Raw genomic sequence first — 72089 nt, forward strand, 5'->3', positions numbered from 1 at the left:
TAAATTCTCTAGATAACAGGTGAACAAGGACCCTTTCTCCCACAAGCCTTTACTATATATTTTCTCATTTTTTATGTGTTTTTTTACAACAAATCCCTATTGTGAATATCAAGAAAGTTTACTTTCTCTCCACAGCTGAAAACAGTAAATATCTATTTCCTTGATATTATTCCTTCCTTCACAACTCATCCTATACTTGTGAGAAAAAAAACCCAAACATTTTTGTATGGGTATGTTAAGAACATCATCCAAGGAATTGGATGTTCTGTTTCATCCAAGGTTCTGCTTCCATGTTGAAACAATCTTTGTGTATTAACAGAAATGGCAACCTATATTTAGAGAGTACTACAAAGAACTGAGTATTGTACACAATTACCATTGATTGAAATGTTGCTAGACATGAGCTGGAACAGAAAAATGACATCTCTGTCACCAGGTGTTCTGTATTTTGTATTATTACTTATAGATTGAATTAAGTGTGGATGGTTCTTTGGAACACAGTGGGCTTTAGGCTCTGCCTTGGTTAGTTTCCTGTCTAGCATGAGTTTGACGAAACTTTATGTAACAATACTACACTAGGGGTGGGCAGTTTTACATGTAATAATATGGAGTGGAGCAGCAAAGTCAAAAAGGGCTGGCAGAAAATTGATTAAAAAGTTAGCTACATTTAATATGGAAAAGTCAAGCTGAGCTCCTAAAGAGGTTAGTGAAGTATAACATTTTCAACTGTGAAGAACCACAGGGAAAATTTAAATGGAGTTTAATGACCCAAAGTGAGTTCAGACAGCATTTTAATATCTGCTTTTGAGAAATACAGCAAAGGGTACTGTGTTATTAAACACTGTACTTAGACAGATTAATTCATCCAAGTGAAATGAAAAGGATTAAATATTTATAAGTCTGTACTTTTGCTTTGACTTGAAGTAGATGACGGCCACTATTAAATACTCTGTGCAGCAAGAGCATTTTCAGAAGTTCTCTGCAATTCTCTTACTTTTAAGTTCATCGGGATCAAGATAAAAGTCTAAATAAGATTTTCATATCCTTTCTGTTGTAAAGCACTATAGTCCCCTTAATCTTGTTCCCATGCCCTTTGTAAATATCTCTTGTAGGCTTTTTTGTAGCTCCCTTTAGCAACTGAAAGACTGCAAAAAGGTCTCCCCAGAGACCTCTCTTCTCCAGTCTGAATGACCCCAACTCTCTCAGTCTGCTCCATAGGAAAGGTGCTCCAGCCCTCTGAACCCCTTTGTGCCCTACTCCAGGCTTGCTCCAGCACGTCCATGTCCTTTCTATATGGAGAGTCCAGACCAGGACACAGAACTCCAGTGGGGTCTTACAAGAACAGAGCAGAGGGGCAGGATCCTCCCCTCTCCCTGCTGCCCACGCTGCTTTGGATGCAGCCCAGGACACAACTGGAATTCTGGGCTCCAAAAGCACATTGTGGGTCATGTCAGGCATGTCATGGCTTCATCAGCACCTCCTCCTCAGGACTGCTCTCAATCCATTTTTCACTCAGCCTGAATTTGTGCTTGTTATTGCCCTGACTCCACAGTGAAGTGCAGAGATGATGCACTGCTTCAAAACAAAAACAGCCTCAAGACATTAATTTGTATCAAATTCAGGACAATCATAGTGGTAAGAAGCACTGATTGACAACTCAAGCTACAAAGACATTTTGTATTAAACAAAATTTCTTCAGTGTTCAGTGTTGTTCTGAATCAAATTTAATTTTCACTTTCCTTACATTCAGCCTTTTTATACTTGTTCCAGATTGACAGCACACATCTTTCCAAAAAGCAGGAGCAGTCCAAACTAGCTAGATGACTGCATGACAGGGAGTAAAGGCCTTTTTTTATGATTTAACATAAAAACACCACTTCTTGATAAAATTCACCACTCTAACTCAGTTTATACATATTAAAATCAGAAACCTAAAGGCAGATAAGGAAATCTTGTTTTCACTGCAACTTATAATTCACTTCTTCACTTCTATAAAGTAGTTTTGTGACTAAAAGAAGGTTTAAGGAGGGGAAAATAGGCCAGAGTGAATAATAAAATATTGTCTTTAGTCACACAAAATCAAGATTCTAATACTTGCAGCACCAGTTTGTATAAACAAACCATTTAGTAGTCTCAGCTAAAAAAGGTTGCCATGTTGATGTGTTCTTACCTGATTGTCCATTACAGTATTTTGGAATACTTACTGGGCTACATTAAGAGCCAGCTATTCTCAAGGAAGGAATGCCACAAAAGTATAACTAATTTGAGATAATATTACAATTGCTGCATGTAAGTAATTAACAGTCTCATGCTGGAAGAGAAAGAGAGAATGCAAAGGAAGACCATAAATTATCCTTCAGCATCAACAGATTTCTCTTCAGGCTACAGGGAAAAAATATTAGCAGAAATATCAAAGAAGCTTGTGCTATAATATCCCTGCAGAAAATGCATATATATACCTATAAAACATTTTGCTGTAGTTAATTTTATTTATATATTCATATCTAAATATCTATATATCTGTATCTCTATGTAAAGCCTTTGGCTTACAGAGTACAAATGACATACACTGAAACACCACAATTCTATGTAGTTTAAGACCTTATTTTCTCCACTGGGAGAAAACTGACACTGCTGCTATGTGGTGTTTACTGATGTAAGTGCAGTTTTTCAGATATTTTGTTGATATTTTTCTGTAAAATTACTGTTTTGGCATAAGAAAGAGCAAACAAGCATTAAGTCAAAGTCCTAAGCATATTTTTTTTCAGTGAAGAAAGCAGGAAAAAAACCAGGGGTGGCAAGAAGATTTAGCAGTGAGCTAAATTATTTGGATTTGTGAATTCTGGAAATCAGTTCTGTAACTAAATCAGTCTATGGCTATTTCAGAGTCAGAGTAAAATTTCTCTAAATCAAAATATATGTGATTCATGGAGATCAAAAGCAGATACGATCCCTCATCTGTAGCTTCACGAGCCATTTACAATATTTTGCAGATGTTTTTGCAAACAGGTGTGTTGAAGGTTGAAGACCTCCCAGATTTTATGTTTTGAGCCTTTATCAGTCTTTCTACCAGTATTTAGATGTCAAACAATAAACAAATAAAATTTCAAAAGTTGGACTCAATGATCTTGGGTGTCTTTTCAGTCTTAATGATGCTATGATTCTAAATATTTCTAAATTTGGATATTATAAATTAGAAAATTAATCAGCATACTGAAAATGAAAGGATTTTTGTCCTTTTTTTTTGCTTCAACTTCGTCAAATGTGATTCTCATTTTGCACAATGCCGAACATTTCTGAGTTGGCTGATCATGACCCATCTGCATTATGTAACTGTCAAAAGGCTGTCTTGGCTTTGGATAATGTTGAAAGCAAGTATTGTACACAGGGTCACTAGCCATTTTTATGTAATTTTCCAGAGAATGTCCTAGTTCACATTTAAATGACTCTACGATACAAAATTTCCCCCAGCATTCAATCAGCCTTTTGTCTTGCTCTGAATAGATCCTATTAAAAAGCAGAAATGTATGAATAGAGATACCGCACTGCCTGCTTCAACCCACTGGAAGCTGTGACATGCTTGTGAATAAACAATATATACACATACATAAAGAGGAAGTTAAAATTAAAAAGTTTGGTGTGAAAAATAGCATTTATGTTTGGGCTAAATAGCATTTATGTTTGGGCTAGGCTGCTGTGGCCAAGGCAGTACTGCAGAACACCTATTCCTAAGAAAAAGGCCATGGTTCTATGACATCTTTGTAGTTCCTCATCCCTGAAATCTGCCTTGTTTGCTGTCTTATGGCCTTAAATAGGGCACACCATGAGCATTCATCACTGTTTGTGCTGTGCACACTAGCAGAGGGTGTCCAGGTCACACAGACATTTCAAACCGTGCTGAGGGGCCTGGGGCCCAGTTCTGCAGTGCAGCCAGGTATGGCAGCACTGCCTGGCCCTGAGAGCCCTCCCTGCAGAACAACACTGCAGTGTTCTCCTTTCACAGCCCCCTTACCTCAGAACTTGTCCTGCTCCTGCACTGCACAGTGTGGGCACTCCTGGGCAAAGCCAGCTCCCTGGCAGGGCTGGTGACAGTGCCATCTGTGCCTGTCACCACCACAGGCAAGTCACACATCACAGGTTCACCCATGATGGCACAACAGGAAAGCACTTTCTCTGCTCTTCCCACTGTCACATATATTCAGTTACATACCCTATCCTGTTTAGGTATCAGATGAGAAACTGAGGAGTTGGACCACTCTGCACAATAACAACACTGCCAAAGTGGGTTTTTTGTGCCAGCACCAACTTCTTTTTCCTGCCATTCACCAAGACCTGAAACTAGTAAGTAAGAACCAAAACTCAGCAGCCAGATCCAGTAAATGGCTCAGTAAAGCTGGTGGATAGCCCTATACTGCATTATTATGTGCCCAGACTTCCTTTTTTCCAGAGACTTTTACATTATTTTTAATCAGTAACATAAATCAGGCTTTGAACTGTATCTGCAAGGCCCAGCAGCCATTTGGCTAGCAATGAGCTAAAAGGGAGTTCAAAGGAACATCAAAGTTGCCAGGTATCTCCACCATGTTTCAGAAAGAACTAAAAGGTTCCTTTTATTCAAATTACAGAATTCTGTACCACAGCTCTCTGTGGCAAGTCAGACAACTCTATTTTAACTAGGGGACAATCATGCCACTTTGAGAATTTGCTTCATTTGGAGGATCCTTCTTTTGCAAGATCATATTGAAGAAATTTCTAATCAGAGATTTGTTACAGTTTATTCCTAAATTATTTTACTTATTATTTATCAGCATACTGACATTAAAGAAGTATAAGAAGTGGATTATCTAGTTTAATATTCCATCTTTCACTGACCCTTAAATTGTCATTAAGAAAGCTTCAGTGGTCTCCTCAGTGCCCTGCCTGGCATGAGGCAGCCACTTCCCATCCATCCCTGCCTGTTCCCTGGTACCACTTGGATGTGTGACACCTTCTGAGAGCCTGTCCAAACTGCTGTCAGATACAGGGCAGCCAGTTCCTTCTGCTGCTGCTGCTCATATTCCTCATCCTTTTTATTAGAGAATTATCCCTGGGCATTTAAATGGTGATTTATACTGTAGACTTTCAATTTCCTTTTTTTTTTCAGTGCATCCACATTAGTTCTCCAAGTAGTACTTCAATATTGGTCTCATTAAAACCTCAAGGAAAGATAAAACTGCCTCTTCATACACTTACTCTTTGTTTACCTATATAAACAACTTTTACCCCCCCCTTCCCAGGGCCCTGCAGAACAAGAATTTTAGGATCCTGCAAATAAGTGCTTTACCCTCATCATTACTCAATGTTTTGTTGGCCTGTGTGTCATCTGCACATTTTATCAGATATGGTATGATAACTAATTTGAAGTTAACATACACTATGTTGAACAGAACAGAAATGAGTCCTGCTTTCTGCAGAACCCTTCTACAAATTCCATCCATCCATGAAAATCTGGACAAACTATTTACATATATGTCACAAACAACAGAAATACATACCTATATAAAGACACAAAAATTCACATGCATTTTAAAAATCTGCCAGCTCACTTCTCTGCTGAATCATGGAAAAAGCATTTTGCTGCATTTGAAGTCTGAATGTCGTGGAATATTTAGTCAAAACCTTAAACATTTTCATCACAAAAGTAAAAAGATTCAGTTTCGGAAAACAAAATTCAGTAAAATATAAATTGGAATTGCTTTTGTTCCTACATTTTACTTCATAAAGAAGTTAATTGTGTATCTGTTTTCTGTTATTTTTGGTCACACTGACCAGCCTACTGTAGAGTAGGGGATATCTTAGCAGCACTATTGCAATGTTATTACCATATTTTTTAAAAAAATACTTTTTCTATATGTGTAATCTCATTGCTGCTTTTAAAATTGATAATACAATAACATCAGATCTGGTTTTGTAGGAACAGATTCTTGTAGAGATCTATTCTTTATACATTAATTGAAAATACTTCAAAAATGGAAAAGAAATGGAATAGCACAGACTCATGTCAACTTTGTCTTGCAAAACTAAGAGTTGAGCTGGACTTACTCTTATTTTGCTCCAGTATAAAGAGGATGCATAGATCAGTGAGTGAGAAGGCTTATTTAATATGAAGGAAACCTACCAAATAAGTCAGTTTAGAACTTCTGAGAATGATTTGAGAGTCGAGGGGGAGATTGCAAGGTGGGTGTTGGGGGTTGTTTGTGGTTTGATTTTTTTTGTTTGGTTGTTTTGGATTTTTTGGTAAAAATGCAGTTTTATGGATTCCAAATTCTTTTGCTCACTTCCTACAGCACTGATTTGCTTTCACTCTAAGACTGTTCTGGGGGGAAACTTTCACTCTAAGACTGTTCTTGAGGTCTGTTGGGAAACCAGATCTCTGCCGCAGCCCTTCACTCCAGGAAGGCTGCTGTGAGCTGTGGGAACCGAAACCTGAGAACTGCAGCTATTCATTGGCAGAACCATCCTGATCCATCATCAGAGGAACCACTGAGCCCTGCACAGCTGTCTCAGCCAGCCAGTTTCAGAGCCCACAAGGGATGAGTGGGCTTGTGAGCCCCTGGTCCAGGTGGGCCTGTCCATAGCCCGCCTGTGACAGCCTCGGGCAGGGCAGCTCTGCACTCCCGCCACAGAGCACCTGCCATGGTGGCACTGAGCCCTCCCCATGCTCTCCAAGGCTCTCTGGCCTGCAGAGCACGAACCATTCTGAGTGCCAGCACTGTACCTGCTTGTATCTCCATCTGTGACCAGCTCTGGATTGCTCTCTCCCACTCAAACACTCAGTTCCAGCTGGAGCTCACTGATTGTCTGGTTCCCTCAGTTTGCTTCTGACTCCTCTGACCTCAGCTGCAACACTGTGCTTTTATAACATGCCCAAGATCTTTCTTCTGGTCATAATTCTTGTTTGCAGCTTGATCCTGCTAATTTAGGGGGTAGTTGGATGCTTGACTCCCTTGACTCTAATCCCATTTTAAGCTTTTGTAATCAGTGAAGCACCTTGTGAGCAACTTTGCTGATCTGGACTGCCTATCCTTGGACAGAGTGTCTGTCAAGCTCTCATAGTCAGGGCAATGGTCATTCTGCACACAGCATCAGCATTCTCCAGCAACAAACAGTACTCAGCCTTTCCTGTTTAAATTCCTGATAGTTCTTTCTCATCTAAAAACATTTCCTGTTTTTGTTCCCTTAGACAGTTTTATCAATACATAGTTTTCTTAATCTGGGTTCTCCAAATTCTTGCAGCAGAGGCTCACAACTCAGTTTCATAATTCTGCTCAGCCAGGGAAATATCTGGATCTTCCAAATATCCCTCGTGAGAGAAGCCTGACAACAGCATCTATTTTCTTGGGAACAAATCCTAAATGTACTAGCCAGAACTCAACACGATGGAGTAAACTGTGTAGTTTGCCAGATTATTCAATCAGGTGATCTTGTGACAGACCAGGAAGAATTATTTTTGCAAACTGGAGAGAAGAATCTATTTTGTTACACAGAGTTTTTATTTCTAGCTTCTTTTACCACTGTCTCCAACATAGTGTAATGCAAAGCTACAAGCAAGTCTTACAGATATTGTTGATAGTGGTCATCTTTCCTTACAGTAGACCTGGGATTTGGTATTAATAATGTTGACAGTGTTTAGCTAAAGCATTTTCTTTTTGTTTTTAGTAATAATATTTTTAAGACAAAAAAATTCTGAACATATTTTCATGGTTTTTTACAAATAGATGTCATGACAGTTTCACCTTTGCATTTTTATAAAAAAAACACTGTTTGTGTTCTTGATTTTATTTTGTTCACACAATTGACTCTACAAACTTTACTCAAGAAAAGAAAACCTTCTTTCAGGATCCTCTTCTGGCACATGTAGGATTTTTTGTGGGGGTGGAAGGGCGAGATTTAAACAGATAAACAGAGTACTCCAAGGCAAAACTGCTTAGCTTTCAAAGCAAATATATGTTCAAAATGTAATTTATAATCCCAGGCACCATTAGACATAATGTATTATTCAATTGAACACCAAAATAGTACCCAATTCACAATAAAAATTAAAAATTAATAACTTTGTAACCATTGATTTTCTGTATTCTGCATAGATATGAGAAAAGTGAACTACATTCTACTTGAGAAAAAAAAGGCTTCAACAAGCTTTAAGGACACTGGACATGTAAACAAACAATAAAATGAAAAACATTACCCAGGCAACTTCTACTAATTTAAATAAAAGCGAAGCAAATGGCAAAACAAACAAAGGGGCACTGGAATATAACCAAATATGTGCTGGGTTTATGTGTTCCTGTTTGCAAGACAAAGGAAGTTACATTCAAAACCACTATTTCCTGCAATAAGGCTCATACCTGCTTTGCTCTGAGAAATTATTACTTTCACATAAATAAACAAGATGTAACCAGTCGTGTCACTGCATTAGAGAATACCCTGAATATTTATCTAGGTTTTTCTGGTGACATTAAGTGTTCTGCCTTTTTCAGGCCATTTAAGGAAAATTAAATGAGAAAATTACCCAGTCAACAAAACCACAACATTTTGAATGGAAATAAACTTAGATGCTCCTATTTCAAGTTCTAAACTTGAATTGTATCTTTCCTACCAAAAAACTTAGGATCAGATTTTAGATGAAAAATATAGTAACCTTTTTCATTCATCCAGTAAAAACAATGTTTTTGCAACACAGTGTCAGCATAATTTTTTTAACTACAAAACAATTTCGAAAGATGCTGAGGAGTCTGGCTGTAGATCAGGAATGCACTTAAACACATGTGTAACTTGAAGCACTTGAGCAGCTCCAAAAGAGAAATTCTGCTGTATTTACATACAGTAATTGACATAAAGTAATAGTAATAGTCACATTTCCATTGACTCCAGTGTACCCAGAACCACAAGCTTCATTACTTTTAATAAAGTGCCTAAAACTAAGGCTTATTGGTTTATTTAGATTAACTGGTGTAGCTAAGGAAAAAAGAAAAGATTTGGGATACACAAGCCCTTCTTCAAAAGCTGCAGAATTCAGAGGTAATTACAAGCTGAGAGTAAAAGAATCTATAGGTGTAAGTATAACTCTGCACTGAATCTGGGACCTGAGAATGAAGAGGAACATTTTGAAGATTCAGCAAACATATAAACACAAAACCACAGCAAAGGCCTTCCTTCAGACCAGCCTCATGCCTCTGCTCCACAACAATCACGGAAGAAGGCAGGCAGCTTTAGCACTTTATTTCTTCTTCATCTTTTGTAATCAGGAGAATCTTTTAGAGTTATAAAACAAAAATCCCAAGGTCTAGTGTTAGGGTGTCTGTCATCATGCCTAGGAAGGAGGACAAACCCACTTTGATAAATATTTTACTTGGTATTTATAAATTAGCACTCACAGTTGTTCAGCATTCTAAAATGGAAAGACTACTGCCATAGCCCACACATAAAGAGTTGCAAAAGTAAAAAGGACTACTTAATAAAAAAGTACTTCTCATTTCCATGTAAATATTGTTCAACTTTCATTTGAAACAAAATAAATAACATTTAATGGATAACATGGTCAAAATCTACTCTTTTTAATCAATACACTTTACCTACAAATTATTTTAAAATTGCAATTATTGAAAAACTCTGAATTTCTGTAAATAATCAGTCCTATTCTTTGGTTTGTTAATATGCTTTGTCAGCAAAATCATTGCTGGATTTATACTATAACTGGAATTATATGCTTGTATTAATACATTATAGAATTAATTTATTATAATAAGTAATATTTTCATATGCAGCAAAACCAACTATTCAAGGTATCTACTGATATGAGCTACCTTTCAGAGCCTGTGTGAAGACACTTAGATATGACAGTCAAAAAGTTGCTTTATTGTCTTATAGTTATGTTGGGCTTATGTGAGATAAAAATTGACCATTCCTGCAGCAATTTTCCTGAATTTCCCATTAAGTGTAACTTCTTATGCAATCGTTTCATTTATTGTACTTTTATGAATCTTGAATAAATATACATCATTGTAAAGTCATTTCAAAAGACACCAATTTATGAAGACTTAGCATTGTAACAGGAAATATTATACTGGTTTATAGTTTTGCTTATATATGATGATGTTTACCTCCTACAATTCAAAATTGATACAGGCACTATAAAAAAGAGTCTACAGGAGAGTTAAATGATTTCCACTTTATGATTTTAATTTTTGCTGGTGTGACAATTGCACATGAATGTACATATTTATGTATCCAATTTTTATTAACATGCAATAACATTTACAAATACAACATTAGTGTTTCAGTGGTGTTTCAAGTTAACTGGGAAATAATTTCAATTTACTAATACAAACAAAGGAATAAAACATAACATAACTACCCAGACTGCATCCCAAAAAGCCATGTATTTCTTAATATTACAGGTTTACATGATTTTTTGTGTTTTAATTTATGTACAATCCATTTCTGCTATGGATGTACTAAAGACATTATGTCCTGAAATTTTAATTCTGGATTTTTTTGCTGGACTTTTAGCACTCTGGAAACAAATGAAACAAATGTCTATCTGTGTGTGTGTGTGTGTGTGTGTGTGTGTGTGTATCTTTCTCTTATAGATTAATACAATCTTCATTAATAAAGTGCTCGTGTTTTCAAGGAGTTTTTCCTTTGTTTATTTATACTATGAAATCTGTACCATGATTAGTTTATTTGCAGGTCAGGGGTAGAAGAGACAGTAGGTTATGTAGCTTCTTCTGCTGTAACTACTCAGAATTAAATCTAACACGGCACTATTTCAAAAACATGCCAACTGCACAAAAAGAAATCTCCTTTGCTGAACATTTACTCCTGTTTCTATCATATTCTAGGAAAGGACCTATCTACAGTGTTTTGAACATTGAAATCATCCACTTAGATATTTGCACAATTCATTAGGAACCTGGTCTCTTGGAAAGATTAACATAAAACGAATGAAGTGTCAAATTCCCCTCTTCCCCATTCTCAGCCTTCTCCTAGCAAAATACATGCAGTTCACCTCCAAGGACCTCTGCATTACACAGTGTGCATACACAAAGCTGATTTTCTTCCCACATCATTGTAATTACACTGCCTTCATTAAAATTAACAGAATTCTCACTGTTTATTTCAAGGCAACAGTAGCACTAGGGTGTGCACAGCACTCGCTGGCATACACAGCACATATCTCCTCTCTCTGCCAGCAGCACCTCCTGCACTCAATATACACCTTGGAATCTTCCAAGGTGCTGACAATAATTATTTGCATCCATATTAACAAGCACACTTTAGATGTTAGCATGCTACTGAGCTACAGCTTAATCAATTCAGTGTTGTTCATCTGCAGTGTCGGGAAATTTTAAAGCCAAACTTGTTTTGTGGTTCCAAGAAAAATTTCATATTGAATTAAGAATATAAAATCTCTTAGTCAGAAAGGCCCTTCACAGAGGTGTTGCATGAGCTCTGCCCTGTCATTAGTGACATTGCTGAACAGGGACATTATCCTAGCTAATTAATATCTAAAGTATCCACTATCCATTAATTAATCACAGTAACGTGAGAGAAGAATCAGCGTTGTGTATGCATACAGTGTAATCCAGAGGTTCTTGAAGGTGCAAGCACTTTGCCAGAAGACTCAGCAATGGGGCAGAGGGGTCTTTGACATTTAATTCACATGGAGGATTTGTATTTGCTGTTTAATTATTTTCTCATCTGTTTAAGTTTCAAATGGTGTAATAGAGCTGTTGTTTTATATTCAGAAAGCCAGCTGTGTCCTGGGCAGCATCTGGAGCACCGTGGGGAGCAGGTCAGGAGGGGATTCTGACCTGAGAATCTGCATCCAGGTCTGGGGTCCCCAGCACAGGGAGACCAAGGGACCTGTTGGATCAATTTCAGAGGGATACCAAGTTGACTGGATAGATGGAGCACTGCTTCTGTGAGGAAAGGCTGAGAGAAGGTGGACTACAAGCACTTTGCCAGAAGACTCAGCAATGGGGCACAGGGGTCTTTGGCATTTAATTCACGTGGAGGGTTTGTATTTGCTGTTTAATTATTTTCTCATCTGTTTAAGTTTCAAATGGTGTAATAGAGCTGTTGTTTTATATTCAGAAAGCCAGCTGTGTCCTGGCAGCATCTGGAGCATAGGCAGCAGGTCAGGAGGGGATTCTGCCCCATGGTGAGCACTGCATCCAGGTCTGGGCTCCCCTGCACAGGGAGACCAAGGGACCTCTTGGGTCAATTTCAGAGGGATACCAAGCTGATTGGATACATGGAGCACTGCTCCTACGAGGAAAGGTTGAGAACTGTGTTTGTTAAGCCTGGAAAAGAACAGGCTTTGGGGTGAGCTCATTGTGGACTCAGTACCTGAAGGGAGCCTGCAAGCAAGACAGAGAGGGACTTTCCTCCAGAGCATGCAGTGACAGGACAAGGGTGAATGGATTCCAGCTGACAGACAGTAGGTTTAGATTAGATGTCAGGAAGAAATTCTTTACTGTGAGGGTGGTGAAGCACTGGAACAACATGCCCAGGGAAGCTGTGGATGCCCATCCCTGGAAGTGTTCAGGGTCAGGCTGGATGGGGCTTTGAGCAGCCTGGCCTAGTGGAAGATGTCCCTGCCCATGGCAGAAGGGTTGGAATGAGCACTATGGAAGAAGATACCTTGAATGTTCTACTTTGGGAACATTTTATTTTCTCAGCACAAAAAGAAATTAAATAACTTAAGTAAAAAATATTGTAGTTCAGGTATTGAGATATAATTATGCATATAGTTGCATGCTTTATTCAGAAAGCATTTTACCTTGCTTTATTTATTTTTTCAAAGGAAGAAATTCAAATTCTTGCCCACTTTCCTCTATTTCTTTTGTAACAGCTGTATTCAATTTCTCATATATGTTTTTGTGTACTGTGTCTGGTTAAAGACAAGAGCAAAGGATGATTAAATCAGATAATTTAAATTAAAATCTGAAAAACAGCAAAATAGAAGGCTGAAGGCTGATCATTATCCCCATAAAACACTGTGCATTCCATACCAAACACAAGAAATTTATCTATTAAGCCCATGCAGCAAGCAGCTAAAGATAATCTTACAGAAAAATGAGCCCAGGAGCTGGTGATGCAGACTCAAAAGGAGGTCATATCAAACAACAGCTATTTGTTGTTAAACCAAGCAAAACAACAAAATCTCTTGAAATAATCGCCTCTCAGGAATGAGGCCATGAAACACACAGCTCCTGAGCAATCTCCCAACTTGTTAGAAGAAAGAAAAAGCTGTACAGTTCTAACTGCAGGGGTGAAATACACAGTCTCACATAACCACACTGCTGTGAGGCAATGCTGATCCATCAGTTAGAGCTTACACATTCCCTGTGTTTTCAAATAACACATAGGGACCATTGGTGTACTGTCCAAATACAGGCTGCATTTATCTACTTAACTATAGTTTCTCTCACTATGGAGTAGATTATTTTATCTAAGAAGAAAATACTTTCAGACATCAGGTTCAGATCTGTGGTAGCTCCAGGTAGTGACTCAGGCCTACACTGCTGCACAGCACCATGTAAGACACTATTTGTTACAAAGCACTGCACTGACAACCTTTGTTCTCAATATTGGGAGTTTCCTGGCCACAACAGAGTTAGCACAATCATTCCTCAGCCCTCTTGAGCACTGTAAAAAGAGTTTCTGTCATTCCATGATCCTGAGAGCTGCTATGTGTGTGAAGTAACACTAGAATACAATAATTTATCCCCTGCACCATCATTGCATAAGTAGAACTAAACAACTGACATTGCTGAACACTGTTGAAAAGATCTCTTATAGTTTCAAAGAAGACTGCACAAGGAAATAATATTAGTGAACCTGTGCCATGTAGTACTTCCACTTCTGAAAAATTAAAAATTGATACCAACTGGCTTCAAATTTTTAAAGGAATGCACATTAGAATGCTCAGGAGTTGCCCTGGTTTTTGTAATATTGTCCATGTACAACCAGGCACAATTTATCCACAGGGTTGTAATAGGAAAAGGTAGTAGAAAAGTCCTAATTATGAAATAAAGTGGGCTTGGGTTAAATAGAACTAAGAAGTCAATCTTTAAGACTAAGCTATATGTGCAAAAGAGGAGATACTATCCAGTTCTGTTTTCCAGATACAGGGTGATAAAAAGAAAAGGAACTTGGGTCTGTTTCATGCTTTTTGCCAATGAATGTAGTGACAGTGTTAAAGGGGAAAAAGGACAGAGAGAACACCCTCACAAATACTCTAGGCCAAAAGCATAGAAATGTATGCTCTATGCACATGATTAAATGAAACAAAATCCATGCAAAGTTGAGGTGTCCTACTTGTAATATCTCCATTTCTGTAACATCTGCCACTCTTATTATCACATTATTTCCACCTACCATAATCTCTGTTTACAACTTTCTTATCCCTTAATCTGTACTTTCACTTACAAATACCCTAACCACGTGTTGTTTATCTCAGAAATCATTCTTTAGCCTTGATTTCCAAATCAGAAAAGTATCCCTAAGCTTATTAATTTTCATCTCCAGTGACTCTGTTCTTTCCTGAGCAGCAGTTGACATTGCTCCCTCTACCACAGGAGAGTCCAGGAACCCTAAAACAAGACTAGGCTTCCATATGTGAGATGAGCTGTTTTGTAAAAGTTTTTATCCCACACAGTACCAGGGTGGAAGCCTGTCCTAGAAAACACAAAATAAACTAAGCACCTGAACAACTCAGGAGGGCAGAGAAGCAACAAACACCTCTCAGGTGCCCTGGCATTCTCCATAGCAGCAGGACAATGAAGATGGCCAAATAAAATGTCAGAGGTCTTACAAAGTCTTGAGAACCAATGTACTTTGGGGTTTCTTTAAGAAAGAATTCTGTACCATCCTTTGCTAGGGCTGAGAGCATGCCTACCAATCAGAAGATGTGAAAAATATTTAAGTTATAGTTGATCCCTGCAAAGAAGAAAAACCAACACATCCAATCAAAGTAAAACATTTGATACGCTTTTCCATTGAGTATTACAGGAAAAACATCTTTTTAATTTGCTATGTATAGTAATAGCTGAGTCTGACTTAAAGTCTTTGCACTCTAATGCTAAAACACCTTCTGTGCTGTAAAGTGCTGCTCTTTTTGAGCTCATTCTGGGGGCAGAAGTTCTTGAGATTCTATAGAAACAAAAAAATCCTAAGGACTCACTAGAACGTTGAATTTTACTTTAACAGATTTGCCTTGTAGGCTTTTGCGCCTTACGTTTTGACTGAAGTTTTTCCCGAGATTCACAAAGTTTTATCAGTTGTGCACAGTTCTATCCACAAATTTCAGTGCAATCAGTGCTTCGCCCTATCAGTGCTGACCATACGGGGTTGTGGGTCCCAGTCACACTGCAGCTCAGCTGGATTATCCCGAGGTCCCTTCAACCCCATTTGTTCCGTGATCCTATTATCGGGTAACGGGATCTCTCTTTTGCAATCCAAGTGCAACATGTGCGTGCTGGGGAAAGACTTGTAAACATTGCATAGTTTCCTTAGAGCTTTTATAATAAACAGCAAAACAAGTCACAAAACAGCCTCTGACAGGTCACAGATGTGCAGACAGCCCCATGCCAGGGCTCTGAGACAGGGCAGAGAATCACGGAGTGGGTCAGGTTGGAGGGGACCATAGTGGGGCATCTGTGCCAACCTCCCTGCCCCAGCAGGGCCATCCCAGAGCACATGGCCCGGGACTGCATCCAAATTATTGGAGTATCTCCAGCGGGAAAGGCTCCACAGCCCCCCTGGGCAACCCGTCCCAGTGCTCGGGCACTGCACAGCGAAGCTCTCTCACATGTTCGGGTACAACCATGTGTGCACTAATTTCCCTGTTAGCTCTCGTCCTACTGCTTGGTACCGCCGGGAACAGCCCTGTTCCAGGGTCCTGGCACCCCCTCCCCCATTTAAACACTTATATACACGGATGAAGGAAGGTCCATCAAAAAAGAGCGGGATGCGCAGCTCTGAGTCGTGAGGTGGGACGGTTCCTTTGGCTTTGGATTCGTGAGGTAAAGTACAGTTGACAGATCAGCCCAGGTAAGAGTCAGCCCTACTACTGCCCCTCCTGAAGGCCGACTGCCAGCCCCCAGCGGCGGCGGGGCTGCACCCCGAGAGGCTTCCCTGGCTTCCGGCAGCGGAAACAGCGGGACAGCGGGACAGGGCGGGACAGGGGGACGAGGAGCTCTGCTCCAGCACCCCCCCGGAGTACCCCACTGGCACGGCCCGGCCCGGCGCTCCCCCGCCCCGCCGAGCAATGGAACCTCCCGCGCGCGAGCAGTTTAAATTCGAGCCCCTCCCAGGGAAATGCCTGGGGCTCGCGCGCGGGGGCGTCCCGTTCCGCTCCCGCTGTGCTTCTACTTCTAGCCCCGTTCCCGTTCCGCTCCCGCTGTGTCCCCGCTCCCAGCCCCGTTCCGCTCCCGCTGCGCTCTTCCCCATCCCGCCCCCCGCCCCAAAACGCCTGGGCATCGCCGTGCGCACGCGCGGCCGCGCCCGCCGCTCTTCCCGCCGTGCACGCGCGCCCCTCCTCTCTCTCTCTCGCTCCCCTCCCGGCGTGGGCGGTGCGCGCGCGGTCGCGCGCCTCCGGCGGGGCGGGGGCGGTGCCGCGCGCGCAGCAGCCTCAGGGCCGGCGGCGGGAGCGGCGGCCCCGGTGCGCGGCCTCGGTCCGCCCGTCCGCAGCCCCGCTCTCCCCGCTCCGCGCTGCCCCGGCCGAGCCTCCCCACGCCCCCCCGGGCTCGCTGCCTCCCCTCTTGGCCGTGAGCCGAGCCCGGCGCGCCGTACCCTCGACGCCGCTGCGCCCCAGGTGAGGGAGCGGGGGAAGGAAGGAGAGAGCGAGCGGGGAGCACTCGCTCCTTCTCCCTCCTCAGCGCCTCCCCGCCGCCGAGCCCCGCCGCTCCCTGCTTCACTTCTCGCGGCGGAGCCAAACAGCCCCTTGCCAAGATGGGCTGCACGCTGAGCGCCGAGGACAAGGCGGCGGTGGAGAGGAGCAAGATGATCGACAGGAACCTGCGGGAGGACGGCGAGAAGGCGGCCAGGGAAGTGAAGCTGCTCCTCTTAGGTAAGGGATGCCGTGAGGGGAGGCTCCTCTTGAGGCAGCCGCTCTCCGAAGCTCCCTCGCCCACCGAGGGTGGTAAGAGTTTTACAGCAGCCCTCCGGGCTGGGCGGGGGGCGTGCTGCCCTCGGAGCCCGGGGTATCGCTCGGGGCCCCTCGGAAGTTGTGGGGTCGCGGGAGGCGCTGCAGCCGCTTGGAGCAGGTGGGCGCCTCGGCCGCCTGGAGGGAGGATCGGAGGCAGCGCCCCGGGAAGCGGCACGGCGTGGGCTGTCCGGGCCCTGGCTCCTATCGCAAAGGGATAACGCCTGGAACTGGATTCTCTGTTCCCCTTTTGAAAGGAAGGAAACGTTACCTTGGGGGGATATTTACTCTTAATATTTCTTGTAGACCCGAGCAACTCCTAAACTGTTGCTGCGAGAGTAAAGTATAGAAAAGTGTCAAAAGAACAAAAGGCAGAGCACCATTTAGCTTTTGAGTGGTTTTTTGGTGTTTTTTTTTTTTTATTTTGTGGAACTTGCTTGTGTTTCTGGGATCTTACGGCGGGAAGTACCACCTTGGTGGACTTACTACATGGGTAACATAATGACTTATAGCGTGCCATGGTGTATTCTTCGGTTTTGCTCACAAGTACTTAAAGCTTACCTTTTTGTGTGTTTTAAGATGTACTTTGTGTGTGAAGATAAGGTTATTTTTAGAATTGCAAGAAAAAAGGAAGTACATTTGAGTACGTAGAGTACATTTGTTCAGGACTAAAACTACTGTAGGCTGGGGACAGTTGAATACTGCAAGATTTGCATTGAATTAATGTTGTGGGAAGTTTCGCAGTATATTCTGTGTAGCTACACCAGACTGGGTCTAATAGCGAATTAAAATAGCTGTTGAGTTGCCGCTCCCCTCTCAGGGGTGATGTTTCAGGCAAAGTTTTTAAATGATGCCCAATATCTCACTCCCCTCGACATTGATTTTGCTCTCCTGTAGAGCTCTATTCACTACAAACGTAGTAGACCACTTAAATAACTTTCTGTTGCTAAATTCTAAGATGGCTCCAGAAAAGGACAAAAGACAGAGCGAATTGTATTGTAGATGAAGAAATGAAACAAACCTAGAATGGGAAAAACAAAGATCCTAAAATGCTTTTCTAGGTTTAAAATTTAACTTGTGAAATAAGCCAGAAACAAAAGCCGGAATTGTTCTCCAGGAAATGGAAGTGGAAGCCTATTGGTGGAAACCTGTATCTGCCAGGTTTTGGGCTGGTACTGTGCCTAGTCCTGAACACCTTTGGAATCCTCAGCTTGTTGTATGGAAAGGTTTTCCTGTGTGTGATAATAGCAATACTGCAGATGTTCCTGCCTTTTTAAAAAGTGGCAATATAACACTTTGTGTCATCTGGCATTTGAAATTAATTTTCAGGTTTTTTGGTGTTCTCTATGGAACTTTTAGTACATGTAGTTTGGTACTTGTTTTCCTATTTTTCTTTTTAATTCTTGGGTACAGATGACGTCTGTTTAAAGATGCTTTAAACTTAAGAATGGATTTTGTCACTATTTTAATGCTCTTATGTACTAAGTCCTATGTTATGAGCTTAAATTTTATAAATTCTCTGTTTCTAAGGCTGGAAAGCCTCTCTGCTGGGCTCCCATGAGATCTGAGGACATGGAACAAATGGTCAAATGCATGTGGGTTCCCAGGGTGTTGTGAGCAGCAGCTCTCTTGGGTCAGCGTTTCCCTCTCCCCTGCTAAAATGAGGTGTGAAGGCAGCCTGGCTTCTGCTGGGACCAGCGCTGGCATGATTGTTTAAACAATGGTTACCTAAATGTTCAGTGAACTCTGGATGAGGTTTTTGCATACACCCATGGATGCTCATATGTATTTCACGTGTTTTGGAGATAAAGCATTTTCCCTTCCTCTTCCTTGCAAGTCTGTCAGGTGTCTTGAATGTGAAGTGAAGGCTTTATCTGGTGGCAAAAGTATTTAAAGTTATTTCCACTAGAGTCACTTTCTTCTCACCACTCACTTTCCCAGTTGCTTGTTCAGCCCACACGTCAGAGTTTATCATCTACTCAGTTGTACTCCTGCATCTATTTATGGGTTTGTTCTGCTAAAAAGACACTGAAGGAAAAGGAAAAGTAAAAATTGTGGTCTGCTGCCAGAAAAATGCAATGTGCAAGTGGCATCTGAGACACCTTGTATATGTAGAAAAAGGTCATGTGGCTGTACACCTATTATTATTATAATTGACCCATTAAATTGGATTTATTCCAGCATATATAAATTTTTTTTTTGCATGGTGATTAGAGAATCCTGCTGAAGTTTGAGCTAGAACGCTCAGTTGAGGGAAGATGTGTTCATAAAATCAATCAATTTCTAGACTGGAAATTTAATTTATTCCATCATATGATTTTCTAATTTTTTTTTTTCTAAAGCAGGATATTGCAGGGATTTAATTGAGAGAGATGTGGCATTGCTGTACCTGAACCATCACTGTGAACAATATCACTGATGCATGTTAGATATATATTTTGTTTTCTTGTCTCTAGGAATAAGCAGATATATTGAATGTGCACAAAATACTGTTGAACTGGATTGTCTTCCTTCTTTTGTCCTATCTATAAATTGATTCATCACTTCATAAAATTTTCAGTGCTGCTATTAGGAATAAAAATGCTGGATTCCAAGCATTATCCATGTATAGTTATTTGAACCTTGTAATTCTGTGCACTTCAATGTGCTATCCCAACAGCAGGAGAGCCTTTCCTGGAAAATTTCTGAGACCCATCGTTCTTAGAAATAAGCTGAACTTGATCTTGTAGTTGGTAAGCCAGATGGAAAATGCTTGTTTATACATGGGATTCGATGATTTTATCTTTTAAAACCATTACATAAACAAGCTTATTTACTTTAATACTATTTTCAATCAATGTGTAACTTAAGTTTCATGAGAACTGAACAAAAAATATAAGTGCAATATAATATATGACCAACACTAAAAGTTCAACATACTAAAGTGTATACTTAACTTTTTGTTAAGCAGTTTATTTGTGACAAATTGACAGTTCCAAAACTTGTGTCCTAATTGAAGTAATATTTTCTTTTTTTCTATTTTATTAACAGATAAACTCATATACTTAGTGTAAGATTTCTGAAAAGCAGTTTATATTTTGGCTGTCTTCCAGACAAAGTAGTAGATCCAAGTTGTTTTTTTTCTTCCATGGTTCCTCATCTTAACTTTTAATATTCAGCAAATAAAAATTGTAGTGATGCTTGCAGAATGAATGTAATTCTCATGTTGGGAGGTGGTGATTCTGAGTGACCAGTCCGTGGGCTGCATTAATGGACATGTGATCCTGGTCAGGTGTGCATCCCCAAGCACATTTCTGTGGAATTAGCTAGAGCACATAAGACTGAGTTTGTGCCAACTGCAGGAGAACAGGCAGTCCTCATTTAGTGGAATGCCTTCTGGTGTGAGGTTAAACTCATCAGGTTTTATGAATACATTCAAACTGGCACCATGACTTTATAGGATTAGCACTTTGTCTTTGGAATTATCACATCCTTCACCAAGCTTAGCAAATTGGTGTTTAGGTTCTTTTATCTTGGATGAAACAGGCAATAGACATGTCCTAAACATTCTTTAGGAGCAGCTCCTGGGCTCCAGGAAGTCACAGGCCATGTGTTTGACAGCTGCCATTGTGTGTCTCCTTTCTGGATAATCACAGCTGTAGATGTGAGTTCAGTGGATACCTTTGTGCTCCTGACTAGCAGAGCCACTTTCTGTTCCTGAATAGATCCTTGTGATTCATACTGGAACGTGTGCATGTCATGTTCTTAAAGATAAGTGACATTTAGCAGGCAGTGCTGCATTTAATCTTTTCCATTGCAGCTTCCTGTTCCTTAAGATGGTAACTAGAACAATTCTATTTAATTGTTTTTCTAGTTCTTCACATCTCAGGCATCTTTTTCTGTCTGCTTTTCTTTTGTTCCAGACCTGCGTCTTTGTCTGCTCAGCCAAACTGACTCCTGCTGCATACTCATCTTTTCAGCAGCATCATCCTCACAGTGCTTGGCAGTACCTGGCTTCTTCCACATTGCACTGAAAAAATACATTTATGCTGCTTGTACCATTGCTTCTTTTGCCTTTCCTCCAGAATATTCTTTGTCTCCACACTTGCAGACAAGAAAGACTTTAGGAGTCTGAACTTAGGAGAGCTCTCAGAAAAGCTTTTTTCTCACAAGTATGGCAGATTTCAGAGTTGTTGACCTTATCTTCATAAATTATGCCAGCCTAGTCTAAAACCATTCTACCAAACTATTTCCTGTCGTGCCTTCAGAGACAGCCATCTACAGATGCTTACAAAGTTCACCTCTTATTTACAGCTGATTTCTGATACCTAAAAGAAGTGTTTAATGTTTGGGTTTGGTTGGTTGCTGTTGGTCTTGTCTGTGTCACTGTGAGCACCCCTGCCCCCCATTCCTGCCTGTCTCCTTAGATTTAGCAGGAGTTCTGAACTAGGGGTTCTCTTGCATTTTATTTGGGTTCTCTTGCATTTTATTATATTATGGTGCAGTTGGACTCTGCCAATCAGGACGTTGCTTGTGTGGAGTGACTTGATTCTCACAGTGTAATAATCCCCCTTGCCTTTGTGAGAGGAGACTCAGGGCTGTGCAGTAAGCATACTCATACTTGAGTTGTGGTTGTGTTTGTACTGCTGCAGCGTGAGTTCTTTTGTGCTTGTCTCAGTCTATTTGAATGTTGGTGTAAAAGTTCACATCATCATATTGGTCTTTAATGTGTGCATAGACTTCAGTATAAATTATCTTTAGTGATATCAGGTCTTCTGTTGCATTATTGTATTTCCTCTTTTTGGAAGTTACTTTATAAAGTCACTATGATTATATCATGATGTGAGTTCTTTAGCATTCTTAAGACAAAATTTACTTTAGTGCCTATTGTTTTAGAAAGAGTTAAAGAGGAACTGTCCATTATGTGCTTTGTTATGGTACTAGTAACAGTGACTTTACTTTTATAAAATTTTGATTTTAAAAGTCTAGTCATGTATACATAACATTAGTTGTATTATAGGAAGTATTAAGGATTTTAAAAATATTTTAAGAGTTAGAAAACATTTTAAGCTTGAGAAATGGGGTTTTTTTGAACTTTTCATTCAAAAACAGGATAAAGCTGCTGCTGTGTTCCTTCTGAATTAGAGGCTCTAGTAAGGTGCTTTTGGTAAGCTGTCCACTCCCAGCAGCAGTGCTACCTCAAGATCACTCATAAATTTTGTAAGAAACTATGATGTAATTAGTGTCTTCTTACTTTTTCTCTGCAGCACAGTTTATTGTATCATCATTGTTGTATATGACAGTTTATTCTGTCCTATGTATTATATTCCCAAAGTTGTTGTGGATTTCAGCTAGCTTCTTTTTGTGAAGTTAATTTTAACTCCCATCAGAACCAGACTTTGCAGCGCAGCTCCTGCATGGTTGTGTTGGCACAACTTGAACTTGGGGCTCTGTGCTATAGTTAGGCTGCAGTGATTTAAATACTCATATTGCCAAAGTGGGTTCTTTTGCTGCCACATTTAACCTTTTAGTTGTTTTGATCCTCTGAGAAGGAATAATTGAGTAGCCAACATATAAATCTGGCTAAATAATTTGAAACCAAGCCACGAGTCTGGCTCAGAGGGCATAAAATTCTGAAGTCAGTTTTGCTGTCTAGCAGTGTTTCCTGTAACATGCTATCTGGCAAATGTGGTACAGCAAAACTGGGTGTAGAAAATAGATATTTAAGATGTTCTGTTAAGTCTGAGGGTGGGTTTTGTTTTTGTTTTTTTTTTTTGCCATGGAAACACTGAAATAAAGATCTTAACTGATTTGATAATTAGCTGTTAAAAGTTTGTGGTTTTTTTCCCAAGACATGTATAGGAGAACCTGTATTAATAAAACCTTCCAATTCTGAATCTTAGTCATTGTCCAGCTTTTACCTAGGTTTGTTGTTCTATTCATTCCCCTTGTTTGCTCAGTGCCCTGCTGTTACTTCAGGCTTTGTGTAAATTACATAATTATTCTGTAAATGGAACTTGGTTGGCTTTACCTGAAAGATTCTGTATTGACAAAGTATTGAAGTTGGTAAGGGATATAGAGTAGTTGGAAAAATCAGAACTTTGGATTTTTCTCACTCAAAACTTTTCACTCTTAGAAGTTCAGTTTCTTTTAGTGGCTTAACTTAGTGACATTTCTGAGTGGAAGGATAACTGAGATTTTGAAATTAGACTATTAGGACAAAAATAAACTGGTTTTGCTGGGACACTTGTGTACCAGGACTGTAGGCTTCTGCAAGAAGAGATTTGAACTCATCTTTTTCTTAATGCTAGATATTTTGTTCTTGAGCATTAAGTAGGAACAGACAGGACAAAATAAGATTTCTTAGCAAGAATGGGAAGTAAAGGAGTGATTTTGTAGAGTAATTAGCCATATTTGTCACTGCTTATAGTCATTATATTGTACAGGTGTAAGAAGTATTAGAGTTGGGGATCTGGAAGAAGCTTCCCATCATCATGGTTTTGCCCTTAGAGTTTGCAAAGCTGTGGAGCCAGCTTCAAGGTCTCTGAAGTTAAAAACTTACACTCTTAAAAACTCTGGAGCTTTAAACTTATAGGCCTGGCTATCACCTCGAGTCACAGATACCTGTCTGCACCAATCCTTGGTTTGAAAGTGTGTTACCTGTTGAGGTTAGATTTTGACTTCCTTTCATTTTGGTTCAATTCCTTTGAAACATATTTCTGTTGTTTTTTAAAGTTACTTTTAGTATAGTTCTTTCAGGATCTCAGCTGATGGGGCTAATTGCCATGAAGCAGTTAAGAACCAATTCTCTTAATAAGAGATTTGCAAGTAAATTCTTGTTAAATATGTGATAAGTAAATAAATTGGTTTTCTGGCTTTGGTAATTTAAGAGTCATTGATGCTTTAAATAAGACCACCTCTGGTATGGTTTGTTACAACTTGATAATCAAGTTGCTGTGTTGACTGATAGGTGTGTGCCTACATGGGCACTTGGTGTTTATATTTACCAATACATGTAAACTTCAATATTGTATGTCCCTATAAAATTGGTATTGAAATTAGAAAATTCTTTTTGTGAAGCAACTTATTTAAAGGAGTCAACACATTCATATATACTGTGCTTCAACTTCTGAAATCGACCGGACCTCATTACTTTTTCAAACGTTCTGGTTAGAAATGTAATGTTGCCCTTGTAGCGAGTAATACACTTAGCAAAGGTACCAAATTAAATATTTAGTGAAATTTAACAATATCTGGGCAACCAGAATGGATGGGAGGGCTTTACAATCATTGCTCTAAGCAGATTGTTTTTATAGAAGTAATCAATGTACTGTAATGAAAATTCCTGTTGAAACTGTGAAGTGGGTTTATAATTAATAGTCTAGAATTTAATATGACCTGTTTCTTGACTTGAAAGTACTGGTGCAATCAAATGGCTACTTGTAATCCTATCTGCCTTTTGCAAAGTTGATAAAATATGTTTTTGCATATGACTTGGGGTTTTTTACATGACAAAGCTGTTGTAGTTGTTTGAATCATGCTGCAAGTTTTTTATTGGTCACTGTTGTAAGGACATTCTGAATCTCTGGGGGTTTTCAATAGTTTCCAACAAAACTAAAGAGGTTCTTGCCTGCTTTCTAAATCTGTGTTGGAATGCTGGAAGTAAGCAGTGGATGTTGTCTTACAAGCAGCAGAGCTATTCTAGAAGCTCTGTCTTGCTAAAAAGGAAAGTGCTTTTGCAGCATCTGGCTGAGTAGCTTTGCCCTGTCCCTGTCCCTTTTAAATGTTTAATTCAGGGGTTTTTTGCTGGTTGAGTATTCAGACTGGCTGTCCTGATTAGACTTAGTTTGCTGCTGGAGTGGTCAATTCAACTGGTATTTCATAATGGTCTGATGAGGACCTGACTAAAAGCATAATGAGGAGCAGAGATATGTGCTGGAAATGCAGAGTAGCAGGTGGAGGGGAAAATTGATGCAGAATAGGATGCTTTAAATTTCTGTTTTTCTATGTCACAGTTCACTGTAGAATTGGATTAGGAATAATGTGAAATTTGCAGGACCTGCAAGGTCCACTTGGTAGACACATTAAAGTCTATTCAAAACCCACTTTTTAAAGATTTCTTTGCTACAATGGGAGACAGAGGCAGCCCACATTAAGGAATGTGCTGATTGCCAGTTAGAGGTAGGAGTTTCTTTTTGTTCCAAATACAGGGAGCATCAGATATGTGCTTCTTCATGCTCTTCTCTTTTGTAGGTTGTAGGCTTGACTAGGAAGAATCCTCTTCTACCTAGCACTTGGTGAATGCAAGATGCTTGTGGGCAAGAGGTGCAGCTGCCAGCCCAGTGTCAAACAGCAGAGAAGAGAATGGAGGCAACAGGAAAGTTGTAGTAATATTAAAATAGAACCCAGTGTGAATGCAGTATTGGAATGCAATTTTAAAACTTTCTATTGCTGGAGTTATGGGTCTTGCAATAAACAAATTGGGAGTAAACCAGACAATTGTTTTGAGTATTTATAGGTTTTATTTAAAGAAATGTTATTTTGAATCCTCTTGATTTCATGTCTGCTAGTAATGGTTTATACAGTGCTGGACTGAAAATAAGTTGAGAAGTCTCATTGAAGTGCTGACTGTATTCTTGATGCATTAAATATGTCTTGAAGCATTTTGAAAGTGGATTTCTCAGCTGTGTGCAGATCCTTAATAAGTCTGGTAAACTCTTGGCAAAGGTGTTATATTCTTTCTAAAGCATATAAATGCTTAAGCATAAGGCTCTTAAATCATTGACATGGATCCCTTCTAATATGCTTTAGGGCTGCAGTGTTAGCTAGCAAAAGCTGTCATCTAATTCCCAGATGAGGGTCTATTTATATTATTTTCTCTATCTGCTGTTCTGGAAAGAGCAGCATTTGGGGTTAGGTTAGATCAGCCTTTGATTACGTTCTTGTTTGAAGCCCAGCACCTGTTTATGTAGGTGTCTGTCTTACTCCTTGCTTCTGGATTATTGGGTGTCTTAGAGGGGGTTGAAATTTTTATATACTTCAAAGCTGTCTCAGTTTAATGTGAGACTGGTTAAATACTAATTCTGTTTAAACAACAACAAAACCTAAAAAAAGCTGTATTTTTAAGTACTGTTCACCCTACTTCAGGGCAGTTTTATGTGTAAAATGCATGTGCATGTAACAAAAAATAAGGTGGACTATGCTCATGAATTTTCTTTCTTGCTTCAAATATAAATAGGAGTTATGAAAATGTTTGTATTTGAAAGAAATTGTCCACTGATATCTAGGAACTTTTTCCATTTGAATCTCTGTCACTTTCAGTCCATCTGAGTTCTGGTGGAGTTGGTGACATTGAAGTGCATTTAGGTCAATTATCAATATTCTTATTCTCCTTATTTTTGTAGATCTTAGTCTTTGAGCTACAGGATGAAAAACTCTTTTAAGTTAGGTGTGGATGAATATTGAAAATTTACATGAACTGAAGTTTATTGCTTTGTTTCTACAAGAATGGGAGAGCTTTTAGTGTAATTGCATTTTCCCTGATATGAACTTTGACAGTACCCATTTATCACATTTGCAACGAATGCCTTGGTGTTATGTAACAAGTAGAGCTTTGAATAAAATCAGTTGATATTTACATGAGAGATATTTTTCCTGTTTTGCTAGAAATGCACACTCAGTTTTCTGATTGTCCCAGCTCTGCAGTTACATAGTTTTATGTGGTAGCTGGGACAGTAGGTTCTGTCAAAATTGTAGATAGAGCAACAGTAGTTTTGTTCTGAATTGGAAATGGGGCTTGCAATGAAAATACATTGTTATTTCAAGTTGTTTTGTTGTATCTTTCTGCCAGAACAACCTCCATAAAGTGTGCCTTTGTTGCAGAGGAGAATTTTTTATAAAGCATTTTTGGTTGTGATTAATGATAGCCTGCTTAGTAAGTTTGCCCTGGTACCTCTGAACCTGCCCGTCTTTGCACGCCGTATTTATAGCACGGAGCATTGTAAAAGGCCATGAAGGCCAAGCACACTGTGGAGAGCAATGTCAAGGCACTGTGGTTTTCTGGGAGGTTTATTAGATATACATTTGAAAGACTGGATGAGGCATGCTGTACTCTGTTGGCAGAAATTGATGGTAACTCTCTTGGTAGACATTATAAGAGTAAAGGACTTGGTTCTTTGTTTTGGAGCAGTCAGCATTGATCTTCTAGATTGGGCTCACATACAACAACCACTGAAACTCGTGTTCAAGAAGATCTTTAATCAAATTCTTTCATACCATGATTTTAAATTAGGTAGTAATTGTTTCTGAGCACACTACTTAGTATGGGAGAAAAAGGCCACTTGATTTTTTTTGAAGTAGCAAATTTAAATCTTACTTCAGTTTTGTAGAGCAGATAGTTATTTGCTATATTGAAGTTCCATTCAAAATCCTAACAAGTTTTTGGGCTTTGAATTTTGGAGAGAGATTTCCAAGTATTTTAGATGACATTAGTGTGGATGCTGGCCTCTGATACATTTAAATAGCCAACTGCTAATCTTATCAAGCTGCTGTCAGTACTGGCATCTTAGATAAACCTGAAGCCATGCATGTTTAGCTGCTGGTGATGTGCCATGTAGTTGTCAGGCAGCAAGCACGATTACCAAGTGGTTTGCATCTCCAAAGGTTCATTAGCACCTGTATTTAATTTCTGGCACAAGTGAGAGGTTTATTTCCAAGCCTTTGACTCTCAGCTTGTCGTGGTCCTGCTGGGTTTGGCACTTGACAAGAAGGAAGCTACACCTCTGTCTTAATTGAACCAAAAAGTACAATGGCACTGTCCCTGTCCAAGGCAGTGGTACTGGTGTTTAAGAGATCTCCTGTATGTTCTGAACAGATACACCTTTCTAAAGTAGCTTCAATTCCAAGGTACCACATTTCCTTTTGAATGTTTCACAAAATTTCTGAAATTTCACACTTGGCATTGTATTGGTGCTCTCCTTTATAGTGAGATGACTCCCTGTACAGTTATAAGTGATGCACATAATGATAAAAGGGTTCCTACTATGTAGCAGTAGCAGGCGCTAGTAATTTAAAACACCTGAGGAACATAGAAATGTGTTTGAAGAGCTGGGTAGAATTTGTATTCAAAAGCTGCCTGCATTTAATTTTGTATGGTACATAAAATTGCACATAATTTCTGCTAGATGTCTGCTTATCACATGATTGAATTCTAAGCAAAAAGAACACTTCATAACACTTTGTCATAAAAAGATATGAAGCACTAATTGAAGATTGCAAGTAGCTCAAAACTCAATTCATACTTCTAAAGATGTGAATAGAAGTTACCTTAAGGTTTGCAAAATGGAGTCTGTGCCCTCCTTGTTTCACCATAAGATTTATTTTTAGAATTCATTGGGTTCCAGAGGTTATATTAAATGTAAACTCATATTTTGTCCTTGTTGTTTCAATACTAAACTAATTAACACTGTCTTTATCACTTGCCTAAGTGTTTGTTCTAGTAACAGACTAAATATCAATTTAAGAAACTCAGAGCAATCTAGTATTAGATACCTAGACCTGAATAAACATACAGGATGCTACCATGAGTTTATACTTGATTGCTTCTTGAGATGACATTTTATCTTAACAGTTTTCTTAAATTATGTTTTATGTACAATAGATTGACTATTTTTTTATATACAAACATCTTGAAACAATATTGATTTCAAATATCTAATAAGAGCAATACTGAAGACCTAGGAAAGAAATACTTAGTTGTAATTAATTTTTGATTTCTTAGGGAATTTACAAAAGTGACAGTGGCCTTTGGGTATAAATGGTATTGCTTCTGTAGAACTAAGCCTGCAGCTGCTGAAACCTTGAGAATTATCTCCGTTCTTTTATCTCTAAAAAGAGATTGGTGCCATAATTTTAGAATCTGTCACTTCTCTGGTTTAAATCAGTGACGTAATCTGTGATTCACACTATTACTACATGGCTAATTTACTGAAGTATTTTCTGCCAGATACTAATCATGCAGATTCTTAATTCATTGAAAGATTTCTGGCACATTCAAATTCCAGTAGCTGTGGAAATTCCAAGACTAATGCCACCTTAGAAGTAATGAGTAATATCTCCCTTTGGTTGTATGAAAACAGTTGGGAAGGGGAAAAGGGACATAAACTGCAAGGGCTAGCAGCTGCCCCAGAACAAGAACACCAGATGGTGGTAGGTAACTGTTACTGTTGGGAGACTTCAAAAAGGGGAGTGGACAAAATAAGAAAATTCAGGCAGAGCAGTATGGGTTTTGGAGAATGCTTCATTTGCTGTTCAACCTGTCCAGTGTCTTGTAGCAAAGTTTCCACTGTGGGTTTCTTGTACTAGCCTTGATGTATTTTGAGTACAGTAACACGGATTGGCAGCTTGCATTCTAATTTTAATCTCATGTCTGATGTGTCATGAAGTGATAAATTTAAGAGATTACACTTCCAAGGTACAAAGCCACTTGATTTTTGCAAGAGATTCCTGACCCCATAGCAGAAAGAGTAGAAATCACTGGGTATTTAGTTTGTGCTGTGACCAGTGGCAGCTGAGAAACAGGCACAATTCAGCTTGTGCTTTCTACTGTGAAGTTCAAGTCTGACAGAATTGGATAGGAAAGTTGTGGAGAGAGAGCTTTACAGTACCTGAATCCAAAAATTTACAAGTCCATGTATTTTATTTTAAATTTCATGTGTGTCTTTATGCTTAAGTCAGTCTGGTCTAAGTGTCCTATTCTACAGGCTGAAAGAAAAGCTGGCAAACATCTGTTGAAGGTTTTAAATGAATTACTCTTGTCCTGTTTGAACTCTCTTCTAGTAACATACAAGGCTGTATACATTTTGTGGGTTCTATTCCTTAGTCTGACTTATTTGGTGTTATTTCAAAGCCAGCCCAATTTTTCTCTTTAGCTTTTATCTAATGCTTCAGTTATTTTATTTAGTCTGCATTTTTTTTCTATGTTAGTAATACGAGGACTATATTTATTCTATTAGAAATAGTTGTTGGGAGTTGGTTTTGTCCAAAGAGGGATACTGTGAACTTGAAGCTTGCCTTGCTTTTTGCTTTGGTATTTGATTGGTTTCTTCAGTGACCAATTAGCAAATGTGTCACAGGTTAGAAATGTTACTGTTAAGATCTCATTCCTTTTGCTACACGGGTGCATAAAGCATTTGTTCCAGATATTAGTAGTTCTGGAATGCTTCCTATGTAGGCAGTGTGTGGGATAATGAGTCATGAGACATTCTAAGTAGTTTAAAGTAACATTTTTGCTTACCTGTTAATTTTAATCAAATTATTAAATGTTTCGGTTCATTTTAAACACAGATTTGCTCCATTTGGAAAGAATATTGACTTTAAGATGGTGTTTGCTACAATTTCATAGTAATGAGTCATAGGGTGATAAAATCATTAAGTTGGAAAAGAACCTTAAGATCGAGTCCAACCCAGTCTTTTTAATTGTTTTTAAATTTCTTTTTGGAATTGACCAATTCACAGCTTGGAGAATCAAATATTGCTTTAGCTGTTTCTTAAATTTATTTGAGCTCTGCTTGTCTTACTAGGTTCCTGCAAGAGGAAGATTCATTGAGATTGATCTGTTAAATAGTTTTTTTGATTGTTTGGGTGTTTTTTTTGAACATGAACATGCTTTGATTTTTTTTCTATTTCTGAAGTAGAGAGCTGGCCTCGAAAGAAAAATCATAATATGAGCTCAGTCCCTCCTGAGCTGAGTGTCAGCTTCCTCGTGCTGTGGGTGCTGTGGGTGCTGCGGTGGGGTCGGTCACAGGCCTGGGTTTAAGTGCTGGCTCTGAGTTCATGGAGTGCTGTCAGAACTCATGTGGCATCCAGGCAAATACTGCTCTGGATAGCACAGTTCTAGCTGGGAAATAATGGTGTGGGAAGGTATTAAACTTTGATGCAGAAGCCCTTCAGATTCTAGTAGAATCTATGGGGATAACAGGAAATTTTGCTATTTAAGTTCATGTGCTTTGCTCCCATGCTTTGGTGTCTGCATAAGGAAGCATAAGGATCTACCTGCTTTCTGGCAAGATGGTGTAAGAGGATTATTAGATTTAATTCAAGTTATATTCTTACTCAACTACATGAACAAAAGTTTTAAAATTCTTTTAATTAGATTTTTGTAGATTGTCTAGCCCTCTTTGAGGAGCAACCAAAGACAAAGTGTGCAAGGGGAAGAAAGGACTAATCAGTTATTAAAACTTCCATTAATGTGATGCCTGACAGTTTAACTTAAATTTCCATTTAAAAGTAAACAAACAAATAAATGCCTCTTTTAAATTCAGAAATTACATGCTGCTGTTCTTCTAGTCTAAGCAGAACTGTCATGTCTTTTAAATAATATTTTTGTTATAAATAAATAGTAGCAGAGCCAGTAAGACTGTTCAAATTATTGACAGTAGTGATCTAAAATCAAGTATCACACTTAAATAGCAAGCAATAAATAGCATCATTTACTAGATGCTTGAGGAATATTCAATCAAATCTGTCTAAATTTAGATAGTGTTTGGTTGTGACAGTATAGCTAGCTCTGACATTTCATACACAGCTGTCACATGTAATATTTAATGCTGCTTGCTTCTGTCCAAAACTTCCTAAACCACAGTTAGTTCTCATTTTGCTGTATGAGCAACTTATTTATGCTGAGATAAAAGAGGGAATTTTACACAGTGTATCTGTCAGAAAACCTGGCAGAGTTCTGCATTCAGGAGTGCAAAAATAATGAATTTCCTTTCAGTATGGTTCAATGAGTTAGGTGGAATTTTCCTGTCTACTTTGCAAAGATTATGAGGAATGCTGCAGTCATTTCAGTGCACGGTTAAAGGAAAAACCCAAACCAAATGTAACTATTTCTATTTTCCATTAAATAACGTAGGGAAATGCACCTTCCAGGAACTCACTGCTGATGTTAGGTGCTCTGTAATAAATTACTTAATTATTCTTTGTGTATTATGGGTGTATGTGGTTATAAACTGAGAATGTTCTCATGATAATTGTAGGTATTTGATACATGTGAATTCTAACACCGTGGAGAATCATGCATATCTGACTCAGAAAATGGAGTACAAAGTGTATGACAAAAATAATTAAATTTTTAAACTGTAACTAGCCCTGACACTGACATTCTTGGTTAGTCAAATGTGATGAATTTTTAACTGAACATTTTATGAGATTATGTAAATTAAATGCTGTAGTATATTTCTTAATATCTCCAAAATTGCTGTTGAATGAAGGGAATATAACATCTTCAGATTATTTGAATGAAAATATTAGTCCAAAGCATATTATAGTAATTTCATTAATAAAGCTAATCTTAAACTTGTGTCACCTATTTGTGCTTAAGTGCATAATTAGCTATTTTGAGATTATTTGGTTTATAAATGCTTCAGGTGTCTAAATAGCAACTGACTTTTGTACTGGTGTCTGATTTCTGTTTATATTAATGTACTCCCATGGCCAGATTCTCAGATTCTTGAGAACTATTGCTGCTCTATAAAGAAACTTGCAGGTTTATAAAGAACTAAGTCTTTTGCTTTGACATGAGCTCAAGATGGCATTAAGCAGTCTGGATTGATGCTGGCAGGCCTGCTCTCTTCCTTAGCTCTGTTCCTCTGAGCTCAATGTCTCCTCTGTGCTGTTGGAGGAAGAGAGGTGTAACCACATCAGTGGGGCAACCTTTGACAGCCAGTCTTAAATTGGGCTGAGCCTGTCCTGAAGCTACATATTTGGTTTAATAAGAGGAATATCCTAAAAGCATAACTTTGTAGTATTTGAGTATAGAAGTTTCTGCAGAAATGAAATACTTCAGTTGGAAGAAACCTCTTAGAGGTTTCTAGTTTAGGCCTTGGCTAAACAAAAGCCAGGCTAACATCAAAATAGATAAGTTTGCTTGGAGCCTTGTCCAGTTGAACCTTGAAGATCTCCAAGGCTCAGTTTTTACTTCCTCTATGGGCAGTGCAGCCTCTTCACTGAGCAGGTTCCCTGCACCTCCTTCCCCTGTCTCTCTGCCATTGGCTGTGCTAGAGGTTCTTAATTGCCTCACACCTCTTTGTTGTGTAGGTCTGACAAGTTTACTTCTGCTTTAAGCTGTCTTAAGTGGGTGTTATGGAAAGGACAGAAATTTACAGATATCAAACCTTCTCCCCACACCAGTCTTTCTAGGATTAAAATGCCCAGCTCCTTGTAACTTTTCCTCGAATGTCATGTGCCCTCTAAACATCTAAGTGACCTTCAACTGTTTTTTTGTTTTATCTCATTTACTGGGTGCTGAGAATTGTGTACAGTACTTGGATACAGCATAATGAATACTGACTGCTGGGAAAGAACAGTGTCCTGTGACTTATCTGCGCTGTTGCCACTGCAGCAGTGGAAGCTGTTGGCCAGGATCAACCCCAGCACCCACACAGCTGTGTGATCACTCTCCTCTCCCTTGGGATAAGGAAAAAATAGAAGGAAGGCAAGAAGGTACATGGATCAAGATAATGATGTTTTAATAGGGAAAACCACGGCTTGCACACACTAGCAGAGCAAAGAGCAGAGTTAATTCCTCCCTTCTCACTGGGAGGCTGGTGTTTGGCCCCTGGAAGGCAGGGCCTTGGCTTGCATAATGGCTGTGTGGAAAGAATCATAGAATCCTTTAGTTTCGAAAAACTTATAATTTATGTCATTGTGTCCAGCCATTAACCCAGCATTGTCAAGCCCACCACTAAACCATGTCCCCAGGTTCCTGAGCTAGTTTTTAAATGCCTCCAGGTATGGTGTCTCCACCACTTCCTTGGGCAGCCTGTTTCAATGCTTGACAATGCTTTTGATGAAGACATTTTTTCCTAATAGCCAGTCTTAACCTCTCCTGATGCAACCTGAGGCCATTTACTATTGTCCTGTCACTTATTACCTGTGAGAAGAGACTGACCCCACCTGGCTAAAACCTTCTTTAAGGTAGTTGTAGAAAGTGTTGAGGTCTCCCCTGAGCCTCCTGTTCTCCAGGCTAAAACCTCCAGTTCCCTCAGCTTCTCCTTGTACGAATTATGTCCCAGACCCTTCACTATAACCACACTTCCGAAGATTATAACAAAAAAATGTTCAAACACTGTAACAACAAATGACTACTCCTCTTCCTCCTTCCCCTGAGTTTTTACTGCTGAGCATGGCATCATGTTGTGTGGAATATCCCTTTGGTTGACTTAGGTCAGCTGTCCTGGCTGTGTCCCTTCTCAAGCTCTTGTCCACACCCAGCCTACTCACTAGGGCTGGGGACATGGTGGAAAAGAGAAAATGCCTTGATGCTGTGCATGCATTTTTCAGCTATAAGAGAACCATCACTTTCTCTTACTAATGAGTGTTACCAGCCCTGGTTTAGCTACAAACCTGAAGTGCAGCACCATAAGGGCTGCTGTGAAGAGAGTTAACTTTGTCCCAGACAGACCCAGTGCAGCACCCTGTAATGTGGTTGATCTTTATCACCACAAGGCCCCACTGCTGACTCTTCAGTTTCTTGAGCCCCACAGTTTTCCTAACCCACTGGTGCCAAATCTGATGTGTTGGATGTGTTACTGTGTGTCCCTTGCAGGACTTCACAATTGCCTGTGTTCTGAGATGCCTCAGCTCAGTCCTCTAGCATGTGAGAACCCTCTGAACAACACCTGTCATCTAACACTGGTAACCACTTCCTGGCCTCCCAGGCTCATGTCAGCTGCAACCTTGATGTCAGCATTCTACTTTTGCTTTCAGGTCATTGGTGAAAATGCTAAACTGTGCTAGCCCAGTGTTGTCTGCTGCAGACTGCCTAAAGATGTTCCAGTTGGATTTTTGAACCATTGACGCAGGCCTTTAAGTGTGGCTGTCTAGGCAGATTTTCAGACACCCTGAGGTTGGTACTTACCCAGCTGGGTACAAGGGCTGCCATGGACAATGGCATTGGAAGCCTTACTGGAGTCAAAGTAAATTACATCTGTTAAGTGTCCTTCCCCCCCAAACCCTGTTTCCTCATGAAAACTTAGTACAGTTTGTGCTTTGTAAACGTGTGTTGGCACTAAAATGACCTTTATTTTATCCAAGATGAGGTTGACTGTCATGTGTCAGGTTCTTGCACTTTTTTTGGAGACAAATAAGTACAGCCTTTGTCAGTGCCTTTCTATGGTCAGAGTTTTCTTTTGGTTATTTTGGAGATGGACAATGGGTGATCTCTTTGCATTAGAAATACCTGTAGACTGTATGAAGATTGTACTCACTTCTGCAAAGCTATATTGAGAAAGGGGAACTGTGAGAGGGAGAATTCAGCACAAGTCACAGAAAAGCTGGGAGTGTGCTATCTAAAGGGATTAGACCGCAGCTGTAAGAGTTCCACATGTATTTAGGGTAAGAAGCAGACTAAAGATCGATTGTTGAGACAGCAAAAAGTGCATCTTTTCCCCTGTCTGTTAACAGATACTGTTTTTCTAGGCTTTGTATTTTAACATGGCTTTTTGTTTTCTGTTGTTATTAAGCACTTAAAATTATATCAGGTTGACTGCAAACTTCATGCCATCTGTTCTAACAAAAAGTAGGCTGACTGTTGGTTTATTCATGCTAGGGTCAAAAGACGGTTCGTTACAAGGACTGAAGCCTTGAAGAATTGTAAGGTGTTAATTTGCAATTTTGAAAGACCATTAATACAGTGTGAAGAGTGGATTTTGGTTAAAAAGACAGAGGAATTAAGCTTTAGATCCCTTTGAAGTTGAGCAACTTATCACCTGTTCACATTAGAAACCCCAGCAGACTGTGTAAAGATTATGCTCACTTCTGTAAGAAAAGACTTTTAGAACTGAGATTTGTTCTTAAAATGGTGTGATTTTGAAATTATCAGATGAAGGTACATTTTTATATTAAAAATCAGTTTGTAGCACGTTCAACATGTTGTAACCTGTTGAAGATTTTTATATTGGTTAAATAGATGAAGGATAGAATTAAATTGTATTTTCACAGATTAGTAAAAGCCTAATGGTGAATTTTCATATTTTTATTTTTCAGGAGCTGGTGAATCGGGGAAAAGCACAATTGTCAAGCAAATGAAGTAAGTGTGATGAAATACTGTGATAGATAAATATTTTTAAATTTGAATAGAGAATTTATTTACTTTTTTCTTCCATAGGATTATCCATGAAGCTGGTTATTCAGAAGAAGAATGTAAACAGTACAAAGCTGTTGTCTACAGTAACACCATTCAGTCCATTATTGCTATCATAAGAGCAATGGGGAGGTTGAAGATAGACTTTGGTGATCCAGTCAGGGCTGTGAGTATTGAAATACACACACAGACATACAGCTGAAATATCCATGCTGTTTCCTTCAGAAATCTTTGTGAGTTACAGTGTTTGATAACTAAATACCTTTGGTTTTTACACACAAGGTTACCTGTGGAGCAGTCAGCACTGGGTTGATTCACAGCAACTATTTGGTTTAGATACTATTTTCTGAATTCTGTCTAAATTTGGAGAACTAAACATTTGAATCTTAAGAAGTCCACAGTCATGTCTCTATTTGTATGGACTTGGGGGCTACTAAGGAGGTAATTCAAACTAGGCACCTTGAAAAATACAGCTTAAATAGGGAGGCATCTAGCTACTTCTGCAGTGTATTGCCTGCACTTCTCTATTAGCTCATAGACACAGCAGTGCCTGGAACATTGCCAGCCTTTGAGTTGGGTCCTGTTTCATACTGATTTCCAGTGTTGAGGTCTTTGTTTTGCTCAAAGAGACATGGGCATGGACCTGCTGCTGGGATCCCATTTTTTCATTATACTAATCCTGGGATTTTTCCCAAGAAATGAGACCTTTTCCTAAGCTTTTCTGTACATTTTCCATCTTATTTCATCTAATGTCCCATGTGCAAATCTCTGATGAGTTTGTTTGCCATCCCACCTAATGGTATCTCCAGTCCTAATCCTGTGCTCTTACCTATGGTTATCCTGATTACATCCACATCTGGTCAGGCAGGGAGATGTTTGGAATATCTCTGTAAAATGCTCAGTTTATCTTTTTTTTTTTTTTGCTTGTCTTCTCATTACAAAACTCTGTACAGTCTGTGCTGCAGTGCTGAAACTGATCCCCAGAGCTGTTGGTCTGAACAGCAGTTTCACTTGGTTCAGGACATGTGCTTTTATCTCCTCCCCACAGAAATCGCAGTGCAGAATGCTCACCAGTGCTGGTTTGGAAGCCAGAACTTGCCACACTGTGACTATCTCACAGGAAAGATGGAGGAAGGATTTTGTTGTTCATGAACATGTTCATAAGTATATGTAAGGTAGTCAGGAATATTTGTCATAAGTTCTTTCCATCACTTTAAGGTGGTATTACAGTTTGGGAGGAAAGGAGGATTTTTAAAAGAAGCAGTATGTAGATTCTTTATTCTTGACAGTTTTCAAGATTTTATTGGTTGTTTGAAAAGCAGTTTATAAATGTTAGACAGTATTCATTCAGTAACCTTGTGAAATGCAGTATGTATGGTTGTCATAAGGAAGATGCTTGTAAAATGATGTATAGTGAGTCATAAAGTTGTATCTGAAATCTAAATCTGATTGCAAGCCAATTATGGCCATTATTTTATGTACATATGTTAATTCTACCTGATGTCTCTTCAGGTGTAAGCATAACTAGTAAAAGCTTCAATTTCACTGGTTATTCCTCTCTACATTTGCTCTCATGTTTGCTGTAGTCTGCCCTTGAGACCAAAGTTGTCTATAGCACCAACAGTGTTTCACTACTTGTTAGTTGGTGTTTGTGCATCCTCTCTGGAGTCTGGCAGTTGGTGCTGGAAGAGGCAGATGGTAGACTCATGTTACTGAATGCGTAGTAAGAGAAAACGGAGGAGCAGTAAATTTAGGTGTTAGCAGATGAAATGACTAACAAGAAGATTTTGAGGGCCATGTTATATATGATGTCAGTTTTAAGTCATCTGAGTTTTTCGACTTCAGAGAGCTGTATAAATGATGAGGCGAAGTGCTGTCAGGAACAATCTTAAAATAGCTGTCCATCCCTTTGTACGTAGTCAGGTCTTGGTGGTCCAAAATCTTTTTTTTTCACAGGAACATTGCTATGGAACATTAGCATTAGATGTTAGTAGTACTGTGTTCATACCTTAATTATTTTAAATTTTATTTTAATTTTATTGTCTTCAGCAGACAAAATAGCTCAAAATTGTAACTCCTGGTATAAATGGTTACATTCAGATTGTTTTTCTTAAAATTATGAGGTGAATTTCTGAAGGTTTTGCTCTAAAATGGGGTAAGGTGTCTTTAAAAATCACATACTCTTATTTCTGCCATAAGACTAATGGTAGAGCAGTGAGTTGAATGTTCTCTTTTTTCAAGTTATTCAATCAAAGGAGCACAGGTAACACCAGCAGGTCAGTTGTAAATCTGGTGTATCTTTGTGCTACAGGATAGTTTAAGTAGAAGCATTTAGTCAATGTGCTTCTAAGGACTGTAGACCACTTTCTGAAAGTGAGATTTGCACCAGTTGGAGAGATTGTTAAATGGGTTATTTTACATGACCTTATGTATGGAATCTGTTTAAAAAAATGACACGGTAGAGGAAGTTTCCCTATTTCAGTATAACTGAAGGAAAGTCCCTAGCATTGATTAATAATTAAAGTGGAACTTGATCATTTCATACTGCCTCACATGTGGTGTCTGTGGTAGTTGCCATTTTAGCAAAAGGAAGATGGGGTAACAGAGACCATTTTTCATTTTAATGTTTGGCCTTTAAAAAAGTTGAAATCAATTATCTTCTTCTACCTTCCCTTTCCCCACTCCCCTGTTTGAGAGCATGTAGAGATACATGAAAGTCAGACCATCTTAAGTATAAAATGTCATCATCTTTTGTGACAAAACTGTCAGTTTCTAAGCTGTAGACACATAAAATGACACGTTTTCATCATGTGTCTTTATATATTGTCCCTTCTTAAAGATTTGCTGCTTTTGTGAGTCCTTGCATTTGCATCCACAAACAGTATTCAAGACCAGAACTCTCATTCAGGTTTCTTTTATGCAGGTGTAGTGTTCAAAATTAAAGCTCAAATTAAATCTGACTGTCCACCCCTTTGATCTTCGCAGCTCTGGGTTTTATATGTAATTATTATTGCAATCTGTTAAGTTTTTATTATTTGTTCACAGTTTGTTCTGTGAATGTATAGTAATCAGTATTTTTGTTTGATGAATGTTGTTTTAGATTTCTACTTATTCTAGCTTTCAAAAGACACTTTCTACAATACATCAACAACGCATTCTTCATATGTATACCTACAAATGTGTATATATATGTTTGAATCTCTTCAATTTTGGCTTGAGTTCACTGAACTGCAAGCCTTTCATTTTCAGCCTCTGAAATGCAGTATTACCCAATCCATCTGTAAACAATTTCCCTGTCAGTTTACACAGTCTTTGATTATTTAAGTCTGCAGTGGACAGTATCTTTAGAACAATCACTGCTTTCTGTGCTTATCCTGAAAATGGGCTTTATTTTCCCCACAGCTTTGTTTTGGAACAGCAAAGTGACAGATTTTTCTACAGATTTGCATATGTGTCTTCACTTACATTTTGTGAGAATAACGTCATATGTTGCCTTTTTAAATCCTCCTCTTTCTTGTAACACTTTCAGTTCCCAGCTGACATGTCCAAGCCTCCCTTTTATCCTTCCTCCTTTCCAGATTCATTGTTCTTTCTTTTAACTACTGGACAAACAGTGCATGCTGTGGGTAGTTGTTACAAGCTGATTTTTTTGGCTTACGTACCTTGGCATTGGATCATGTTCCCCTAATATCCAAGGTCAAGCAGCTCCCCACAGGGGAGTACTAATGTGGATTTTCCCTATACCCATCTGCTGTTGTCCCTTTAGTGCCTTACAGGTCTAAATATAAGAGAAATACTTTAGAAAATAAAATACTAACTTTTGTTGCTCAGGCAAAATTGGATGTCGCTGGTGAACTGGTCAAATGCTGATAAAAGGGGAGTGGTGGATTTACATCCTGTACTCCATTAGCCTCACTCTCAAAGCCAGTTATTGTACATAGTTTTAAAATCCAGCATTTGCTCTTAAAAATCTTGATGTTTGCTTGATATTGCATTACCAAGAGAACCTGGTCTCAGTAGAATAATTTGCGTATTTGTAGCTGATTCATCTGAAAAGATTTTTAGAAGTGTTTTTCTAGTTCCTGATGTATGATTGGGAAGAAGTGATTATTTGTCACTTTCAAAGTTGTATAATTAATTAAAATTAAGCATTTAATTTGTTTTCTTTAGTTGTTCAGTATGCAGCTACCCTTCTGAAGGGTCTAGTTTGTATTGTAAGCATTTTATCCAGTATGTGGTATTATATGAGCATATATGGTTAGCTTTAGGTTTGAGCACAAAATATGTTACTAGTCCTGTTTATAAAAGCCTCACTCAGGTTATAAACAGACCAGAAACTTTGTCAGCTAATGATAAATTCCATTACTAGTCTTTTTCTGTTGTTGAAAAATGTGGGAATTAATATCTAATGCAGAACACTAAAATAAATTGTGTTATTTCACATTTTGTTTGATTAATATGCATTTATCAGGTTAAATAATGCATTTGCTGAATCTAGTTCTTAGGTGATAATACTTCTGTTGTATTTCTCAATATTTCTCTTCACCCTGTGTTTCCATCCTAAAGGATGATGCTCGTCAGCTCTTTGTGTTGGCTGGAGCAGCAGAAGAAGGGTTTATGACTTCAGAGCTTGCAGGAGTTATCAAGAGGCTGTGGAAGGACACCGGGGTTCAAGCCTGTTTCAACAGATCTCGAGAGTACCAGCTCAATGACTCTGCTGCCTAGTGAGTACAGGGGACAGACAGGGTTCTCTCTGCCTGCTAGCGAGGAGATAAAGCCCTGTGAGCTGTCAGGTTTTGACAAGTTCTGCTCCCACATAGATGGAAACCACAGAAGTATCCTGGACAAAGATAGTGTCTGCTTGGGACAAAATGCTGCAGCAAAGCTTTGAGGTTGGAAAGGAAAAGTGTAGTGTAATTATGAACTTGTCATGTTCTGACCATGTGTTTGACTCCCTTAAAGAAGACAAAGATTGATTTAAGATGCTTTAATAGGTTTTCTATTACAGAAGCATGACTAAAGTACCTTTTTAGTATCTGAATGTGTCCAAAAAAATGTGATTACATGATCTGTATCTGTATTACCAAGGATACTATCTTTTTTGCATAATAGAGTTTTTCCCTGTTTCAACATTGCTACGTTTTCATTGTTAATTAATATTGTCTATTGGAAATGTGTTGAGCCAAGAAGCAATTAAATGTATCTTTTATGCTAGGGCACTTAAGTAAGAAAAGAAAACATTAAGGAACTAGGAAGGCAAAAATAAGATGGTGTGGCAATAAGTAATGGCAAGTCAGTCAAGGAAAAGAGTCTGCTGAAGGAAATGTAAGATGTTAGAGTGGCAATAGCAGTGATAGTGCCTTGTAGTGCCATTTTTTATGATTCTGAAGTATTTTGTAGTACTTGAAGCTGTTTCTCAGTTGTATAAATTTTTTTCCATATGAACACTTCATTTGGGGACACACGTACTCTCTTGTGCTAACCTTCTGTGGTCTGTTTTGTTGTGTTAGACCACTGTGACTCAAGTTTCTTAAGAAAACTGTTCTTCTGGCCATATAAATGTATCTGTAAAATTGTTAACATCTTGTTACACAGAAAATAGAATACAATGCCTTCCCTATTTACTGTGGGAAAAGTACAAGTAAGAGCTGTATAGTTTTTTGGAAAAACTGGACTTGGCCTATGTTGCAAGGAATTTGGCAGTGAAAGCATACTAATTCTAAAAAATACATGCAATTAGGAATTTTCAATAGAAAGTTAATTGTCATGTATTAGGCCCTTTCTTAGACACATCAATTCTGGCCAAAACACTGAGTTATTCTTTTCATATCTGTTATCAAGTAGAGTGATTTTGGGCTTTGTTTATGGTTCAAAGTAATCTGCAGTTCAGTAGCTTGCAAAGATGAAGATGTTCTAATTAGAGCCAATAACATGGATGTTTATGGAGCCATGTTTGCATGTAGGACTTTCTAAAGAAGAATTCTTTGTAATGGAATAAATTGCTAAAGTTTCCTTTCATCTTGGATGAAATCTCATTGTGTCTCAAAAGCTTATTTTGAAAAAACTTGGAAATTTGGAAATTTGAGTAGAGTACTGTGTCTTGTTTCGCAGAGAAAACTCTTTTATAAAATTCAAGGACAGTGTAATGAATGGACTTAAAACTTATGTAATTCTTTGTAATTATTTTCTTGCTGTTTTATGAATAACTGAAAGCAGTGTTTATTTTTACCTTTAGTTACTTGAATGACTTGGACAGGATAGCACAAACCAGCTACATTCCAACTCAACAGGATGTTCTCAGGACTAGAGTGAAAACTACAGGAATAGTGGAAACTCACTTTACTTTCAAGGATCTTCATTTTAAGTATGTAAATCATGCTGCATGGTTATCTGTCCATCAAAGTTCAGTAAAATAATGGAATATGGCATTCAATGGTGTAATTTAACAAATTTGTCTAACCACAAGCTTGATTATTTCCCTTCACTTTTTATGGAAAAGAAAAACAACTTTTGCTTGACTCAATTTTCTGAAGGCATGTGAGAGTTGTTGGAGCTCCAGTAATGTTTGTGTCATTTTGAAAAAGTTTTGCAAGGATACTTTTGATATAAATTAAATCTCAGAACAAAATATTGCATTTTCTGCCATGTTAAATAGCTGTTCTATTGGATTCTTGTTTTAAATTCTGTTGGAGAACTGGAAGCTTGTAAGAGTTTCGTGGTGTTGTATGAAAGAGTAAATCCATTTTCCAAAAGAGGTGAACTCAAATATGTCCTATACTCTAAGGCAGTATTTTAGAGATGAAGGAGTGAGAATGTAACTTACGTTTTCTGCGGTGCAAGATTTAGAAAATAATGGTAATATTCTGAGCATTTTATGTCTAAACACACAGAATCAGAGAATGGTTTGGGTTGGAAGGGACCTTAAAGATTGTTTAGTTCTAACCCTGCTGCAGTGGGCAGGGATACCCTCCATTAGACCGGGTTGCTCAAAGCTCCATCCAGCCTGGCCTTGGACACTTTCAGGGATGGGGCATCCATAACTTCCCTGGACAGCTTGTTCCAGTGCCTCACCACCCTCTAATAAAGGACTTCCTCCTAATACCTCATCTAAACCTACTCTCTTTCACTTTGAACTCATTCCCCCTTGTCCTCTCACAAAATGCTCTTGGAAAAAGTTTGCCCTGATGCATGTACAGCGTTCAAGGTGAAAACACATGATAGTGTCAACCATCAGTGTACTCTACCTCCTACTGATGAGGAAGGATGAGAAGAAAACTCAGTAAAAAACACTTTAAATATGGATTTAGATTCTGCAGAAATTGTTCAGCATGTCTGTATTATATATTTGTTTAGTATCTTTGTAGAAATTTTTTCTATGGAAATGCATGGCAAATACTGAAATATGGATACTTCAGGACTGTGAAAAATCTTTTGTTTTAGGGTTTAAGAATATAAAATTTGTATTAATCCACAAACAAATAGCTGATAAATGGTAATGAATCTCTTGCAAACCCAAGAAGAGTAGTCCTTAGCCAAGCCTGAAGAGAGAACTTTACTATCTCAGGAGCTCTCCAGCTTCTCACTTACTTTACATGTTTACATGTTTCTTGTTCCCTGCTGTAGATGGGTCCAGTCTTCACAGATTATTGGGGCTGTCACAAGGACCATATGGTTACACTTCTGCAGAATGTGTCTTTGAGCCAGGCCTGTGGAATTGTTTAGCTGCCATGTTGTACATTCAAACATCTGTACCTGTGCCTTAGGCAATAGGCTTAATGAGTTATTGGGAGGGCGTGCAGTACACTCTTACATAACCTTGAAATGAACTTTTAAGATCATCCAAACACATGGAAGGCTTGATTATACTAAGACAAGGGTACATAAGTATGACTAGCTGCACAGAATCAATTTCTTTCCTCTTCTGCTCTTTGTGTTTATTTTCCTGCAGGTTGGGCCTCAATTCAGCCTTCTCTATAAAGCAATTAACATAGCTTTGATTATTGATTCAATCTGAATTGCAAATAGCAAGTCATCTTCTTCCTGTTTTATAGTCTAATCCAAAAGTTGAGTCTGATTATTTACTAGTTCTGTTTTCAAAGAACACTTTTTTTGTAGAAGTGTTAATTCTTATGGAAAATCAGATCTCAGTATAAAGTTACAAAGCATAGCATTAGAATTAACAGAAGTAATTACTAAAATTTAAGGGATTCATTATTAAGATACAGTACAAAGTACAGTATTAAGTACAAAATATATTCTATGGGTACAGCCATTGCTAGTTATTTGAGAACTGAGTAGTAGGTGGCTGGCTCACACTTGTATAGAGTGATATCCAAAGACCTCCCTTCAAAGACTTTTCTGAAAGTAAGGAACACCTCTAATGAATCCTTTTTTCAGCAGGAATTATCTTTCAAGTGTTTTTGACATGGCATTATCTCAATGTAGAACCTTAAAACAGCAGTGAGAATTGTCACTTCTGCAGTTTTTCCAAGTATAAGACTTTGTTAGAGGTTACAGTGTTTCTGACAGTTTTCCATGAGAAAGCAAAGTTTTTTTTTTTTCTTCTAATTTGTTTCCTTCTCCACTTACTTTTACTGTGGGTTTTTTTTCAAATTAAAACCTAGCAACTTGGAACACTTGAAGATATCTAAAAATAACAACTGTAATTGAATCCCTTCAAATGCAATTCACAGTGTTTCTGCAGTGCACTAACATTAAATCAGTTGGGTTTTTACCTGCTCTGTACTTGCAACCTTACAACTCATGGAAAACAGAAAAGGGGGCTAATAAAAAACACAAGTCAGCTTCAGTAAGTGTCATATGTGAGACTTAATTGCATTTCAAAAAATGCATTTATTCTTGGGAAAATGAAGGGTTTTTTACTATATAATGCTTATTTTGTCTTCTAAGATAATCTCTTTAAAATATCCCATATAAATATAGCCAGTTGAAGAACAGATTTAAGTTGTAATTTGACTTAGAAGAGAGAGGAGCTAAAATTCACCAGGATATTTTTGATCAGTATCTTTTATTATGGTAGACTTTTTAGTAAAGCTAACTGTATATTTTTATTTTATACAGATTACAATTAACTTTGTTAATGAAGTATAGTATTGTAAATAGTTAATTTTGTTTGTCTTTCATCTCATACTTTCTCATGTTCTCTAAAATGTATAGGAAGGCTTTCAAAGCTTTATTAAAATTGAGGTGTATACTGAGAAAATATAAGATACAGGGCTTTTTGCCTTCTTTTTAAGATGTTGTTCTCAGACTTACACAGCTGATAATTCCAGATGTTGTTGGTTAATATTCAGAAAGCTAAAAATTCCAAAGTTCATTCTCCTTTTTGCTTCTGTTTTGCAGAATGTTTGATGTTGGAGGCCAAAGATCAGAGCGGAAGAAGTGGATTCATTGTTTTGAGGGGGTTACAGCAATTATTTTTTGTGTGGCACTGAGTGATTATGACTTGGTCTTGGCTGAAGACGAGGAAATGGCAAGTACTATAATGCTGAAGAAGGGAATAGTTGTTGCAGAGAAGCTAACCTTTGAAGGAAAGCTATAAATGGGTCTTTTGAAGTATTACTGCTTTGTAAGATGTATGGGGTTTGTGCAAAAGGTCTCAGAAATGGTGAAAGAATTCATGCTTTTGGGTTCCAAAGAATTTCCTCACATTCTCATAAGGAATACTAAGAGATAAGTATTCATGTAACTTTTCATGTTTTAAAGGAAGCATAAATTAATGAAGATACATTGTCAGTAATACACAGTTTATTCTCTTTATGGAAGCTAGAAGTATATAGTAAGAAATTTTTTTACTTACCTGTATCTGCTTTGCCACATTTTGTTTTCCTTTCCTTCCTCAGTCTTCAGTTTTTGTTTCTTTCTAACTGTGTTTCTCCAATCTCTTGTCTTAGTTGCAGAAATCTTTCTCTTCTTTTTCCTTTCCAACACCCTCGGCTCCTTTCTCCTCTTTCAAGAGTTTACTCCTTCCGTGTCACTGTGCACAGGGTGCATTTTACTCTTGAGTGGTCTGAAGTGATGCTTACCTCTGTATGTGAATCATTAACAGACTCTTGTGCTCTTCCTTGTGTTCTGCAACTTTCTATAAAATATAATTTGGGGAGGAAAGAGAAATAAGAAAACCTTTCAAGTCAAATATAGTGTCAAAGAAGGTCGTAGCTAGCATCCTGCTACTTAAATGACGGGAACTTGGCCAAAGTACTTACATGTTGGATAATTTTTCTACAGAGTTAAATATTATGGTAAGAGTTAAAATACCTGCTTACTTGATTCTCTAGCTTTGTAGAACTTTCTTCCTTATTCTGGAATATCAGCTAGGTGCAGAATTTATTTTCAATTTCCAGAAGATCTAATCAGTGTTAAGACAAATACAGGTAACTCAACAATTCCTGTAAAATATGTGTACTGCAAAATGTCAAAACACACAAAACATTTATGAAATATTGAAAACTTAAACCTGGAAATGAGAAAAAAGTAGTTGCTTAAACCCTGCTTGTGGAAGTGATCTTTGTGGTAGTCTTGGCTTCTCTGTGTTTCCTTGCAGTAAAATATGATTTAGTTTGCTAAAAACTTAGTTTTGTAACTGGTTCATTTGTAAGCAGTTAAAAATATGTCTCCTTATTTTACTACTGAAGTCTGATAAAATAGAAAGTGATGGCTTTTTTTTTTCACTTACAGAATCGGATGCATGAGAGCATGAAATTGTTTGACAGTATTTGCAACAATAAATGGTTCACAGACACTTCTATTATTCTATTCCTGAACAAGAAAGATCTTTTTGAAGAAAAAATCAAAAGAAGTCCTCTCACTATTTGCTACCCTGAATATGCAGGTATTGGAGGGGTGGAGATGTCAAGGTTTTGTTTTGTTTTTTGTTTTTTGTTTTTTTTTTTTTTTTTTTTTTTTTTTGGTTGTTTTTTTTTTTTTTTTTTTGTTTTTTTTTTTTTTTTTTTGTTTTTTTTTTGTTTTTTTTGGTTTTTTTTGTTTTTTTTTGTTAAATACCTAATTTTCCATGCACAGATCATGAGGAGTTGTATAACTTCAGGCATCTAAAATATTTATATGACCTAAAATTTAGGTGGGGGTTGTTTTGATGGGTTACAAATAAACAGTGCTTAAGTCTTTTAAACCAGGTGAAATATGCTGGTCCACTGATAGCATTTACATGTTACTGCTGCAACTGTTCAGGCTCATTTATTTAGCCAGTTATTTCTAAGAAAATAACAAACTGCTTTTGTGTTTTGATATAAGTAGGAATTCCTGAGATACATGAGAAGTTTTTGGACAGGGAGTATACATACATTTTGACATTGTAGCTTATTCAGGAAATACTCAGCAAAAGAGCATTTATTCATTTAGCAAGCCTTAGCATTTTTATTTATCACTTTCATTGTAACTTCAACCAGAAAATAGCATGTTGGAAGTAAAAAGCTTGGGAGAAATTTGTATACCAGGTGTCTGTAACTGAGTGTGAGAAAACCCCAAAGCTTTTAAAAACATAAAAATTTAAAGCAAGTAACTTAAATGAAGGAGACAAAATGTCCTAAACTGGGAAAGTGATGGTTCATTAGTGACTTGTTCCTCTGGCACTGGAGTAAATAGAAAGACTATTCCTGCACCTGGAACTGAATTGAGTGCTAAGTTTTTGTTATTACAAATGCATCCAAAAGGTCTCCTTTCAAGGTTTTATTAATGGTATCTTAAAGCAATAGCTGTGGAATTTCTCCTCTTCAGGTTTAGATTAACTGTTTCCAAAGAACCCCTTCCTTCAAAGACAGTGTGCATCTTCCTCTGTTGGAAATCTGCTTACTGAGCAATTTTCTTCTTCTAGGGTCAAACACTTATGAAGAAGCAGCTGCTTACATTCAGTGTCAGTTTGAAGATCTGAACAAGAGGAAAGACACAAAAGAAATCTACACTCACTTCACGTGTGCCACAGACACAAAAAATGTGCAGTTTGTTTTTGATGCTGTAACTGATGTCATTATTAAAAATAACCTTAAGGACTGTGGCCTCTTCTGAGAACAGACAAAAGGTTGTTAAATGGTAAATTACATGCCTGAAAACAGGACTTAAACATTTGGAATATGCCCACGCTGTGTAAAACCTGCATAGATATACTTAATTCTTTTATTTTATTTTTAGGTTTGGAGATAGACTTCGCACAATTCTAATCTGACTATTTTCAAGGTGAAAGAAGTACAAAATGCATTGTGCTCAATGATAGATCAGTACTGTACTTGCCTGTTTTAACAGCTTTATTTATGTTTGTCTTGTAAATTTAAGTAACTAGTTAACACTGAGATGTCAGTTGATTGTATGTAAACTTACAGTTGTAGTAATGTATTTGTATAAACGTTGAACGGAATATTTTAGTAACTTCTCGTCCTCTAAAACATTCCTCTAAAATTTCCATGTTTTATGAAGATACTCTTAGAGGAGACAGACACTTTTTGCCTTTGGATTATTTAAACATCTTGTAAAATTAAATTTTCTTTTCATCTTAAGGGTGCATGCTGCCTTATTCTTTACTTTTGTTGGTAATACTGTATATGGCGTTAGCTTTTTTGATATTTAAACAGCCTCATAACACTTTCTCAGACTTAAAGAAACATAACCAATAAACTTATTTTTTGCCTTAAGTTTTGAAAAAAAATCTTTTTATAAATTTAGGATAAACACAAAGATTATTTTAAAATTTAAATAAAATCCACAGTTTATGAAATCCAGGCTTGCATGCAGTGGAAATGTGGCAAAACTGGGAAATTGTTGTTTGAGGGTCAGCTACAACTGAAGCCGATGGAATTGCAAAAAGGAAGTTGTTAAAACTATTCATATCAATAAAAAATTATACTGTGGTCTTTACTGAGTGGATTAAATGGAAAAATTACCTTTGGGGTGTTTTAAATAGACAGCAAAGGCTGGAGTTCAGAGTAATTTTACTTTAAACATAAATTCATGTTCTCCTTAAATTTTTTGCTCTTTTCTGGTAATAAACCTAGTTGGATAACTTAATAACCATAGAAAGATTGTGTTCTCCCACAAGACAAGGGGGCTTCACAGATTAAAGCAAATTCCTGTTGCATATAGCAAGATTCTTCAGTGTTTTGGGTAGGATGTTTTAGTGAGTTAGAAGTGCTGATTTTTTGATTTCCTCTTTAATTATAGCCTCAGAATTTCTTATAAGTTAAGGATGATTTTCTTCTGGTTATGCTTTCATTATGTGATTTGCTGTCTTAGGTACCTATCATCCATTGCCTTAGGGATAGTGCCAAAACTGATTTTTTTAATACAGTTTTTGAAAGGAATAAGCTTCTAAATGTAAATAAGTTGATGGTTGTCTTAAATGTATGTTGTCATCTAGAAAACACAAACATACCAAACCTGGAGATAAAATTTTCTATAATTGTTAAAATATTTCAGGCAGCTACAGTACACCGTAAGTTCTTTGAGAAGTAAATAAGTCTTGGAGCCTGTGGCTATTTTTCTATATTATCTTAGCATTTATGTTCTTAGAATGTTCAAAATATTGAAGTCATTGTTCTGTTGTTTAAATTTTGATTGTGTATGTGTTTAAGTTAGGCCTCTGCTTGAGTAAAACTTACCTGCCCTTCTCATTCTTTAATGCCTTCTTTGTTAGGTACAGAATTGCTAAATGCATTTTAAGTGAAAGATTAGAAAGGAGAAGTTATTGCTGGAGGTTGTTAAATATGTTGATACATTATGAGCTCTTTCAGCAGTTATGGTAAGCAATCTGTATATCCTGGGCTGCTTTTAAGTGTGCTTTATGGTTTTGGATATGATTTTAAATCTCACTGAACTACTTTGTGGAATTGTATTTACACCTACATTCCAGCTGGTTTTTGTACTTAATGTAAAACAAAAATTGGGATTAATCAAATTAAATAAATCTAAATTTTGTGCCTTGCTTGAAAGAAATGTTTTTCATTAAGTGTGCTGATGGAAATCTTTTTGCATCCATTCTGTGGAGGTAACTAGGTAGTAAAAATGAGAAGATAGAAAGTCAAGAGTAAATGTAAAAACCTTTGTGTTAGAAGCATTAGGCTTTTTTATTAATTAATAATTTTTTTCTTAGCACCTTCAGTTGGAGAATTTTTGGAATTTTCTAACTAGTGGTTTATCAAGTATTCTTATATTAGCACAGAACAAAACTGCGAACTAATTTTCCTTGCTAGTCCACAGATAAGCTTGTTTTTACTGACCTGATGCATAGTCAGCAGGGATGTTTCCCTGTAGAGATGCTGCACTGGTAGGTCAGTCTTTGTCCAGAGATGAAGTTGTCAGCCTAGGCCTCTTCTCTAGGAAACGCTCCAAGAAGATTTCCATGCAGTTGTGGTGGGAGCCACGCACTTGGTTTTCACTGCAGCTGTAGTAAGGCTCCACATCTCTGTTCCATCAGGAGCCTGCTTCTCTGTGAGAGCCCTGCAGAGAATGGAGGGAATGCTGCAGGTACACCACTGTCTAAGGGGGACAGTCTTGGCCCTCAGCAGCCTGAGCTCTGCTCTCTTCAGTTCCCCATTCCTCTGACTTTGTCATGCAGAGTGTGCAGGCAAACTGCTTTCTGTAGCATGACACAAAGAAGCTCTCTCTATTACCTAAGAAATTCCTTCAGGATATTGTAAATGTACTGTATGTAAAAAAACCAGTCCTTTGTGGAGACTTCTCCAGCCCCATGGTCTTATGCACGGCCGTGTGGTTGAAGTCTCTCAGTAAAATGCAGCTGTCATTAAACATGTAGTTATTTTTAAGAGGCTTAACACTGTGGAAGGGTGGTTTGGAAAATTTGCTGTTTGGCTTCATTATGCCACCTATGGAATCTGGAGGTTAATTTGGTGTTAAATGTAGTAATCTCTCATTAAGTAAAACAAGGTCGAGGATCACAGCATGGGAACAGTGTAGATTTTCTAGATTGCTGTTTCTGGTTTCGTGTAGGCAATTAGCAGCTTCATGATTTAAAGTCTACATTAAACCTTAGGGAGCAAAAGAGATCCATCTCCAGCATGCTGAACAGCATGGTGGCTGGTGTTCATTCAGAACTGGGGAGAATTAAAGGATAATTGTCTGTTTCAAATCAAGCAAAAAGGAAACCCTGCCAAGATACTAGCTATCCTACTGTGTGAATGTGTCTTGAAGTTGTTATACTTCATATTAGTACCTAAGATCCTGTGGGTCAAAGAGTAATGCCAGGGTTGTAAGCTTCAAAGCCTTGACTATATTTCATTTTTAAAAAAGTGTAGAAGGTACAACAAGAGTCTTTAAGCACCTCAGCCTTGAATAATTCATAGCCTGTGGAAGTGCACTCACGGTCCATGCATGTGGAGCATGAGACTGGTAAAAGTGGAGCTTAATCAGTCATGGACTATAAGCACTGCTTGTAGTTTTTGCAAAACTGTTGAGTTTTTATACTCTAATGAACAGTAATATTGAAAATTCAGTTGCATAGGTGCAAGAAAACCATTTTGTGGTTTTGCCTCTGGAGTTCTTGCAAAGAAGCTGGCTTGACATGGAGGGAACTAGGACCAGAGTTTTATTTAGTTGTATTTCCAAATAATGAAAATATGATGTACTTAAAAATGGCTGTTAAATTGCATTTATCAAGCTTTTTGTCCTTGGTGTATTTAGAAGCAGTGCTTTTCAAAGTTGGTCCAGGTGCTTCTGTCTGGTTTGCTCTGCTTGTGTCTTCTTTTTTGTGGTAGTGAGACTTTGACTGTTACCTGACACAACAGAGGTCAGGATTATTGAGCAGTTTATTGCAGGAGTAATTTATTTGATCTAATCATAGTTAGGCTTATTTTCAAAAGTGAGTAAGGTGAGATCTATATAGGGCAGTGTAATGCTATACCATTCTTGATATAGCATACCCCTTCTGGGTATTAGGACAGGAAAAATTGAGACTACAGTGTAGAAATACATGTCTGTAGAACTGTGTAAATTCTGAAAGGAATGTCAGAGCATGTGTTACAAAAGAAAGATTTATGCATGCAAGGATGTACTGATAAGAATGTGCCATCTGAAAATTGATCCTTTTTAATTGCAGTGGAACAAAAGGCATTTAAAATCAAATACGTTGTCACTGGAAGTCACTGCAGCTTCACAGAACTAGCTGTTCCCAGCTACCTCAGTCTTCCTCCTTTTCTATCCTCCCACTAAGAGAAGTTTGGGGAGAGGTAGTGTCACTGTGCTCTCCCTCACAGGTTGTGCTATTTGTGTCGACATCTGAGGAACCTGCTACAGATATGCTGATCTGTACTTTCTTTTGCAGATAAAGAATATGCAGATGCCTGATTTAAGATTATTATTAGTATGGTAATGTGAGAATATGCAGATTGATTAGAAAATAAGTGCACTTAAAACTGCATGGTTTTGTATAGAAAAGCATGAATAAAAGTCTAGGAAACCAGGAACCTGAGCAGGTGAAGCTTTTTAGTTCTGTAGTTTACAGTTCCACAGTGATCCACAGTCTGGTCAGAAATCTTTACAGCATCACACCAAGCACATCTCAAATATCTCTTACAAGTGTGCTCCTCTCTACAGAATCAGAATGCGAATGCACTGTGAGACACTACTGTACAAGTGACTGAGAGGGAAACACATTGCCAATAGAAACATACCTCTAGGTTTTCTCCATTTGTCAAAAAAAGGAACAATTTTCTAGACTAAATCAAATGAATAAACCATCTATTTTGTACATAGTTTCACAATAATTTGTCTCAGGAGCTATAAAATCTTCCTACGAAAAAAATATGGGGTGGTACGGCCACAAATTTTCACTCTTCCTCTGTTTCAGTGTCATGATTCTCTTGAATTATGATTAAAAAAACCCCAACCCACAAAATCTATTCTAAAAACGCTATGAAACTGTCATCCTGAGAATGTTAAATAGTTTTGATTAAAAAATGCTAATACTTGTCCTGTAAGTCAGGAATTTTTTTTGGTAGATTAAAACAAAGCTATTCCTGTTTTGATTCTATAAATCACAAACTTGTAATACTTTGTCTGACTTTCAAGAGCTTTATTAAAACACAGAATTTTTTTCTGAGAATACTATTAACTTTGACTTGATGTGAATTGCCAAAACGTATATTTCTATTCCTATTAATGAGAACTAAAGGTGAATTTATTAAAAAAAAACCTAACTGTAGCTATCAACTGCATAATTTAGAATGTAAAACTGAACACAACAACCTGAAAAAAAAATTACATTGCGGTTTTATTGTTGTAAACATTAGAACATATGCTGAAGATGTGAATTTGGCCTGTAGGTCTGGAAGTCAACAAGGATATTTTGTTACATCCAGTTTCTAATGATGGCCTTTCTACTATTTTTTTGGCATTTAACAAAAAATGTGATTTTAATCCTTCATAATTCTGTGCAGTTTATTGAAAAAAAAATGAATTTGTTAGGGACTGCACATAGATATGAATGTGTTTGATAAAATTCTAAAGTTGTTGCATATAGATTCTGCCCACATCTTTTATAGCCAAATAATGTTGGTTTAGCTTAAATGTCATTAGTTTGCCTTGTTTTTCTACCTATTAACTTAATTCTTTGTAAAGTTCTCAGTCTTTGGACCTCTGGTTCAATTTAAAGAATGGAAGAAAGTAATAAATTTTATTATCTACTGAGACAAAAAAAAATTCAAAATGTTTTTGCTCGTTTGGGCATGTATGAGATAAATGCTCTGGGAAAGCATTAAAGAAAATAATCAGTGATGATCTTCGCAGCTCTGTCCGACATTTGAAGAAAGCAGCTTTGAGAGTGTTGTGGCATAAAGTTGTTTCTGGGTATATTCTCACCTGCTTTTGTTGTCTGGAGCTCTAGTGAGGCAGTAGCAGTGAGGTATGTGCAGTTGCTCACTACTTATCCCTCTCCCAGGTGAGGCTGCTGATGTCTGTGTGTAAAGGCCCATGGAGCCTGATCTTCCGTATTGAGGGAAAGGGTCTGAGCTCCTCAGCAAAAAGAAATGGGCGGGAGGCACCCTGAGAGAGGAGACAGGGAGCATTCTTCAGCAGTGAAGAGAGGTGGAGGAGGAGGAGGTGCACTTCTGATGTCTATTAAGTTTGTATTTAGATGCTATCAGTACTTAATACAATTTTACAAGTAGAGATGATGTATTTGGGTGCTGCTAGGAGACAGTTGTTGGTATGTTGTACACTTAAACTTGGAGCATCTTGTCTTATCCAGATTCTCAGTCCTTCAAGATCTTCTGCTTAAAAGCTGTGCCCGAAAAAAATGCAAGTAGAGCTGCAGAGTAATAGTTTGCCAGTCTTGAATGAGTTTTGTCTTCACCACCAGAAGTTTTGAAATGCAGCATTTCAAAGATTATCTGAAAGATAAATTGTGAGGTTAAGTGAGTTTTATAGTGTTTTAAATATTAAAGTGCAGAGACAGGGATAAGGTGTTTTATATCACTTCATTTTTCCCCCAGTAACTCTGTGAAATGAAGATGAATAGAGAACTCCAAGTGCTCTGTGTGAGTCTTCTCAAGACCAGTGTTGAAATATGATGCTTCCTTAGGCTGTAAGAGAAGCAGAATGAAGCATTTGTATCTCCTGTGGAATTACAGCAAAGAACTGATAGCACTTCCTGATAGCACTGGTGTTTTTAATCCAGTACACTGATACTGACATGCTTGGCCAAGAGGACAGAACTACTGGACTTGTATCAATGATGTAGGACCCTCAATTACAGGAGTACAAGTGTTCAGGTCGTTTGAGGCCAAACTGTGATGGCTGCTGCAGATGGGTTGTTTACACAAAGTGACTTTTAGAAAAGGCTTTGAAAGGAGCTACCTGTTCCATCACCTTAAATGGACTGCAGAAAGCAATGAGCAGTCTTGCTAGAAATGCATAATTTGCTTCACTTTAATGTTCAGCTTTTCAAGTGAGTTAAAAGAGTTTCTCAAGTGATTGCTGTCAGCTGGCATGGGGTAATAATGTTTTCTGAGCCTTTACCAAATGCAGTGTCGTTCACATTATTTAAAGCAACAAAACTTGTACTTCTGAGAAGGAAGGAAGGCATGATCACTGAGGAAAAACTTTGCAGAATTAAAATTACATATTAGTTAACTAAGACTTGCATTCCTCCAATAACACACACATTATCATGTTATGCCAGCATTTCAGAAACTCAATTTTTGAAATAGATCTGTGCCAGGTAGCATTTCTCATTGCCATACTTTCTACAAAAGGGAGGGGATGATGACACTCATGGTATTTTCTGTACTCCAGTTGCAAGGATGTTCAGCTGGCAGTTGGGATGCTAAGGCTCAAACTCAGTCTGATGTTTGAAATATATTTGGCCTGCTGAAATCTAAGAAAATCTTTGTGACATAGTGAGTAAGTAAATACTTTGATTTTTTTTTTTTTTACCTTGTTGATTTGATTTCATTTATATGATACTGACCTCCTGCAAGGACTAGAATCTGGATCACAGTTACCAATACTAATCATTCATTCCTTTGCAATAAATATCTGTATCCTTTACTAAGTAAAATAAACTCAATAGAAGGTCTCAGAGTGAGACCCTTACTCAGCTCCTTGCTCTGAGCTGAAGCTGAACTCTGTCAGTGTCCCGAGGGGGACCTGAGCCAGTGGTGCTCTGCTGTGTGAGAATATTGCTGTCCCTCCTCTTCAGCTTTGGATGATAACAAAACCATCCTTACAGACTTTTCCCCCCTCCAGAGATAACATCTTATTTGTAATAGTTCACAATGTCTAGTTCAATTTGAGATTAATAATTTTTTGAGCTACCAGCTAACTTGGTCATCCTTCAGCTGCTTCTCTTTTGAGCTGGATGGATTTGGCCTGAGGAGACTTTCTGTACAATGCAGTTTTTTAATCCATTCATTCTTGCAGTTTTTTCTTGAATCAGTTTCCATTTCTCCTTGTGTATCTTGAATTGTGAAGTTATTTATAAATGAAAGGGATTTAAAAGTGGAAAGATGGTTTTTTTTTATTTCCTTTTGGTAGGGTGGATGAGGATGGAATATGAAATTAGTGTCTTACTAAAAAATACCAGTTTGAATCATCTCAACAAGCTTCAAAATTTTCCATTCCTAAAGATTAGACATTACTTGAGATGCTTGTAGATTACTAAAAATTTTAATACGCTTAAAAAAAAAATCGGACTGAAAAGAAAACTGATAACTTTCCAAACCCCCTTTTTGCCTCTGTTCTATTTCTGGTGAGACAAAGATAGTTAATTGATGGCTTCATTAACTTATGATGCCATTAGACCAGGGAGAGACAGACAAAATCAGAGTACTGTGTTCATTCCAGAAGAATTCAGGTAGCACACTGAGGAAAGGCTGAATGATGAAATAGGACTGCAGGAGTTTAACTGGATAATGGAACACTTTTAAATTGCTGAATGAAGGCACGCAGCTTCCTTGCAAGGTGTTTGTCCCTTGCCTGAATTGGCTCTAACTAAAGACTGCTATAAAAGCATTTCTTCGCCTCATTGCCAACCCCTGTTCTGCTTTAGAGCCATTAATCTTCGCTGTGTTCAAAAAGGGACTCTTAGGAAGTCAATTTTCCAATGGCCCAGGAGGTATAAGCTGGACTTCTGAGGCGGATCTTTCTTTTGAGCTTTGTTCTGGAAGGCAAAATTGTTCAGTTAATGTGTCTACACAGGCTTCTGTGCTTTAAGCACAGCAAAGTGATGTTTATAGCATTTCATTATACCAAAATACATACTCTGTTAGCAGTTCTATCAGCACACCTCTTCACTTGCATTCTTTGTTGGGTGCCCAGTGGGGCTGAATTCTTTGAAAGACAAATGCCATGAGAAGTATGGTGAGAAGGTACAATCATTTATCTTCCTATTGATTAATCTTTAATATCTGATTTGGGGTTTTTTTATTGCTGTCAAACAACCTGGAGGTCATGCCACAGATAATCATGAGTGACGATTATCACAGATAATCATGGTAATGATAATCATGAAACAGCATCATCAGAATGTATTTTGTCACCCGGATGAGTTTGCTTCTGAGGCCAAAGACTGTAGATAACAGAAGAGCTAGAGCTAAGTTCAGAAATCAGTACTTCTGTGGGATACTTGAATAGCTTTGTTCAATGGATCTTCTCTTTAGATCTGAGCTGCCTGCTGCTCCCTGGAGGCTCTTCAGCTCAAGAGGCAGGTGGGTAATTTTGTGACCTTGGTAGTTTGTAAAGCTTTAAAAAAAATTCATACTGGCTTTGTTGGAAAGTTTTCCCTCATCACTATCTCTCTTCTAGAGCTATGATCTTACACAATATATGGAAAATGCCTCAAATAACTATACTAAGGTTTCTCATTGTCTTGCTATGGGTTTAAATATTTCATGGGTCTAATTTAGAGGTCTTTTTTTTCTTCCATGGTTTCCCTTTCTTTTATTTTTTTTCTGTTATTGCACTCTTTTCTATGTTCTGTAGTACTGCAACTGTGCTAAATATACTGTAAAAAAAAACCCCAAAGTACTTATAGTCTTGCTGATACATCAATTATTGTGGACCACAGTAATTGTTTCCTCTGCAGTTTAGAAATGTCATGCATGCTTTCTTTTTCTGTTTTAGTGCTGCACTTGAAGCCTTGTGTGCTTTTGAAAATTACTTTTTAGTTCAGGCTGCCTGAAATCTCTCTGTAGTCTAATTTGGGCCATTAACTCACAAAACACACTTTGATAAAAGCTTAGTGCCATGAAGCTTTGACCAGTGTACCTTTCTATTTACAGGGCTTTTTTGCCCCCTCTCTTGTTATTTATCTACAACTAAAATAAATGCACTTGCCAAGTGATGAATTGGTTTAGGGGGATTTTTATTAGGAGAGGGAGGTAACAGGAAATGCAGTGAGTGGATCTTGGGGAAGAGGAAGCAGCTGAGGATGCTGGTGGCTGTGGGATGTGTTATAGCTGAAAAATAAGATTTTAACATCTGTCTTGTGAATGCCATATTTAGTGTTTTGTAGAGGGAGCAGAGGGAAAGAGGCTTTCAGATCAGCACACTGTGGAAAGATAAAGAGTAAGCCCTTTTAAAGCAATATGGAATCTTTGCGTGTTTCCTCTTCTGTAACAGCTTCCAAATTATGATTACATGGTCATATACACAGCCTCTGACTGTCCTCCATGCAACTCCTGGGCTACATACCTTGTTTATGATCAAAGAAGGTTTTGGCACCTGTTTCTGAGCACTTGCTGTGTTGTGTTCTTAAATGCTTTATGCCCCACTACAAACTGTAATCGTTTGGCTTTATTTGGATTGGTAGGTTTTAAAGTGATGTTTTCAATCACTCTCACACTGCTGTTGGAACAAACACTCCTGGCTGGCTGCTGTTTATGGTGAGAGACACAGCTGGTCGGTCTGACCCAAGGCTTGAGTGCCAAGTGTGAAACCATGCTAAATCAGGGATGAAGCAGTGATGCTCCAAGACAAGTTAGAGGGCTACCAAAACAAGACTTTCTAGATGTTTCCCATTTAAAGTGAACAAATTCATCCTGAATTGGAAGTTGCCTCATTTCCTACACAAATACCTGCTCTGACCACAAAAGCGAACATCCTTTTGCTTTATTCCCATAAATGATCATTTGAGGTGAATTGTCTGGAATAGCATTTAATGAGAATAAGACATGGGTATTATTCAATTCCTCACAGTTATTTGGGAGATGTAAGAAATGATTCCACAAAGTGAATCCCAGCCAAAGGAATCTGCAGTGTGTGCAGGGGACACCATGGTTTACCAGTCAGACAGGGTTTCACTGCAGTAAACAAGCTTGAGATGTCAGCCTGCTCTGGAGAGGGATACAAATCCTCTTTTGTAAAAAAAACATACAAAAAATCAAAACACATCAAATTTCATCCCTCAAAATCAGCATCAGGTGTTGGGAATTTCTCTGAAGACCCAAGCAAAAGGTACTGTAACTAGAATACAATGCTAAAACGTACCTGACAGTGCTACCCATTACTTTGCTGGCATCATAGATGGGAGTTTTGTGTTCAGCATTGTCTGTCCCACTCAGCTGAATTCTGCTTCCACTAAGGTTAGAGGGTGACCAATCTAGTGCTGACTTACCTGTGATGACCACAAAGCCCCATGCTGGCCAGTAAGTGTGAGCATCCACCTTTTAACATGGCAGATTTATAATGGATGTTGTCTGATGTGTAATTGTTCAGTAGCAAAAATTTTTAGCACAGTATTTAGTATCCAGTAAGCATTTAAGATTCTCTCTGTTCATAAAATCCAAATGCTGTCATAAACAATAGCATCATGTAATGCTAGCAACAGGATGCTTCTGTATATTTTTAAATCTCCATTTTATTCGGAATTCAGCTGTTTTTATTTATTATGAATCATTATATAAACAATATCATGACCAGTGTAGGTGAGAAGAGTTCTTCTACCTGTAAAACAATCCCTTTTCATGCTGTAATGTGCTATGATGTGTTAAAGATATTTTCTGTAAGAACAAACTGGAACTTCTTTTCCACAGTTGGAAATGGCATGAAGTATTACTGTGTTACTGAAAACAGAAGGCAAAAATGACTTCTGTAGAATCTCTGAAAGACCATTTCCTGGCATACCTCACTTATTATAATACATTTCTTACTTGAAGTTTCATGTGAAGTCTGTGGCAGAGCAAGTGAGTAGGAGATAATCATATTCAGCCTTACTCTTTAGATATCTCTAAAACTGCACTATTATCCCTCAGCCATTTCTGAGATCTGGTTCTCTGAGCTGCAGTGATGTAGTTCAGATCATTTATTTAGTATTTAATTACTCCCATGTCCTGGAAAGGTACCCAGCCTTTCTTTAAAGGCATAAGTTAGAAAAGCAATCTAAACTTTTCAAAGAGACAGGGTGAAATATTACTTTAGAAACTAAATCTGTAACCTTTTTCTTGAAAAATGTGTGCTTGTCTCCTTTTAGAAAACATGATTATGTGAACCTTATCTTAAATTAGTTAGTTTTATCATATTTTCTCTCTGATTAAAAATAGCTAACTTCAGAGTGTGTTAACTTCTCCATAGAAAATAGATTTCATATCTTCTCTTCAGATATAGTGTTCTCAAACCCAGATGCAAGGTAGTAAATGTTATGTACTAACACTTTACAATATGATCTATCAGCAATCTTGTTAAAGCAAAATTGAACATTTTTTCAAGGATTCATAAAAGCTGGTGCTAAAACCAGCTGGTAGCTGAAACTGAAATTGCCAGACCTGTTCCAGCATGACATGCTTTTTACATCCATTAGAGAAAAACAGAACAGTTGTGTCATGCCTTGCAAATAGAAAGAATCTGCAGAGAACTGTGTCTCTGCTAACTTTTGTAGGGATCATCAGGGAGGGCATTTAATTCCTCCTTCCAAGTACATGCAGACTGGCTTGTTACCATGCTGTTCTTGCTGGTGCTCTACAGTGGCTTGGCTGGGCTGTGCAGTTGTTCCTCTGCAACACCAACTCTGGCATTTTTGGAGTGTGTCTCTTGTCCACCTGTGCTCGTGGGTCACTTGTCTCACACTCACCTTGGCTATACCTCATAGCAGGCAGCACAGACTGCAAGAAGCAGATTTATTCAAGTAAAATGCCTGTTGCTAAGGGTGCAATGCCCAAGGTCTCTGTTTCACAAGATGTTACTCTGAACCAGCTGCTCTTTTGGACCAAGTGCCCCTCAGGAGCTCTAGGTACACTCCTGGTACAGAGCCAGATTTGCAGAATTTATTAACTCTAGGAAGAAATGAGGGTGCATTTCCTTTGGAAACACATTCCTGGTGAAAACTAAACTTAGTGTAGACACACACACCTTGTTACTTGCTTGAGGGAGACTGTGCACAGAAGCTCAGCCTTTGTGTATCACTGGTATAAAAAGAAGCAGCAACCAGTGCCCAGCCCTCTTATTTCCACTGAAGGTGCAATCTCCTGGGAGCTCATGCCTCTGGAAGAGAGCCTTGCCACTGCTCTCTGGATCTTGGGAATCCTTCACTTGCACTGGTCAGTGAGGAATCAGTTCAAAGTCAAATGACCATCTTCTGGTGGCCTAAGCTTGTGATGCCATATCTCACTTTTAATATAGTTTGGTCTCTAACAGTTGTATACCCAAGGTTAATCAGTACTGGTGTGTACATTTTGATAACCAGTACTGCTGTTATTAGTGATCTCTCAACTGGAAAGGAGTACACATGCCTGTATGCAGTGTTCATAACAAAATTATGATTGGGTTAAGTAGTGATTATAATTTTTTTCATTTTACAAGCCCTGTGAGCTGTTGTGGAAGGTGATCTGTGTCTCTGAGTCTGCAACAACACCAGAGACAATTGTTGCATCACAAATTGCCTTTTACCGTTTAGGCTTTTTCCACTAAGATTCATTTCTTCTCCTCAAGGAAGAACTTGTCCTCCATGGTCTTCATTACCATTCAGCTCTACCAACAGACCTAGAGGCTCATGCACTTGCTTTGAGAATCTCCTAACTCTTCACAGTTGACATGCAGGGTGTTTTCTGTCATCTCACTAAGGAGAAGGATGATGAGGGACAGACTTTCTATGAGCAGTGTAAGGTGCTTGAAACCACTGTGCAGAGAGCTGTGAGCTGTACCTTACCATCCCAGTGAATTGGTCAGCAGGCTCAGCCTTGTCCAAGGCTGCCATTCTCCAAACTCCCTGTCCCCCTTCTTGCCCAACCAGACACTGTGCTCATCTGTGTTGCTTGTTTCCCTGCCTAGAGCACTGGTCTTTTCTCTGCAGTGAAAGGTTGCAGCATGCACAAAATGTGCCATAACCATAAGGGCACTTTATGAGGACACTCATATAATACAAAGCATAACCACTATGTTGCTGTTATTGACAGTAAAGGTCATCCTTGTTCTACAGGGCTATGAAATTTTGTGAAACCTCTTAGACTGCTGGAAGGCTGCTCTTTTGCTCTACAAGTTCTGAGTGTTTCTCCTTACTGCTTGCAGCCTTTTATCCGTGGAGATAAAACATTCCTCCTTTATAAATCTCCTGTTTAGCAACCTGGATTTCTGTAGCAGCCTGGATTTCTGTATTTGGGCTGCCTTCTTGTTAAGAAGCTTAATATTTGTGAGACGTGTAGGAGCAGAAAAGGCTTCCATCAAAACACTGACTTTATTTTTTTTTAAGTTTGGTTTGGTTAAGTTTTTGGTTTTTTTATACAAGGATACAGCCAGCCTGTGGGGGGAGGAGACTGGGATGAGGTTGTCAGCTAAGGGCAGCCTGCTTGACCTCTGCCTGGACACCTGGACACCTGCTACACCTGGAGAGCCAGAAAAGTGTCCTGCCATGGGGTCTTCTGAGGCAGGAGACTCAGATTAGAAAACACAACCTAGGAATTGCACTTTTTTTGGTGCCCATGACCTTCCTTCAAATGCAGACCATCAGACAAATCTGTTTTTCTATTGCTCCCTCTTCTCTTTTTTTGCAACATTTTGACAATCAGCCTGCTGCTGGATGACCCACACTGAATTGTATGTGCAAGCCTGGGGATAGGTGAGGCTAAAGTCTCAAATCTTTTTGTGGTGAGGAGCTGTTTTAATCTGAAAACATGCATTGTTGCCAGTATCTGTGCTTACCTTACTGGGATCTCAAAAGTTTTATTAAGAATATTCAGATTGATGACAGTGTCAGAAAAAAAACCTTCTTGGAGAAGGGCCTTTACTGAAATGATTTACTAACTACTGCTAAGAATCCTTCAGTGTGGAGAGGGAGAGGATGGCAGTGCCCTGTGTGCAGTCTGAATGATCTCTCTGTTTTCATAATCGCCTAGAGGTGGGAACCTGGAATGGGTTTTTCTGTAGGAAAAGCAGTTGTGTTGGGAGTGTTGGGCTGGGTCTGTTGTGGGAAGGGTTTGATACTACTGATCCATACCTGTTTTTTCCTTGTTGCCTGCTCAGAAGGGATTGGATCAGAAGGGATTGGATTGCTGCCCTTGCACTGGTGTAAAGATTCCCTCTGTCATTAATTACAATAACCTCATCATCCTTTGAGCAAACATGCCCTTCTGATGGGAGTTGCTTTTCTCAGCCACATCTGGGACTATGGGACCTGCTTCTCCTCCTAGTGGTAGAAAAATACCTGGCATGGGGTCTACAGGAAAATTCACCAACATTCCTTCTTCTGGGGAGGTCAGCATTTGGGATCCATACCATGGCTGGGCTGTCCTGATAGAGGATAAGGAGTCTTAGAAGCTTGGAGCTGTCTTGTGGGAAGAAGGTGGAGTGTGGAGGCCAGGGAAGATGCCAGAGGGATAGTAATCAGGTGTTCCATATTGGGTGACTTGTGTTTTGTGGTGTCCCTCTCCTGTCACAGCTGCTTGCTTTCATCCCATGAAAAGCCAGCTTGATTGCTCGATTCACCCATGTTTGATTTCATACCACGTGTCCCCAGCGGGCAGCTGCTGTTGGCACATCCTCCTGCCCACACAGACTCAACCCAAGCCATGCAGGGCTGCTCCTGCTCCTTGCCTTACCATAACGGGGCTGGGGTGGGCAGTTTGTGACTGACACAGGAAGGTGATGATGGTGTGTTTTAATCCTTCAATGGCCTCAGAAGAGCTGAGTCCATGCAGTTATAGCATACGGCACATTTTACATTTCCCAAAGCAGAGGAAAGCTGCCACAGAGATGTGAATTCGTGGCTGCCAAACGGCAAGTCTGAGAATCTGCAACTTCTGTCTTTGTCTCAGTTCAGGAAATACTGATTCTGAACTGATGGGTGAAGAAAATCCTGGGGAAATAGAATGGAATTCCTTTCAGGAATCTTATGGCAAATACCATGGCAAAACAGATGCTGTTGGTGTGGGAAGAGAAGGAAAAGTGCAGATTTGCTGCTGGAGGTTTCTGAAGTCAAATCTTCTGAAGCTGGTCTACATCTTACCACAGGATTTGATTGCATAGTCTGAATTTTTAATGTTTCATAACTGTAAATGTGAATCATACAGTTTGGAAAAATAAGTTGAGATCTCAATTTGTTTTCTTACTTTTTTTTAAATGAAAAAGGTAATAAAAAGAGCATAATATGATTAATCTTTTTTCCTAATTATTGATGCTTGATTGTGCTATATAAATGCACCATTGTATTCTATTTAACTTTGTTCTTCGGTAACAACAAAAAAAACCCAGAGCAATGAGATTTTGCAATTGTCCTGTTTGCTTCTATATCTGCACACTGGTCGAAACATTCAAGGATGTTGCTAAAAATAAGCATCCTCTTCCTGCAAGGCAGTGAACTTGGACTGTAAAGTGCATCTTTCAGGGAGGTACACAAAGTAACAGGAAATCAGCTCGGTCTTTTTTCAGTTTACTGGTGCTTGGCGATGGTGTCACCCTTCTAGAGCAAGGGTGAGGCCCTGAGAGCAGGAGGAGTAATTCTGTCCCACAGTCCTGTGTTTCAGAGAAATGACCTCTGATTAGCAATGAGGCTGAGCCAACATGCAGTTAAAGTGGGGAGGCAGGGTCATTTGAACTTTCTTCAGGGATATCTGTTGTAATTTGGAAAGGAAAAAATAAGTTTGTCTACCCATGTAGGCTTTTTTCTTAAGTGATAAAGCTGGTGGTATTTAATGTTGTGTTTCTTATGTCAGCAAAGCTAATAATATTTTTTTGGACCCTTATTCCCTTAATTTCTTAAGTTAAAAAAATCACCTGATAATGTGATTAACAAATTTTGGACTTTCAGAACTATTATTTGTTTCTAAAAAATGGCAAAACCAAGCAAACCACAAAAAGAAGAAAAAGAAAAGCTACTTTATTGTCCCAATAAAGGGAGTTCAGTGTCTTTTTAATTAATCTCCTATTATCTAGAAAATAATGATAATTTAAATTTTAACAGATGAAAAATTATCTTTTGAAGTGCCTTGACTCAAGCTAAAGGTATTAATTTCTAATGAATTTTTTAACCCATGAACCTGTTTAAGATGATTACTTTAACAACAATGATATCTTTGTGATATCACAGAGGTTATAAATTTTATTCCAAATTCCAAAGAGTTTTCTTACTTTTTCTGATTTGTTGAGGTTTTTGGTTTTTTTCCCCTGCTCTGAGTAGGTTGTTCAGGTCTGCTTAAGAGTGTAATGGCTGCACATGAGACTCCAAACAGAAGCCTAATCTCAGAAATTATTAATTTCAGCCCTGACACGTTCCATTTATTTTCTTATTTCCTTTTTTTCCAAGCAATAGACATTTTTGATACTGTTTGTAGTGTTTGATGTTCATGTGTACTTGGCTTTTAGAGGAAGGATTGTCCTGATTGCATTGATAATTTTCAGCTACCTTTTGCACTGTGCATTTTAACACTATTGTGAAGTGTTTTACCGTAATGCACTCATTTATTAAAGATTCATATGAATCTTATTAATCCTTAAGTTCTTCATAAATCAATATGCTGTAATACTTATGTAACAGAAATTATTGGTAGTGCAGTGTTACAGAGTTTATTAATGCTACAGAATTTATTCATATAAATATATTAATATTCATTCAAAGGATTTTCTTAAAAGGAATAAATAGTTATTCCCTTCCTATGAGTGAAAAACTGAAGAATGAAAACAGTCACTGGGGCAATGCATCAGCCTACTGTAAAAATCAGAAAGATTGTCTTGTTTTCAGAATTCAGTGTCACTGTGTCCCATATCATCCATATAGGTGATATATGTACCCACCACACAGGGGGGGTCCAGCATCCATAGACAAAAGAAATACATTCAGAAATTAAGGATTATCACTGTCCTACACAAAAGACAAAAATCCTGTAGATTATGGCAAGTTTGCTGAGCAAAGAGCCAAAACTTATATGTGTGAGACTCCTTCTTCGGGAGGCCTTATATCTGTATTTCATATTTAGTATAATTGTTCTGCTCATATGAGGTATCTCTGTCCTGTCACCTTGAATATGATCAGGTGAAGCTCTGACTTGGTTCTTGCTAACACCAGGACTCAGAGTTTCTGCATGTCTGATGGCAGCTCTATTCATCTTGTTTAATAAGCTACACTGGCTCTGAGTTTCAAAAGCAAATGAAGATCTGCTCCTTTAGAAACTGCAGGAATGAAAGGGAAGAAGTTCCCAGAGTTTCAGCATCCAAGTGTTAGAGTGCAATGATGACTTTCCAGTGAAAATCCCCTTTCTGCTGGTGGATCTGAGTTGCACATGCTGTTAGCTCAGGGTGCTTTCAGGGTGATTGAGACTGATTAAATATTGGGGATTTAAGATCCAATAATTCCAAAGTGAAGATTGCAACTGTTCTGTTGGAAACTCTCTTCAGTCTTTGCAGTCTAATACTTTCAGCTGCATTCGAAGGTGATGTAAATCATCTGCACTGCACTGCTGGCATCATTACTGCCTCAAGGTAGGTTTGCTTATAATTCTGTCCTCAGAATATTATATTGCTTCTTTCAGATGAGTCCAAGAGGGAATATTGCATTACTAAATCAGCTAATCAAATAGGCAGCACAGCTGAAGTCTAGCAGAAAAGGTTCCCAACAATGCATTTCTGTTGCTTGGACACTGCAAGCTGGTGGTCTGCTGACACTGTGTCTTTCCTGAAGAAAACAATTTTGAAATTGGTCTGTCTATTGGGACAGAGGAAAAAACTTTTTTTTTTCTCATCTCTAGGATAATTTAAAACCTCCCAAACTTTTTAAAATATTGTGAGACTGTTAGCGAAGGGGGTATTCTAGTTAAACAATCTCTACATTGCATTACTGATTATCACTGAGATCTGCAAGGTGTTACATTTTTTAAAAGGTGAGTGAGTGTATTAAATCACAGAGTTTTGAGAACTTTTCATCTTCTACATCCTGTGAAAATGTAGATGATCCAGCAGAGAGGAAGACAAGTAAACTGCTCTTGATCTGGCTGAGCCAGTACCCAGACAGCTCCATTAACAGCTCACGGAAAGTGTGGCAAACAATAAAGAAAACTGCTGAATACCACACACATCTTGTGTGTACTCCCCCAGTTTGCTGCATATAGACCTGACAGTGTGTGTCTTTGGGCTGCAATGTGTAACAGTGAGGTGAGGAGAAAATGATGAAGTGGCCATCGAAGATGTCTTTGACTTGTGTCTGAAATTGAAAGTACAACAGATAATGTTTAAATCATCAACATATTCACAATGAACAAGTTCAATGTTTTCAATCTAAAAATTCAGGCATACAGGGACATCTTTGTTCTCCCATAAATGACTTCAAGGCCTCATGTTAAGTCTGCTAATGTTATTCAGAACACTTGAATTGACTTTTGTATGCTGTGGATATAACACTTTATAAACAGAGTAATTCAGATGAGATGAATCCCTTTTCTCTTAGGGAAATAAATACGGAGGTCTCTTATGAACTTCTCACATATGTGACCAGGGGCTTAAATATTCCTCATCATTTTATTTTTCTCAGGAAGTAGAGAAAAATAGAGACTGAACAGACAAAGCCATTACAGGAATTATTCCTCTGGTGTTTAAACTCAATCATCAACAGATTTGGAAATGTGGCAAAAGTGACCTTTAAAAGACACGAACTGCAATCACTTTATCTATTTTTTAAGATGTATCTTGATGCTATATCAAAGATGGAAATTATGTCAGAAATAAAGACGCACATCTGCCATTTAAGACTTGACATTTTAGGATGGCAAATTATCTATTACGAGTAGAAATGGATTTTTATGTCCACCCTGACTGATATATTCTTGCTGATATATTTTTTTCATTCTGTCCATACAAAGCCAGTGTAATCAGGTATTCTTCAGCAGAGTTTATGGCCGCTTTTCTTCTTTGGGGTAGAATAAAGCAAGTACAGTATGTTAATGACTTTGCACCTATACTTTAACAAAGAAGAAGTAAATATGAGCAAATATGTTACATGCCTCATAATCAAAAATAAGAGGCATAAAGCAGCTTCTAAAATTAATTTTTTTGCAACTAAACCCTTGTTTTTCCAGACCTACATTTACAGCTGTGAGTGAGAAGGAAAAGAGAAAAAGCAAAGATTAAATGCTCTTTGGAGTATTTTAGACCAGACATTTCCTAAAATTGACATACTTAAACAATTTCGATATTTCAGGGTTTTGTGGGTTCCTTGTTTCTATTCTCTCTAATCAATGTCCTATTTCACAGCAGCAAGAAATATATTGCTGAAGCAAAACAGAAAAACTGCACCAGTGAAGGAATAGAACCCTTTCCTTTCCTTTCCTTTCCTTTCCTTTCCTTTCCTTTCCTTTCCTTTCCTTTCCTTTCCTTTCCTTTCCTTTCCTTTCCTTTCCTTTCCTTTCCTTTCCTTTCCTTTCCTTTCCTTTCCTTTCCTTCCTTTCCTTTCCTTTCCTTTCCTTTCCTTTCCTTTCCTTTCTTTCCTTTCCTTTCCTTTCCTTTTCCTTTCCTTTCCTTTCCTTTCCTTTCCTTTCCTTTCCTTTCCTTTCCTTTCCTTTCCTTTTCCTTTCCTTTCCTTTCCTTTCCTTCCTTCCCTTCCCTTCCCCTTCCCCTTCCCCTTCCCCTTCCCCTTCCCCTTCCCTTCCCCTTCCCCTTCCCCTTCCCCTTCCCCTTCCTTTTTTTCTGATCCACTTTAATTCTCCCCAGCAGCCTTCCTTTCTGTGTTGACTACTCCGCACACCTGTAGAACAAAATCTGTTCTAAAAACTCTTCAAACCACCAAAGTGCTCACTTTGCTGTTCCTTAGTAAAGAACACTGAAGATGAGTGGGAGAGCTGCAAGCTCCAAAGGTTGTCCTGCAGGTCTAACCATAGCACTCCTGTAGATCTAAATTCCTGATTCCTCTCCATGCTCTTGAGATATCACAGGCTCTTGTGGTAAGCCAAGTTTTCTCCGTAATGTGGGTGATGCTATAGAAGAAATATTTTCTGCCCTCACTATCTGTCTTGTAGAATAGGAGGTGGGATTCAACCCTTTCAGTCTTTCTGGTCATTTTATTACATAGAGTGTCCAAGGAGCAGAGCTGCTGCAGACGGACACAGGCTGCCTTTGGCCCTGCTGTGTGGCCACCCTTGGACATGTCAGAGCTTTGGAAAGAGGGAAGATGTTGCCTGGAGCATGGTCGGGTGCTCTGAAAGCACCTCAGGGCCATGAGTCCGTGTTTCCTCCTCCCTCTGGGCTCTTCCAAGCTGGATTTAACATAATGGGGAGTCTTTCCTTCTTCCCCTCTGTCAGCAGTTCTCACAGATGATTATCCACAGACAATAACATTACTGTTATGACTTGCTATGAAATACAGGAGCCTAGTGTGACTGCTCTAGCTGAAGAACAGCATGGACAGCAGTAGCACATTTAATTGGCATTGTAACAGCTGTTACAGGGTGCGTGGAGAATGTTTGGAATGGAAAGCTTGGGGTTTCCCACCTAGGAAGGCTGAAATGAAAAACTCATTCCACAATGTTAATGCAGAAGTGGTAGAGAGTGAAGACTAGTGAGTTGCTATATCTTTCTTTGGTTTAAACCAATTTGATCTCAGAAATAATATTTAAATGTGATAATCATGCTGACAGCTTGCTTTCTGGGAGGCAATGCACAACTCTGCACAACTATTAGCGTATATTGTAGCAAGGGATTAAAAATTTACAAATTCACACTTCATATTAATTATTGTGGTTCTTTTAAACACGTGGAGGGCTAAGTTGTTCAGCCATGTAATTTGGCCTGCTTACATTAAATGATTGGATGTTTATTGGGTACAGTAAGATGAGAATTTTCTGAAAATCTGTTATTGCATTGTGTCTTGCAGTATGATATTTTCAATGTGCTGTAATTTAAAATAACACACTGGAAGAAAGGCAATGGAGAAGGTATTGTCACAAATAAATAGTTAAAATTAATAGACTCTATAGTGAGTTTAATGCTTCTTGGTTCTTGCCTGTGTTTTGCCCTTTCCTGGCGCATGATTTTCCTGCTTTTTCAGTATCAGGGCCAGCCCTGGAGCACTTCAAATGTAGCACACTGAAGTGTGGTTTACAAGATCGTTTCTAATATTGCCTTACTGCTCTGCTTCAGGAGGAGCAACATTAAACTTCTTCTTGGCCTTGTGAAATGATGCTGTAAAGTGTAGACTGCAGACAGATAAAATTCTCTTCTGGATCTCAATCTTCCTTTCATGTGTAAAAAGGCAGCCTGCTCTGAAGGCACAGAGGAATTGACATGTTAAAGAATATATAGAGATTTTAATTAGGTGAATTAATTGGAAACAGAGGCAGTGAGTCTTTTTGCAAAATAATAATGAGTCAAGGAGTTGCCTGAGACAAAGTAGGAGCTGGCTTTTCACACATGAGCGTGCAGGCAGTGGAGCAGCATAGCTGGCATGAATTAGTGCTGTCAGCTGAGCTGGGATTAACCGTGTGTGTGCTCACAGTCAAGGGTAAATGCAAAGTCAGCTTCCAAGGGGTTTTCTGTTCATTAGCTTTACTTTGCAATGGCATTGGAGCAGCACAGAGCCATCGTGCCTGGCTCTGCAGACACACTAAAATCCCATTCTTACAGTGTTTGTTCAGGTAGCATGTGTTACGAGTTCCTTAAAAATCCCACCTAAATTTCTCATTTTTATCTGAAAATTTATATATAAAAAAAATCCCACCTAAATTTCTCATTTTTATCTGAAAATTTATATATAAAAATGTGAACTAGATGTGTGAACACTCACCCAGGGAACTCTTTGTATTAGGAAAGCATATTTGAAAATGTTTTCAATGTTTTTATTTTTCTTCTTTCTAAATGCTAGTGTACAAAAGTTTCAGTTAGTTTTAAATTTATTTGGGGACCCCTCTTTCTCCTATGGTTTTTATGATTCAGAGTGCAATTTTATCATGAGTGTACTTGAAGCATTTTGAAAGCTTGCTTGTGAATTATTTCTGGCCTTCTGGTATTTTGTGAAGCATCATATTTTGCAACTGAAATATTTTTAGCATGATTTTTGTCACATCTGGTTTTCCAAAATCGTAGGGAGCCTCTCTTGACACAGATAGAAAAGTGATAAACACCTGAAGGGGACACTGGAAATAAAAGGACAAGTTACCACTGATATTCTATGTTGGTTCCCCACCTATTAACTTAATTTCTTTTGATCTTAGATTCAGTCTGTGCAGAAAACTTGGAGCCTTTTTAAATTTTTTCCTTTTTTTTTTGTTGGGAGGGAGTGTGGACTGACGAGGGGAGGGAACATCCTTTGGGACTTACCAGGCATTCATCTTCAGCAGCTGAAGGCAGAAATAAAAATCTCTTCTGGCTTGGTTATTTCATAATTTAGCATTATTATAAGTTTCTTCCAAGCTCCTGTAAAATATTAAATACTCTTGCCATAGTCCTCGCAGTGTGATTCTGTGTATGACTATCTTTGGGTTTTCCCCTACTTACAGCTGCTTTAACATGCTTAATGACAGTAATTTGATGAAATTGACTCACTAAATTTGTCCAGGAGGAAAAAGATGCCATTCTAGATTCCCTGTTACCCAAAACATAAATCAGGGGTGAATCTGAGGAATCTGAGTCCTCTCTCCCCAGCTAACCATGAGCTCTAACTTGTACATCAGGGCTACCACATCAGGTTGCCATTGTGGGTTTTCCCTCTCCCTGACAGGATTTCTGCCTGTTGTGTTTACTTTCCTCAACACCTGGAAATATCTGTGCTGCCTGGGCTGTGGGAATGGGGCTCTGCATGGCCTGGCAGGGTCCTGGAGCATCCCCTGGGCTGGGTACCAGCTCCTGCCCATCCAATGGGCAACACTGGAAAGATCCGGGGGAATTTGCCCTTCA

The 72089-nt window shown here is 38.4% G+C and overlaps 1 protein-coding gene across 2 annotated transcripts; it reads left to right on the top strand.

The window, feature by feature from the left end:
* Positions 1 to 16693: 16693 nt before the first annotated feature.
* GNAI1 (G protein subunit alpha i1) lies at positions 16694 to 50257 on the top strand. Of its 2 annotated transcripts, XM_058806071.1 has the most exons (9): positions 16694 to 17119; positions 36218 to 36260; positions 36339 to 36480; positions 40881 to 41038; positions 42550 to 42678; positions 45678 to 45807; positions 47013 to 47166; positions 48166 to 48380; positions 48480 to 50257. In XM_058806071.1, the coding sequence occupies exons 1-8, from the start codon at positions 17002 to 17004 to the stop codon at positions 48354 to 48356; spliced, it is 1065 nt and encodes a 354-aa protein (XP_058662054.1). In that variant the 5' UTR covers positions 16694 to 17001; the 3' UTR covers positions 48357 to 48380; positions 48480 to 50257. The 2 variants fall into 2 exon arrangements, with proteins under 2 accessions (XP_058662054.1, XP_058662053.1); XM_058806070.1 differs by having other exon boundaries at positions 48166 to 50257.
* The last annotated feature ends 21832 nt before the right edge of the window (positions 50258 to 72089 follow it).

The sequence above is a fragment of the Ammospiza caudacuta genome, chromosome 5, assembly GCF_027887145.1.
Source record: "Ammospiza caudacuta isolate bAmmCau1 chromosome 5, bAmmCau1.pri, whole genome shotgun sequence".
Lineage (NCBI taxonomy): Eukaryota > Metazoa > Chordata > Aves > Passeriformes > Passerellidae > Ammospiza > Ammospiza caudacuta.

Excerpts from the sequence above, each read along its gene's own strand:
- GNAI1 (XM_058806070.1), top strand. The coding sequence starts at position 17,002 with ATGGGCTGCACGCTGAGCGCCGAGGACAAGGCGGCGGTGGAGAGGAGC. Across the intron at positions 17,120-36,217 it reads AGTGAAGCTGCTCCTCTTAG|GAGCTGGTGAATCGGGGAAA; the intron begins GTAAGGGATGCC and ends TTTATTTTTCAG. Across the intron at positions 45,808-47,012 it reads TGGCTGAAGACGAGGAAATG|AATCGGATGCATGAGAGCAT; the intron begins GCAAGTACTATA and ends TTTCACTTACAG.